The sequence below is a fragment of the Ptychodera flava genome, chromosome 6 (assembly GCF_041260155.1).
Source record: "Ptychodera flava strain L36383 chromosome 6, AS_Pfla_20210202, whole genome shotgun sequence".
Lineage (NCBI taxonomy): Eukaryota > Metazoa > Hemichordata > Enteropneusta > Ptychoderidae > Ptychodera > Ptychodera flava.
In genome coordinates, this window is record NC_091933.1 from 17,851,360 (window position 1) to 17,923,448 (window position 72,089).

Here is a 72,089-nt window from a genome sequence, read left to right on the forward strand (position 1 = left end):
AGCTACAAACATATATGTTGATGGTCATGCTGGAAGCTTGAAATGACACTGTTTAACAAGGTGGCGTGATATTTCGCAGATAGGAACTAAATGACCTTTAGAGTACAAGTACTACTGAAATACATCGTACAGGAATTTTTGTCCTGTACAATAATATCCTTGCAACAGTTCATACCTGGAACAATGGCTGAAAAACATACAAAATTGACTGTGCAGCCGTCAACATAACCAAAACATTTTTAAGCATGCACTGCCAAGCATGTGAACACTCCAGAAAGTTGAGTTAAGATAATATTATTGGGCCAAGAAGAGAAAGCCAACGCCAGTTGTTTCTTTGAGGTTGTCATGAAATGAAATATTACTTTTACATGGTATTTCCTGTCAGTGTAACATTTTTTGTTACTTTCACTTACGCCCTCTATGGCGAAAGTGACATTTTACTTTGGTCTTTGTGTTGTGCCCATATTCCGTCGTTAACAGTACCCTATACTGTTATTATACTGTGATTTTTTTTATTTGTAAATTAAGGATCATCGTAAAATTTTTTTAATTTTTTACTCAAATTTATTACATGGTTATATGTTTTATTTTTTTTCTGGGGATATTATTTGTTTATTATTTGAAAATGATAATGATATGTTGCACACAGACGAGGTGTGTGCAAGTATATGTGTTCTAAAGCAGATGTGCTAGTAGGCTATATGACCAAGTTAAGGAGGTACTGACTGTTTTTTTAATTTTAACCGAATCAAATGATTACAAAATCATATTTGGTCAATCTCCCATACAAAGGCACTCAGGATATCATGACGTCACCAATGGAAGTCTTGCAATGGTGACGTGCAGGGTGTGGCATCTTTTCATAGAATTCTAGCAATGACATCCATGATGCCACAATACTACCTCAGCGATTTTAATATCAAGGGAACGATAGCCATGTTCCAGCAACCAGGAAATAAATATTTCACATAAGATGTGATAAATTTATATATGCTGATCGTTTCATTTTACAACAATGCCATAGTCCCACGCCGAATTCAGGCATTAAAGTATATTTTTTTGTGCAAAATTAAAATTTCAAGGTGTAAAATGGTCTGAAGGGAGTGCCCTTTTACTGATCACTGACTTTAGTGTATGGTAAAAATGAATAAACAGATATCATTGAAGTTTGTAAGCTCTTTCTTTCATTTAGAAGAATGTTTTCTGTGCGATGTGATTTCTCCGTAGTGTATTCTGCATGAAAGCTTGCCGATCACACAGTGGACTCTCACAGTATGAGATACTGTCTATGTTTATTCTCTTCCAGACAAAGTCCTGGGAAAATGTGCCTCTCTCGTTTTATACGATAACTCCAGGGAGTATGGTTGGTTTGCTTTTCTCCCCCACCCACACCCCACCCATCACTACAAACTACAGTAGTAGTAGCTCGAAATCTGCTGAAAACGCATAAAATTTCAGTGACTTTCGATAGAAGGGTCGCATGATTCACTTGTAAGTGATATACCTTGTATTAACTTATTTTTCTTGTCAAAGGGTCTAGGAATAAGCATTTGCAAAATATGCAAGCCGGTTTGATAGTGCCGTTGTTTTTTTGTTCGCTGATTGAGTTTATTAAACTGTAGATGTACATGTGGTTTGTTGATCTCGGTGTAAAACAGTAAGCTGATCTTACTTCCGGACACACAGGGAAAAAACTGAGCATGCGCTGTCTAAAACTGCACAGTTTCTACTGTCATTTCATAGCTAATGACAGATACGCCCATTGATCTGAAATGATATGGTCAAATTTCTGATGATCGACTGACTTAAAGAAGACGCCGAAAATATACATTGTCGACTCGCTTAATTATTGTTTGTCTTCTGTTTGTTGTTTGTTTGTTTGTTTAATTATTTGGTGTGACACAGTTTTTGAATCGAAAACAATCTATTGATCAATTTTTTTTATTGCAAATAGCTTCTTAGAATCTCAACTCCGTTAGGCAAAGCATCAACGGTCCCCTTCACAAGAGAGTTAGCACTATCAATGTCATTGACGGCACTTCCCTCTAGTTAAATGCCGATGTACAGCTGAAGGCGTTACCTGGCAGGCAAAACCATGCACATTGTCTTCTTTGTCATTGATAAAGATTTTCACTTCTGCATTTTTCTACATGAGCAGTTCCGCTTCATCTCAGTCTGAGGCACATTCTAAAACAACAGCCAACAAGCTGAGGGGGATCACACGGCGAAGCTTATTCAATACTTTCCAAAGTTCTTGGCTTTTCTGAAGATGCGTTGATAAGTATGTGCAGTGTCTACCTCACCCGTTTTTCGTAGGACATTTTTGTCCACAGAAAAGGACGCACTGTTTCCTTGTCAACAATTTGTCCATGGAGTGAATTCACTTATGGTGTTGCAAGTGAACCATCTGAATTGCGCATTTCTGTAATACCTTTCCCGTTCCTCTGGAGTTGTCGATGCTGTCTCTCTCGTGTCGTTATGAAAAGTTCATTGATTCACTTGTGAAGTCTATAATGATGTATCTTCAAGCTGATAGAAATCCGAGTACCGACCGTTCTCGCTGCCTTCGACCGACCGACCAATCAATCAAGCAGGCAAACAGTAGGATGAACACTGTCACTGACTATAACGCACGTTTCAATGGCAATTTATCGAAAGCCGGGTAATTTCAGGGACCAGTCTCCCCTCTTCAAGCACAATGACTGGCAATGCCCCTGTATCAGAGATAGCTTCAAAATGGTGCGAAGCTAAGAATGCGGTTTGGGATTCCGATGCATGACGTCATCCAAATTGTATGGAGATATCAAGTTCATTGACAGAAGGTATCGTTACTACTCTTCAATAACATTAGATTGTAAATTAAAATCAAATTGGATTAAATTTGATGAAAATCACGGCTACAACTATTTGAGGATAGTTCGGGATCATTTTTACATTGTTTATTGTACAACTTAAGTTATACTTACCATTTCAATGTAAGCGATGACTTAACAAGGAGAATTTACAACGTGTAGACTGTTTTCGCCTTTCACTTTTGTGCAGTTGTCACAAAATAGTTCAAGTAGTGTCGAATGTAAAGTACAGCAGTAACACCATAAAAGTAATGCGTGTCACCAAACTTATGTCCATTGTTTACGGTGTTTGTTTTGTCATGTTTTTCTTTTCTTTTGATTTCAAGCGATAGTTGGACTTCAATTTGAAAAAATAGTAAAACCGCCCTCAGCCTACTGTGAGAAGTAAAGCAGATATTATTCATACAAGTGACATAACGAGTTCTGTCGATGTCTGTGTGTCTTATTGATTATCTGTTTATCCTTTCTTCGCTAGCGCTCTTAACCCGTACACACAGATATTCAAATGTGTGACGATGTTTTCATTATTCGTGCACAATCTAATAGCCGTAATGCTATGAAAATCATTGTTAAATCTGTCCATAAATTTAGTTTGTAACACGCCCTCACTGGCTGACAGGGTAACATTTCTCACCATTAAACTTGCGGAAGGTCATACTTTATAAGATCAAAGTGACAGTGGTATATTCTGACGGGTCTGACGTAAAAGGATAGGCAGACACATCAACACTGGCCCTGCAGGACTAACATGGCACGACGTAGAGCAACCACCTGTTTCCCTTGAGATTAGGCTGGCTTTATGTCTTGAAAAGTGCCTTATGCTCTATCACCTCTTCGGTTGATTTAACATCCTTTGTTAGCCGTTACTGTTATCTTTCAATGAAAATCTTGTCAAATGTAATTACCCACTTCCCCGTCATAGATATCAGAGCACAAGCTTGAATTCACTTTCAAGGAATTGGGTGATAAAAACCATGCAAGTTGTAAAAGACACGCAAGGCACACAAGCAACCACCCGCGCGCACATGGAGAGTGTATACGAAGTCAGTAGTCCAAGCCATCACTCGTGACCTCCATTGGCCCATGAGTTGAACCTGAATGTGTTTTTGAAGGGACTGCAAAGTACAAAAGTTAAGGTAAAGAATAGAAGAAAGTTGGTAGTTAATTGGTGTTCAGGTGCCTTCAATCGAGTAATAAGGATATCTAGGGCAACAGTTGTCGACCTAGCCAGTGACCTGCTAGGCAGCACTTTTAATCTTTCAATCACACGGTCATGCGGTTAACGAACTAGTGACGTCAAAATTGCGGACATGATTTGGAGACGCTTCAAAGGATGACGGGTATTTCTTCAAACTACATAGATACATAGAAACATACATATATAGATACATACACACATACATAGATACATACATACATAGATACATACATACATAGATACATAGATACATACATACATACATACATACATACATACATACATACATACATACATACATACATACATACATACATACATACATACATACATACATACATACATACATACATACATACATACATACATACATACATACATACATACATACATACATACATACATACATACATACATAGACACACACATACATACTACATACAGACAGACAGACAGACAGACATACATACATACATACATACATACATACATACATACATACATACATACATACATACATACATACATACATACATACATACATACATACATACATACATACATACATAGCTAACTACTTACAGATATGAAAGCAGAATATCCTCGTCTGCTACCATTTTAATATCCCCAGCGTCTTCATATAAATTTATCTGTCGTGTTCAGGACATAGCAACGTCAATCTGACATCAGTTACCCATGAAAGTAGTTCAAGAATTTTATTGTTCGATCTTTGCAGACTTCAATTTGACCCGTGACAGATCAGCGCTAGCTCTATTTAGGCTTTTTGTTAGTCCGATTTTGTGTTTGTTTCGCTGTAAAGTTGCTTGAGAATATTCTCAAAAGGTTGATTGAAACCCTCTGACCAGACGCGATGGAGTGTTTATTCTGGCACGTACAAGTGGCGTCGGTGGGAAGGTTTGACATCCACAATGAAAAAAAGAAGAAGAAAATGAGAAGCGAGAGTAGCGAGCAAACTCTGACATGAAAGACGGACTGAAGTACTTTGTGTGTGTGTACATGGTTGATAAATCTGAAGACACAGGCTTGGAGACCAGGGTAAAAGAAATTGGCAGAATGGATTCAATGTGTGTGTTTCAATGGGTTTCTATTGGCTACACTCAACTATTCATGCCTTACTAAGACTGTGAAAACATTTCTAGAACAATGGCTATTGTACCCCTATACATGATACTATATGAAAAAGACTGTCAATTAGAAACGTGTTGCTACCCGAAGAGGCCTTATTAAAACGAGAAGGCCGGGGCACAAGGCCTGCAGACCGAAGAGGGGTAGCCGCAGTCCTACTACGAAAAGCCAGCAGAGATGGCCGACACATTGGCCATGCCAGAATCGGGTTGTGAACTGCGGACTCAAACGTCAACGGAAGACATTCTCCGTCGTCGGCTCTTTCATCGTTTTGATTGTTGCTCAGAAAGCCATCGATCAGGCAAAGGCTTTCGGGAAACAGTCAAGCCGAAGAGAGTGGCAACTTTTTCGCCAGAGAACATGCATACTCCAACAATCTCCTGCTTTGGCATATAGCGTGAACTTTGTCATGGTCCAGCGGAGAACAGACAGATGCCGGGTTTGATTCATCCATTGAGAAAGGCTTGTACAACTTGTCAATTTTCCTTAGTTTTAAGTATTGAATTCCGTTAGCAGAGCCCTGTAATACTTGGTACTGTTATCTTCATGCTGAAAATTTTATGTTGGAAACTGATGACAGCTGTGAAACTTATTACTGACCCTTATATAACCACAAAAAGGTCATAAAAAGCATGGTGGATGATCGATCGTTGGCAGATTTTCTGTCGGTGATGGATTTCATTCCGAATTTAGATATGCCTGCTGAAAATTCTATATACCTGCAATCTCCGACCCGTCTCTGTAAATTTGTTGTCTGAAACAACAAGTTTGATCGTGGAGAATTTATAATTAGGGGCAACATTTCTCAATTTCGTCAAGCCAAAGCACTCTAAGATTTCCTTTTGATTATAATTAGCTCAGATTTGAGTCAAGATTTAGGGAAATTTTTGCGAGTTGAAATCGGGTTCCATACCGTTATTTTTTAACATATAGCGACATTTTGTTTGAACGAAATGACGCGCTAGCGTGACGTTTTATTTGGGACAAACAGTGTATCGACGGGCCGGGATATTCATAAACTAATATGGTCTTTCACAAAACAGCGTGAGAGCGTGGTCTTTTCATCATTGTAATCGGGTTTATTAGCTCTGGACACAGTGAGTATCCAGCCTATTCAAGCCCCTTTCAAATAAGCGTGTTATTGTTGGGCCGTGTCCCGAAGTTGTGAAAACTATGAGGTCAAAGAAAATTTCGAACCTTCTGGCGAATGATGGACGTGTTAAAACTACAGCGAGATTCGTTGGCATGGCAAGAAGTTAAAACGCAAATCCCTTGCTCACTCTCAGTAAATTTGTCTGAGTATAGTTCATCCGCACTGTTTTTCGATGCCGTCGGTCAGACCGCCGAAAACATAAACGGTAAGGGAAGCCGGCGTGAAAGGTGCACGCTTTACAGTCAGATGCTGACGAGGTTGCATGTCCATTCCTGGAAGAGTAACACCTGGTGAAGATGATGATCATGACCAATCAACAAATGCCACGAAAGAAAAGAAGGGTCCATCATACCCGAACTGTGATACCTCATATCTGTGCTGTGGAATGGCGTGCTTTCAGGGAGGTGTAGGACAAAATAACGGGCAATGCTGTTGTTAAAATGTACATTTTTGTTATTTTATTGAACCGAACATTATTCGGCTGCCAAGTGTCTGAAGCAAAAAAAAAAGCAGAGTCGGTAGCTGATAACAAAACTCCTGTTTCCAAATTTGTGGGTTTTTTTTGCATTTCGCAGACCTGACACATATTATATACAGCACTCGCAGTGTGATTTTTTTATTCACCGCGGCCGAGCTGTAAAATTATTCATTATTTATTGGAAAATGACAATCTGCTCTATTAAAGGGACGACACGGCGATGTCTTTGATGTTAGCTTTTAACTTAGTTTATTAATTCGCTCAATTTGCAGAAGACTTTGTACTGAGAGAACAAGGGACTCCCTTCTATCAAAAGATGAGGTTATTCGGAGTCACCACGAGGGGAACTAATAAAAATACACATATAGGCACGATTGAAAATTGTTTATTTTGTAGAGAGAGAATGATGTTTCAGGATACTTTCATTTTGTGTTCATTGGAATCGATAGCAATGTTAATGAAATGAACGCAAACAAAAACAATAAACAACAACAACAACAACAACAACGTTATCAAACTTATGTTTTATTCGGCGCTAAAAACAACAAATTATACAACATTGGAGTTGTTCCTGTCAGTTCAGTGAGAACAGGACAGAAATGCGGATTCTGTTGTCAGTAAAGCTCAGCGTTTGAAGTGCAATAGTAAATACGATTATGAACAATGCTGCATAGAAACGAGTGTGACCCTAAAAGGTCATGAAGTGAAAGCCGAGCAACCCCCCTACGGCCATGTCAAAAAATTGCGTGGTTCCGATCACACGCTTCAGAAATAGGGTAGGTAGTTCGAAATTTTCTTTACTTTGCCAATTTCTTTTACTCATTTAGCTCTTGCGTCTTGCAGTTGTTCAAAACAATGTAACGGTGCAATGCTTTCAGATTAAATACAACACAAGACGTGTGTTTGTTTGAATGCCAATCAAAACTAAACTGAGGCTTCACAGTTCTTCTACAGAAAATTGAACTCTTTATCGACCAGGTTTTAGCAAATAAAAGTATGATTCATTCATGTTATTTTAGTCATAGACATGTAGATAAGACGTGACATTCGTTCTCATCAACTAAACTATCGTATAAAACATAAGCCTCTCGTGTAGACTTATAAGGTAGAATGCACCTCAGGGATAGATATTTGGACTCAAAAATTTTTGTAATTCATTCATGATCTATCACTTCTGGGGCTCATTTTAAAGCTCTTGGAGTAAGAACAATTTCCAACTTCTTATTTTTTCAAAAATTTGAAATTTTTATTTATCACATAGAGTTAACATGGGGTTGGCGGCCATTTTGAATTTGAAATATCGGGAATGTAATTTGTTTCTCTAGTACCAACTTTACACGGTGACCCCTGATTTTTGTTCTTGATTTGGTAAAAGAATGGTTGAAAGTTTTATTTAGGAAAGTTCGCTCTAAAGTTTTATCTTTCACTTTGAAGGAGTATGTCACTTTAATGTCATATTTTGGAAAGACAGACGAATACAATCAGAGCACTGGAAGTATGGCGTTGAACTTCATTAATTGTGAAGTGATTGAGGGTGGCCTTGGCTGAATTTATGACTATTGTTGAGATGAATGCAGACTAAAAGACGTTAAACGTTGATATTAAACGCTGCACAAGAAAGTTAGACCGAAACTTTCTAGTTCAACATAATCATCAACGTTTTCTACGCGTTCACAGCTCTTCTTTTATATTTTCAATGCGTATACTCAGAAGTAACTTCAATACACTTTCTTTCGACATTTCATCACTTTCGGTTTAATGTGAAACAAAGTTAACATAAGAGTTTAGCTGTTCACAGCGTGATTTTAATACAGAGAAGCAGCTGAAAGAATTTGTGCGATAGTCAGACGTATTCCAGGCTCGTTCTGAAAATCTCGTGCAGGGGCTACTGGGTATTTTCCTGCGATGAGACTCTAGAGATCGATATTTTCGGTGCATGGACATATCGCCATCTTTTCGTCTTTGTCAAATTTGTATGTCCTGTAGAAAGGCAAACCCGTTTGAAATAGTATCATACGCAGGTAAACATTTTACAAACATCTAAAGATTGTAGAATAACACATATATCCGTACGCGTTGTCTGTTGTTTTAATCACATTCCCTCCACCAAATGGGGAAGGGGTTGTAGCCTTGCCTGTGGTGGGCAGATTTGGCCAATCGCTGCATTGGTGTGAACCTGGAGCTATCAGGACAGCGCCCGCAGGCGACAAATTTCTACCCGTGTAGGTAGCCGACGACTGTGATGCACTGATTGCCGTAAATACACGCATCAAGTATACCTTGTAATTTACTGATTATATCTTTGATATCGTTGTATATTAGAAAATCAATAATAATACTGTAGCACCACAAATATATCTTTCATGGTACACTTTTCACGTCAGCGTCCGTCACTGCTGTGTAATTTGAAACAGAGGGAAAGTTTTAGATGTGTGAAATATCAGCAAAAACTCTTTATAGATAGATTGTAGGAAAACAGATGGGCGATTCAGCTTGTCTTATGTTTTCAAAAGATCTCAAATGAAGTGTTAAACTTTCTTTCGGCGACGCACTAGCTGCGCGGAGCTGAGTATCGTAGAAAGATATCGTATGGGAGATAAATGCAGGTAAAACAATTTAAAGCAATTGAAACTTAATTTGCTCGTGTGTTTATGGGGTTCGGTATTCGTGTGTTAAAAGTAACGACGTCTCATTTTTTTGAGTGTCGGTGCTGTGAACTTGACAGCTTTCCTATGAAAGTGGGAGTGGTCTCAGATGGAAAGATATTACGTAAAGAGATGCACAGAGTTTCGGGTTAGAGATGGAGTGTTTGTAAGTGCATACTCTTTTCGGTCCACGTTTTATTTCACCAGTATGCTGTCAGTGGCATTTTACTAACGATAAATGGTGATGTAAATAATGTTATCAGTTTCATCACCGACAATATTATAGTTTTGGCTCAAATATCAGATAGTTGCTACCACATGATTTGAATACTGGAGACCGTTCAAATCACTTTGACATACTTCCTAAATGTCTACTGTGAGCTTGGCTTAGCCCCTTTTTTGAAAGGGAATCTATTTCATGTGTTAAACTTTGTAAATCTTCACCTTAGCATGGACACGCTCAAATGAAATGGTAGTTACTGCATGCTTATTTCAGAACTCACTCAATTTGAGGAAATATTAAGGAAACTTGATTTTTTTGCATAAGAATCAAATATTTTCTTTTTTTTAATTCCTTGGAATAGAAAGTGATGGCAGTAGTAGAACTTTATATTTATTTGTATTTCAGTATATTGTACCAGGTCTGTGTTGAGTGAATAGTTTTCTGTCAACCCTGTGTATATGTAAATGTCTATAAAAATTGTGCACTGAATTACAGCTCATCTGTTGTGTGCTGTTATCCAGAAACAACGGCGGCAATGTGGGAACTATTCCTCACCACGTTCATCTACAAATGTTGTAGTAAACATATGATTAAACTCTTGTATATATGAGTGATTTTTCTACACCGACAGAAACGAAATTTTGTTGAGAATTGTCGTTTTTATGGTGATTGTTGCGTACTAGTCGAATACCCGGCATGGATTATCATTATATCCATGCCTAGACCAAATTAACGGTCAATACTGATGAATTCAAATGTGGGCAAATAATTAGCGAAGAAAATGCTTGCATACCTTTGAAGTCTAGTAAGGGTCTTCTGTACTGACAGTTATCAAACTAAACCGAAAGGATAAGGCTACTACATGTAAGTTTGGCCGGGAGAAAAAGAATTACAATATTTCGCCAGTAGAGGGCGCAATGCTAGTGGAAAGAGGTATGCTGACTGCCTGTCAGTTCGTGGATGTCTACTTTTGTACATCCATGCTCAGTTCAATACATGGAATATTTGCTGTGTTCTGTCAGGAACATTCAGTCATCTTTAAAGAAGTACATTATACGAGCCAAGTATTAAGATTTATGTTTATGCACTGCAAAGTTTGTATGTTCAGGGTAGAATTGATTAATTGCGTAGAATTCCTAAAAGAAGAGGTCACATTTTCCCAATACTTTTCCGGAATAGACATTTTGTAAGTTTGTGATTTGTACATAAGTGTCACTGCATGGTGATGGTACTGTAATAGCATGGAGGTAAGAGAAAAGAAGCGTTAATCATAAGATGAAGACTTCATACACTGGTAATGTTTCCTTCATGATTTCTGTTTATTCAACAGCTTGATTAATTCACTGGTAATGTGTTTATTCAATAGCTTTATTAGTCCGCAGCCTCGTTACAGTTGATATGTACCTACATAAATCTTAAAATCCTTATCACCTATCGATCCAAGAGCACCATCTTTGAATTTTAGCTCAATTAAATTTGCATAATACAACCATTTTCAGTATTAGACAGCGAAGCCACTGCAGTGAACTGCAAAAAAACTGCTCACACTAATTAGTTTCAGACGTAGCCAGCTGGCAAAGTCGACAACATTGTATGTCCCATGCAGACAATTTGTCTGGGGAAGTTCAAATAAACAAAATTTGTACATGGACCAGTGCATGGTAATGTTACATTGTATCTTAATCTTGAACACAGGGTGCTAATCGTAAACTCCCATTTACAACCCTAGCCCAAGATAGAGCTAGTTTTGCATTTGTACAAGCAGAATTTTTGTCTGTATCAAGTAGCCTTGGTCAACACTAAAGTCGCCACAGCTACAGCTGAAACTAAATAGTGTAAGCAGCTTTATTGCAGTAGCTTGGCTGTCTAATACTGAAAATGGTTGTAAAATCAACGACATGATTGGTAGTACAAATATCTGCTCTCACACCTCGATGTAATCGGATTGGAGGACCAGACAAATCAGCAGTGATCAAAGCAAAAAGCACACAGTGGAATCAAAAAGAGCTTGAACAAATTGAAAGTGAGTTGGATCAATTAAACTGAGTCTGAATTAAGAACAAAATGCCCCTCAGTCCAGCAGGCAGTCTTTTGTTGATAACAAATTTCATTCTTGGCAACCCTCCACAACTTGACAGAGGACACGATTATCCGTCATCGTGGAATCCTTTGGCTGATTTTTGGAAGAAACCGATCTCATTTTTGCTTCATTCATATTCCACCGAACACGATGGACTTCATCTGGAGGTATTCCTCAATGCCGTACTTTGATGCCTCCTTACCGAGGCCCGATTCCTTCCATCCGCTGAACGGAGTCTCCACAGTTGAGACGAGTCCCTCGTTGACGCCGACCATTCCGACCTCCAGGGCCTCGGCAACGCGCCATGCCTGAGGTATATCATTGGTGTAGAAGTAACTTGCTAGGCCAACCTTGGCGGCGTTGGCAATAATGACTGCTTCTTTCTCAGTTTCAAATCTGCCGATAGGAATCGTGAGAAACTCACAGTGAGTCAGTTAATAATCACAAATGATGCATGCATTTGACCCTTGTTCCTGTTCACAGCAGAGATTCTAATTACAAAACAGATGAATCTGATACTAGCTATCCAGGGCTCCCCCTAAGTCATCAAAATGATTAGCCAACTCATTAGCCAAATCAAAAATCTTGTAGCCATTTTGAGCAACTTTCAGTCAGTTTATGATCTCCAGTGTGGCAACAGCTTTCTTGGCATTCAGGAGATGTTTTGTATAATGTTCATGATAGTTTTTACACTAAAGAAATATACCTTCAGTGTTTATTACATGAATAATCTATATTTTTATGATATTTCAGGGATAGAAATACTTTTTGATTTCTGGTGGTAAACTTTTACAACCAGAAATAAAATTGGGTGGCAATTGAATTCTAAAAATCCGGTAGCAATGTGAAGTGTATATTACAACAGGTACAGAATATTTCTGCGGCATTCAGTCAGTGTTTACAGTATGATAGCTTGTCATAAGCTACAGGCTTCCTGTGGCAAATTTATGCAGTCTTCCATACCCAAATGTTTGAGCCACAGGAATAAAATTTTTCCATGCAGAAGAAAGCATTTAGTAGCACACTGGCAGTGTAGATACAATTATTGTGATATTTAAGGCCCCTGTGTTACTAGTATGCTATAGTTGTGATCAAGCAGACTGAATAGCATCTTGAGGATAAGTATTTTCTTGAGACATAAAGGGTTGGGCCAAACACAACTCTTGTAAAACAAGACACAATGATATACCAGTATGTTCATTTAAATTACTCAGTGTTTGAGAGTGCATGTATTCATTGTTTTAATGATTACGATAACATTTTAGCCCAGATATATTTTCATGTGATATTTTGATTTCATCAAGAAATGTCTGGTGATGTTCACTTCTACATCTTTAAACTGATGGAATCTGCAAAAATATTAAAATCAGTCAGAATCACGTAATTTCTTGTACAAGTTATAGCAGTTTAAAATAGGCCAATTGGACAATTTTAAATAGTTCTCCTACTTTTGAATTGTTGCTTTGATGCAAAATTGCAATTCACAAACGTGATGATTTGAAAATGAATATGCTTACTGCAATTACTGTTGAAAATTTCCCTTTGCCATGACTCTTAATAAAATTTAATATAAAACTGACAGTCAAGCTGAATGCCATTTAAATTGGAAGGCATCAAAATTACCTTTCACGTATTGGACCATCCTAGGTGGTTTCTTTTGAACCATAATTGTGTACTTAAGGGGTCTTCATGCAATACATCACATGATGAGATGACCTAGATTTGACCTTTCAGAAAACCTCTGTTTTTCTCCTTTTCCTTTGTATTATGACTCTGTTTGTGAAAGTTTCCTTTAAAATGATGGTTTTCACTATCAAACTGAGTAGTTGCAGACCAAATTTTGATTCTAGCAAAGTAGTTAAAACTTCTACTCAAGGACAAACCACAGCAAAGCCTCAGTGTATTGAAGTATCAAACAGCAACAATGTTTGTTTTACTACCAGGGATTTTGTAACTTTGTAGAAAGGAGAGTAAACTGTTTAAATACATTGCAACTTTGTAGGAAGGAGGGTAAACTGTTTCAACGTCTTACAACTTTTATTGTTAGCTGTAGTTTTCTGTTGAGGAGGCACGGTCTAAAAATTCAGTAGCCACTACTTTAGCCAAACTGGAATTTTTGTAGCCATTTTTAACTTTCTTTAGCATTTGGCTAATTGGCGAATAGGTAGTGTGAGCCCTGGCTATCACGAGAGTGAAATCGTACGTTCCATTGACATGAAATATTTGCTTTGAGGCGATGACTGGTGAATATATGAAACGTGACAAGATGGGCTTTATAACATGGAATCAACAAAAACAATCATCAGTAAAATCCATGCACCCTTCAACCTGTTCATCCCCATTCCCAGTAAACAGATCCACAATCACCACTGATAACAATGGGATTAGACTAAACCATTGCTGGTGATAGGGCTGGAGGGACATAGATAATACATGAAAGCAAGGAGTAACTTAGGAACATTACTGTACCATGTAAATGCAGAAAGCACGTACAACAAAACAGAGGAATACATTTCTCATTACAAAGTCACTGCTTGGCTGGTTGATGGGACTTAAACTTACTTGATGACTGGTGCTAACGGTCCAAAGGTCTCTTCTTGAGTCACAATCATGTCAGTGTTGACATCACTGATCAGAGTCGGTACAATAAAATTACCGCCACGACTGTGACGCTCTCCCCCTAGCAACACCCTGGCGCCCTTGTCAACTGCATCTTTGATGTGTTTTTCCACCTGCAATCAAAATGGATACGGGCAGAGTGTACATCTTCACGCACAAGTTATGGTTGAAAAAAAAATGACTCTTCCTTAGTTTTTATGAACTTTATGTTGTGTTAGGGACTGTTGAATAATGTTGCACAACTTGGATAAATGAAATTTATTCCTTTAGATCAAAATCCCCTAACTGCCTAATACGAAACTTAAAAAAAGTGTAGTGTGTTGATGTCGTCTGTGTGGGTAGAATGTAACAATTTGCTATAGCATTTGATAGTACACTACTGGCCATGTAGCATCATCAAGTAATCTGTGTAAACATGGAGCTCCATTTTTAGCTCCAAGGTGTCATTGATACATTAAAAGGAAAAACTATCAAATAAATGCACCAACAGAGCAAAAGTAAAATTCACTATTGAACTAAGACCAAATCCCTCCCCCCTCAAAAAAACATCATACTTTTAACTATATATGACAATCTGAGACAGTTGCACATATGCGCTACAAGCACAGAAATAAGCCTTCAGTAACGCATTCAGCATGAAGTCTTTAAGAAACAAGATAAACCGGTAGTAAGTGTTCACCCACAGGTATCTTTTGATCGGTATGCTCTAGAATTTCATAAACAAATTCACTTACAACATATTCTGCAATTCTGATAGCTTGTTCAGGTGACACAGATAATCTTTCAAATCTTACACTCAAAGTTTTTCAGATTTTTGCAGAAAGTCACACACTCAGTGCAGAATTACCTTTTCAACTGCCCGCTCGTTGATGAGAGGACCCATCGTGACTCCAGCCTGAAATCCATCGCCAACTTTCAGTTCGTCTTTCATAGCCTGGGCTAGCTTATCACAGAACTTGTCATAGACACCAGACTGCACCAGAAATCTGTTAGCCCCAACACATGCCTGTGAATATGCACAGACGAAAGCAACATTGTTCAACCAACTGGTGTGGTGACTAATCTTAGATTACCACTGCATTATGGATATTTAGCAATGACCGGTGCCTTGAGAAAATACTAAGAAGATGTACCTTGATAGATACATGTACATGTATGCTATTTTCTGGGTTTAATTTTATGTCTATCATCCACCTTTCTTTCTGAAGGAGAATTTCACCGAGAAACAAAAGTCTTTTTACCTGTCCAGCATTCCTGAACTTTGCAACCATGGCTCCATTCACTGCGGCATCGATGTCCGCGGAGTTAAAGACAATGAAGGCGGCATGGCCACCAAGCTCCATGGCCACATGTTTCACTCCATCAGCTGCATGTCGCATGAGTATCTGTTTGAAGAAAGTGTTCTCAATAGTTTAGTGTGAAGAAATGTCATTTCGCTGTGAATGACTATAGAGCATCATCCTCACTACTTTCCTGCCAGACAGTATAACTTCCCCATCTGCATAGTCAGTGACAAGCGGTATCCAGCAAAAAAAATATACATACAGTATTTTCACCTACTTGGTGATGGCAGCTTTAGTCAAGGAAATTCATGGAAACATTTCCATGTTTTTAGGGGCCTCCAAATGTTCAATTTTTTGTAAAATGCAACATATAGGACCTGTTCTACTTCACCAGTATCTAACCAACTTGATCTGATGATGACATATGAACTTTGCAAGGAAAGGAAATTATTAAACTTTAGGCAACAAAAAGGCTCTTTGGAAATCCAAGGACCAATGACTTCAGATTTCTGGGATTATTGTACTGACCAAACATCAAAATGCAACATTATCCTGGCATGGGGTGGGGACGTGGGGGTGTGGGGATGTACATTTGTGTATATTTTTGAGAGGTCCCCAAAGACATGTAGATTACAACCTGAAGCTAGGTTGGGCTCAGAATCCTTCGTTTGAACCAAACTTTTCATAAATGTATTTGTCAGCAATGAATAACAATTTGAAATGTTTGGATGAATGCTGTGAAGGATTTCCATGCATACATGCAGCTCTTTCATCGCTATGAATTGCTAAAGACAAGAGTATATGTAAAGACAATAGGTGTCAGGTCTAGAAACACCAATCTCATTGCGTATACCAATGCATTTGTAAGTCCACTGGTCTGACAGACCAATGAATCCATTGTGATTAGCATGCTTGACATTCCCATAGTGCACTTCAATAGACAAAACACTACTTCAGTAGACCACAACAAGTTTACAGCTATATTTCTCATTCAATTCCAGTGAACAAGTCCTCTTCAAAATTACATTTACTGGGAATATAAAAACATGTTGGCTTTGTTTGGAATGGAAATTTATAACTACCATTCAAAGAGTTATTGAAGTTCGCAAAGTGAAATAAAAGGATATTTGTAAACACGTATCTCTAGAATACTGTCACCTTGCATGTCATTTGCAGACATGTATGTGCACGATGTCTCGTAAAACCATGTTGAATTTTCAAAACTTTGAGAGAGGTCACCAGTACTGCTGTCTGGTGTAAACTACAAAAAAAGTTGATCTTTGAAGTTCTGAGGTCAGGAATGGTCAGTGAAATTACTGAAACTAAACAGTAATTTTCCTTGCATGCTAGATATTCACCGGATAGCAAAATTTAAACTTGTGAAAATTCAAACAACACTGCCATATGAGGTCATTCAGATATGAAAATGTGACCTTATGTGACCTGGCCTGACCTGAAATGACATGACCTGTACACTTACCTTGCCAACAGCAGTAGAGCCTGTGAATGATATACCAGCTGAGAGTGGGTGTGTGCACATAACTTTGCCAACCTCTGGTGTGCTTGCTCTTGAACTTGTGACAACGTTGAAAACACCTGGAGGAACTCCTGCTTGCTCTGCCAGCTGGATAAATTTCAAACAAACAAATCATGCTGATGGGTGCATGAAATCAAGGCTCGATGTTGATAATGAGTAATATTTGGCACATACACTGCATTTTTAATCATTTCTCAGCTTTCTTGAATTATAATCCTATTTCAGAAATCATTATGAAAATTCACAACAAGGGGGAAAATTGGACATTACAATATTCATATTGCTTTCCATTTCTTAAAAGAGTTACAATCTGAATCAAAACTTCTAAAAGTTTCATTACACAAATGGCCCCTATCTTTTGGCTCCTCGCACATTTCTGTCAAGTTGCAAACCTGAATTTCATGACATGAATCACACTCGTGAGTGGTAATCAGGAGGAACAACAGCAGTAAATAACTAACACATTTGGGCCCATTGATCTATGGTTAACACTTACCGATTTCTAATTGATTCATTTGCTCTGAAGTATTTCGGTATTCAAGAATGCAAATGATATAACCAATAAAATACAATGGATTATTAAAATGCTATTAATTTGACCTGTTCAGCTCTCACATAAAACAGTTGTATTACATCCTGTGTTTCATGTGATGTTTAGGATGCACACAGAAGCATCACATGTTTCCTCTGAGAGGGTTCAAACACATTAGATAGGGATTTGCATCTTCTACTGTTTTCAAACGCAATATTCTACTTGGTCTGTGCAATCTTGCTCATGATACTGCAATTGATGACGTGACTTTACCTCGGCCAGAGCAAGTGCTGAAAATGGAGTATCTTCTGACGGTTTCAAAACTATTGTACAGCCAGCAGCCAGTGCCGCCGCTGCTTTCCTTGTTATCATTGCACTGGGGAAATTCCACTGTAGAGAAATGGTGAAGCAGAAGACGGCTATAAAGTCACGATACAAGTTTGTATGCCACATGATCGAAAGTTATTATACTTGGCCACTTTGCCTGATAATTATTGAGAAAATATCCTTATATATCTACCTCTATAAGCAGCCACTTCTTGATGACATCATTAGCTGACCAAATACTTCAAATGTATCTCCCCAGTTGAGCACATGCAGCAAAATTATACCTCTGACCTTTCAAATGGGTATCCCTTTCTGTATAATACACTTGTGATGCAGTTAGGGATACTACTGACCTTCGAAATGGGTACCCCTAGCTGTATCAATCATTTGTGATGCAGCTTAGGACACCCGTTCAAAAGGTCAGAGGTATCCTCAGCTGTATCAGAAGTATAATGAAAATGAATTCACTGTGAAGACTTGATACTCTTGTGTATGGGTTGTTTCTACTGCCAACATGTGTTCTTGTAAATTTAGTGCAATTGATAATACTGCTAATAGTATACACAGAACAATTTTGCACTAAATGTTGGCTGTGCAAATACATATAACCATCAGTTCATAGTATCACATGATATCAAGGCAGCCGATCTTTTCCTAATAAATTATGTTGATCTCTTCTACTTGTAGGTGAATTTATAAGACAAGAATCACTTATATTGTTTGTGCATTGACTTTACTTTATGAGAACAATGAGCCTGGAAATGCACATATAAACTGATGCTAAGGATTTCAATAAGCAAAAATACACAAAAATTAAGTGTTTCCGGTAACCAGACTACCCTGGAAAACTCACCAATCCTAGATATTTTTTTGCATTTTCGAAATATTTGAAGTAAATTCTCAAATTTTACTGTATTTTCAGTCTCTTCAATCGAGAAGAAAATTTTTAAGAATCTCCTTTAATCTCCCTTCTCTAATTTTTGGAGGCATGTTATCAGAAACACAATTTTTTTTTATTTGGCCTATTAATAAAAACAAACTTGTACAACAGTTCATAGCTGATTGACTGATCTTTCCTTAGCTCAGATTATGTGAAAAAGAGGGAAATGATGAGTAGCTACTCTTGTTGTTCAATTTGTCAATGTGATCAAAATGCATTAAAGGTTGAGGGGTGAGATGTTAAACACTCATTTCCACACAGTGAAAATTTACACAGGTAGGCATGATTTATAGAAAAGGTCACTGGAGGTCAACTTAGACCTACCAGACATTGTTAAACACTCACCGGTGTAATCATGCAAGCCACGCCGATGGGCTGCTTGATAACAACTATACGTTTAGACTTGGTTGGTGCCTGAATGGTGTCTCCGTATATTCGCCTGGCTTCCTCTGCAAACCATTCTATCATGCTGCCAGCGTATGCAATTTCACCGAGTGCCTCTCTCACTGGCTTTCCCTGCAAATTGAAAGTTTGACGATTAAAACTTGTGTCACGGTCCTATTGGTTGCAGAATGAGTGTGAGTAACAGCTCATATTCAATAGGCAAGGAAAGGCAGTTCCTCTTGTTTTCTGAGTCTGAAACTCCCAGTTGACAGAATCTGTGGTTAAATACAGTTATTATTTTCTGATGACCTAACAGACGGTACAATTGGGTTGAAAAGAACTTGAGAACTCAAAAATGATGGCACAGCATCTCATCATTGCAGAACAAACAGGACATGTAGAATGACTTTGAAGACGTAGTCATAAATGAAAAATTCTGAAATTTTTTCCATCATAAATTTTGATTGTCAATCATACTTAAGTCAGTGTTAATTGGACACTGATTCAAACTCCCACTCAAAATTGCCTTGATGTTGAATGTGTTCAGATCTACCTCTTTAGTTTACGATTGGGCAATGAACCCTTGAAAGCTTATCAGCAAGCCAATTCATTCACAGTGCGACAACGTGAATTCAATTTAGACCGCCTTTTCGGACACTGTAATGCAACTTATATCGTATGATATATCATAACCTGTAGGAAATGTAATCTTCTCTGCTTGGAAGTCAACAAAGATTCTGAAATAAACTGTGTCATACATGAATGGCGATACAGCAGAGGAGCTAGGTCAAATGTACAGTAGCAAGTCCCTGTCTCCAGCCAGCTTCCTTACCATTTCCAAGGTGATGAGTTTTGCCAAGTCATCTTTGTGTTTCTTGACCAGTTCATCCCAGCGACGAAGTATCACCTGCCTCTCCTGATAAGATGAAAGTAAGAGTGTCAAAGTGTTACGTACATGTATGTAATACAAAAAGCCTATGAGCTCACACCCGACATAACAAAATGGAATTTTTTACAACACTCGGTTAAATTTACAGGCAATTAATTCCTCTGCCAAAAAAGCACCAATAACTCAATTCACTTAGAGCATTAGTTTTACAGCGTAATATGTCAGTCAACATTACATTCAGTGCATATATATGCATTTACTTCATATAGTTATGACATTAGATATTATCATGTACATGTCATAAATATTTTACAAATCAATACAAATGCATGAACGATATGTTATGAGCACATATGTACAATTTCATGTAAAGATCTTTACTTTGAAGGCCATTCACATACTCACACAATTTTACTGAAAATATCACTCATTCACCTTTGCTATTGTTTCTTTCCATGTCTGAAAACTGTCGTACGCAACTTTCACTGCTTCCTCAGCATCCACAGCTTTCATATCCGGCACTGATCCGATCAGCTCCCCATTGGCTGGATTTTTCACTTCAAAGCTACTGCCATCCTTCGCGGACACCCATTTCCCACCAATGTACGCCTTGTCACGAATAAACGGACTGACAGACAGGAAAGAGGTTTTAAGTTACATCACTCAAGCAGGCTGATTCACTTACTCATGTTCAAATACAGACATAAGGTAACAGGATCTTTTATCAGAAAGATCTCAGCTAGGTCGCCTCTTCGATGCAAGTTATCGAACGAGTTTTCAGTTGAGCGGCTGATAGCACTGGTCTGTATCCAGCCACTTTAATTTGGGGCGTTAGTGTTTCCACAGCTTCCTAGTTAACCAGCAAAATGCCAGAACACTAAAAGGTCAATTTCATACAAACACATTTCAAATCTGTATTGATAATGTTCCTCAGATCAATGTGTCCTGATTCAGGATCATTTCTACACATAACGTATACTATACAGCTGGTCCAGGAATTCACGGCATATTTGCAAAGTAGATAAAGTTAAGCATACTTGTACTCAATCACTGAACCTGGCAGGTAGACATGACTGTGAGTGGTGGTTCAAATTCAGATCAACCTTAAGATAATCAAGAGATTTCTCACAGCAGGTGAATGGAAATCACTGGACTTACTTCTTGGCTGCCATGCTTGATAAACTCCTTCCGACGATGTCAAAGACCTGGAATGACAAGAATGAAAGGGTAATGATATTTTCATTTGCTCAGCCACTAAAATGAAGCAAAGTTGAGCTTTCACATCCAAGGCATGGCATGGTGCACAGCCATCCACTCACCTGTCTACAATCAATGCCTTCTAGACTCAGAAGGGTACAGTACTTTGAATATGGTATCTGATTAATGACAAGTAAAAACATGAATCTTGAATTATTGCTCTTTTGTTCAAACATCTTGATATGATATGCCCTTATTTGCTTACAATAAATGGAACATGTACAGAATAGTGTTAAGTGTGGCTATATACCAAGACATCCTTTTCTTTATTAAATCTACATATTTACTTTTCATCTGAAAAACTGCTACATGAAATCATATGGTGATCTGTTTGATTGGATTGGCAGAGATAATTGAGATGGTGGATCTAAGGATTCTAATTTTTCAACACAACATCAAAAGGATTTGTTTTTCATTACCATCATCAAGAGAACATCCTATTGCTATCAAAATTACACACATAAAAGCCATATAAGCAATGGAAAAATATGCTTCCAAAGTGGTGTGTTATTTTCTGGTCATTTCAAATTCAGTCATTATGACTCATTCCGTGATAACACCAACTGAACTGAACACAAACAAAATGCAAATTGGTGTGTGACCTTGGAATTGGAACAATGCTCCCCACAGAGGATATAAAGCTGGACCTTCTATCATGTTTTGCTGCTCACAAAAAGTATCAACTAAATTTCTGATAAAAATATCATTTTGCCACTGTTCCATCTGGTTAACATTTGATTGAACCCCCATCTTGCTGTCATTAATATTCATCGAAAACATCCACAGTTAGTGAATCTGTTTCTGTACATCCAATGATCCAAAATCGACCCATAGACTGTCGACAAAAAACTCGATCTCGAGGGTCAATGATTGACAATGGTATCATTCAATATTAATGATGCGGGGTCAAGTCATGGTGACCTTGAAAGCCCCAGGCAGTTTTAAAGTCGGAAAAGTGGGATTTTTCTATGAGACGGGCCTGTAATATTCTGAATATTGGTAAAACATATTGTGTCTGATAGAGATACAATCGAGAGGTACATGTACAATTACTCGATCCATGGACCTAAAAAAAGACCCTAAATCAACTGCACTTGGCACCAAGCGGTGTACAAAGTCTACAGAGAAGCCATGACTGTACTATAGCTACGCAAGCACTATTACAAGTTAGTGTATCGACTGCCAAGGCAAGACGATTCGTGAACTTGGGGAGGGCACAAGAGTGAAAGGGGTTTGGCAAATAATTTGTATGGAGAAAGAATAGACGTCACATGCCAAACAACACGCTCAACATCAATGATAACATAAAGCGCACGTAAAACCAGCGTGATCTGCCAAGATGCGCCATTCATCATCCAACACGCGATCTGTGCACCAATCTGTAAGATCTACTGGGCAGGGAAGAGCGGTACAAAGGTCGTCACAGATGAGCATGCAAATGAATAAGTCTACATGAAAACCTACCGGCCTTCGGACCAGAGTGTATGCACAAAAAGCTATGTGCGTCTTCCATAGCATCCTGCCCGCTACTCTCACTGTCAGCGAAGGTCGGTACACAATGGAGTAGCTGGTGGCCCTGAATAATGCTATCGTCAACTTACTGCTAAAATAAATTTTTTGGTCAAGAATAACTTTGCGATCAGTTTACACTTATGTCATTAGTGAACACCAATCATGTAACGCCGCGCCGAGCAAACTTGTCGTGAAGCACGAGGTTGCAGCTGAGGCTGTAAAACTGTTGTATGCGATGCCTTAGTTCACGATGCCAAATGGTGCACGATGAGCGTTCTCACCTTGTTTACAACTTTGTTCAATATTGTTTACGTCAAACGTTCCGTTCACTTCCGTATTGTTTGGCTTCAAGCCGACACCAGGCAGTCAGTACCAGTTTGCAGCAGGTTCAATAGGTTATGACCTAGGCTTACTGGGCATGCGCAAACGATGGTTGACTCCTCACAGCAACTTGTCCCTACTATTAGGCGAACTGACAAACAAGTTTCAGTCACGTGAGCGCAAGGACACCAACAATTCCATAATCAGATTTCTTGTACACATAATATGCACATTTAACCATCATATTCTAATCAAGTACAATTATGTTAATTATTGAACGTCTATATATGCACAAGTATACCAAGTTTTTCATGGGGAAAAAATTATTCACAATTTTATCATTGACTCCCATGTATAGTGGATGAACATTTTTGGTGAAATTCTAAGGTCAAACTTGTTGTCCACATGCTAGTTGTAACAACCCTATTTCATTTAAGTACATTTATGTAAATTATCAAATATCTATAAATGCATAGATATAGTTTTGCATTGAAAAAGTACTACATAGATTTCTCATACATGTATGAGAAAATATATGTATAGCATGTATAGTGAATCAACATTATCAACAGCTGATTTTTAATTAAATCCAAATATCATAATTTTGTACACACACGCTTGCGCAAAAATATTGCGTTCCACCAGTATTTTCTGTCCAACCCCTTTGAGGGGTAATTTCAAGTATAAGCAAGTCAGAAGGGGAAATCTGAGCATCAACACCTTTTGAGTTTGTAAGGAAGGTCATTTGAAAAAAGCTAAGCTCTTGTGTGGGGGATTCTATCGCTCCATACCCCCGAGGTGTTTGTGTGTGCAACTTTACTCAAGCAATGGGGGGGGGGGGGTCATGAAATTTTTGTCATCTTGAAAGGGGGAGTCATCAATTTTTTGGTACAATGGGTAGGGGGGGTCCACTTATTTTGACTGATGCGCAGGAAGAATTTGCCGGCCCACCCCCGGCCATAATAACTGAACGCTCCCTAAGTTACATCACAGACAGTCCCCCCTCCCCCTTCTGCTGCCAATGGTTACATCAAAGCGAGCAAAATTACGTGCAAAGACTGTAAAACCTCTTTCGCAGAGAAGAAAGTTACCCCGGATGAAATCATTAAATTATATTCATATCAACAGTGTTTAGCAAACCTGATGAAGCCTATGACTGATGCACTGAGAGGCGAAAAACATCATGCTATAAATGAAGACTAACGTCAAAAACGTCGCTCAATAACTTTACAGCAGATTTATTCCTGAAAATTTCCCGGAAGACACAGAGCAAAAGAAGCAAATTTGGAAAGCGTATCCAGAAATTGGTGACGCCGTGCATGCTAGATTTCGATATAAATTGGTTAGATAATTCTTTTCCCTCAACAGTTTTCTCTGTACTTTTGAGAAGCAGATCATTTTCTAATCAGGTCCTTACATCTTTGATGCAGGGTTGATACTTATAATAAAGCAGTGTAGGCTGTACAAAATCAAGGAGTATGGTGTATTACTTTGTGACATAATATTTATTGTTATTGTGTGCACTCTGCTGCCTACAACATATGAAATGACAAAGAAAATAAAAGTACTTGTATCATTTGGTAATCATCCATCATCACGATGTAAAATTTGAGCAAGAGTGTCGAGATTTAAATCCCGCATATCGTCGATTGAGGGCGCTCTACAAGCCGCATTGGTATAGTAGTGAGTCGACTGATACCAATATCAAAAGATTAGCAATTGCGGAATCGAAAATGATAATAACGCAACGTCTGACATTATTTACTGTATTACTTCCTTTGTAAAATACACAGATTGGAATAATAGAAATTTGGTCACTCTTGATGGGATTAAAGTTTCCCTTCAATCCTATGTTATGCAATTAAAATGTTATCTTTCATCATGGATGAATACATCAAATTTTACTTATAAGATTATGAACAAAGCTGAGGATTTTATCAAGAAATAAAGTTTTCAAGCCTTGTAAGACTGAAGAAGAATGCATCCTGAATGCATTTATATGATGATCTTTGTGGTTAAATGACTGATTTTGTTGGGGGGAGGGGTTCAGACATTTCGCAATGTAATTTAACGCATTCACAGTTATGCAGATTTGTTTCATTTGCGACTTTGCTTAAATAATTTTTTCTTTTTCAAAAAAACAGTCGACTGACTGAAAAACTCCTCAATTTAAACCCATATTCCTGGAAACAAATAATCAGTTAAAACATCCAAAATGAAGAAAGCTTTGATATTCTAGACTTGCAGAATTATGGTCTGACAAAAAGTGATGTCAAAACCAAGTCACTTTCACTAGGCAAAATGCTTGATATACGTTCAGTATATTTACGTATATGGACGTATATGGATCACCACATAAGTGGTATACGTAACGTATATCTTTGTATAAGGAACATATCAATAATATATATAATATAATACGATAATATACGTAATGTATATCTATGCACAACAAGAGTATACGTAATGCTGATCTTTTCAGACCAAGTGTACATGTATATGTTCGTGTATATATACTTAACGTATTTGAGAAATATACAGAAGCAGCATATGATATGTAAATGTTGTCGCATATCAAGCATTTTGCCAAGTGTTTATTAGAAATTAGTTGATAAGAAATGGCATGAAGTCAAAGCCAAAAATGGGCAGCGAATCTTACTGTCATCAAGATTACAAAGCTTCTTTATTCAGACGTCTTAAGTCAAGAGGAATTGTTAACGATTAAGTAGATGATTCAAATCGGGAGATATTTCACAGAGTTGGTTACAGGAAGCGTCACAGAAAGCATGGCCAAAAATTCAATCCTAGTGATGGCAAATGCCATATTTGTGGCCAAGAAGAAACACTGGAACATATCTTATTTGAGTGTAAATATGCAAAAAAATCTGACAGTATTTCTTTCTTTGTCAGAAAGCACAACGTTGACAACAAACCAAATATCAAAAGACTAGCAATTGCAGGAATTGAAAATTGAAAATGATAATAATGCAAGTTCACACATTATGTACTGTATCACTTTCTTTGTAAAATACACAGTTTGGAATATTATAAATTCAGCTACTCTTGATGAGATTAAAGTTACCTTCAAGTCCTACGTTATGCAATTAAAATACTATCTTTCTTCATGGATGAATACATTGTATTTTACTTATAAAATGACGAAAAAAGCTGAGGATTTTATCACAAAGTTTTCAAATCTTGTAAGATTTGAAGGAGAAGGATGCGTCCTAAACGTATTTACATGGTGATATGTTTTTTATATTTCTCATTCTCTTCTTTTTAGTTCAATGACTTATTATTTTACTGACAAGTTGCTTGTAATTTTGTTCATTCTCTCGACACATTCACAGTTATTTAGATTTGTTTTATTTGCCACTTTGTTGGAGTAAATCTATCTTTTTCATCAAAAAAAATCAACTGAATGTACCCTCTGGTAAAGAAAATCAAAATTGTCTTGAAAGTATTCCCGGCCGTCAGAACATTTGACAATGATGAGCTATCTAGCAAATACTGTCTTCTCATTTCTGAGTCAAGAGAAAGAAGATCTCGGGTGTCTATGGGAATATGTTAACTAACCTGATGAGGTCAATGATGAGGATCCCGAGGCCGAATTCTCCGACATCAACTTAACACAATATTCCGCATGAAATTCTGTGCTGAAGGTGGTAGATATATTCTGCTGCATGAAAACATCTCGAAAAGTAAACGATCTCTTATAACTGAAATGGGATAGGGCAGCTTGGATGAGAGCAGGCTTATATAGTTCATCTGAATTGTATAAACACTTTGTACTTAATTTATATGGTGAAGAACGCCATTGATCGTTTTGTGGCTAAATTGTCATGTTTTGTTAGACATGAAGGTAACAAACACGCCTTGAACTCATTCTAATTGTTAAATCACAGTGATTTTTGCTCACATTTTCTCGATTTCGGATCATTGTATTGTGTATTTTTCGTTTACGATACATACATATGTGCTGAAATTACGTTTTATGCTCATCATTGAAATGTCTGCTATCAAAGTTTAATTGTAATATGAATAAAAAAATTTCCTAAAAATTTCGACTTACTGCAGACATGACCAATGTCTTTTTCTATGTTTCGATTGTCTCATTTAATGTTTCATTTTTGTACGTTTTTGGATCGACGGTGTGAAACTTTATCATATTATTTCTAGATTATCCTCAAAAAGCCTATTCACGATACGGTAAGAAAACGAGTCCTACTCTTGGTTAAAATACAAATTCAAAGAAGATCCTTGATAATCTGTGTTTTTAATTCGAGGCGATGTAAGAAAAAAAATCGTAGAACACCTAGCCCACCCTTAACAATTATACAAATCAATATATTAACAGGAGCTCCATTTTCATATAAAGATAACCCAAACACAGGTACTTCCAGTTCGATGACTGGATAGTTGATCAATCGAAGTGTGGGACCGAAAGGCGAACCCCGGTACTACGGTTATAGTGTCAAGAATATACTATGCTATTTTCATATCAATTTTCATAACAATTATTGTTCAGCCATCAAGTTGTTAGACACCCCGACCCCTATTATTGTTACAGTGCAAGATTTTGAACAACAAACATACATTTCCACCTGTACTCCTTGAAAATAGAGCAAATCTGTTTTTGCAATCTCGGTAACGTTTGTTCGTGTTAGTTCGATTGACACCGATCATGATTAATCATGGTGACGTGTTTATGCTTGCATCACATCTCATGTAACGTACTTATTTCGAATTCCGCTAGATATTTGTCCAGGTGGGAGGAGATTTAACCTTAGTTTAACCTTAAGATTTTTTGGTGACAAATCTAAGTTCCGAGTTAATATATAAATCAAATATGGGTCATCATAGTCGTTATCGCGAAAAATGCAGTTTCAAACTCATCAAACGAGCACAGATCTTGACACATACCGAAAACAATCTAGTACCATTGTCGGCCGTAGTTCAAACTTTCACTTAACTGTCATAAATGGCTTGGAATCTTGCCAGATGGAACGAACCCTAGACGAATTACACGAACCACAAATCTGACATACTTTTGTCTCACACCGGGAAGTGACGTTCCGAGCCTGTCAAGTGACCTGAAGCTGCCCTTTCATCTTAATTAATTCGCATGGCATATAACAGCCTGATATAAAACTTACGGTGGTTTGGAGGAACAGCAACACTTTTTCAGGTTGTGATTTCAATTGCGTATCGGCGTTGTTGTCGACCGATTGTCGTCAGACTGTTGTTTTTACAGTGATGAAATGCTGTCGGATACAAATATTACACATGCGCGGCTTCCCCTTCAGGAAGACAAGACCAGGATCTGACAGCCTGCAGGACAAGTGAATGTTGACTCTTTGCGAGGTCGACCGTCGACGACAAGAAGAGCTGATACCTTTTAAACGCAGAGGTGAAACACATTGCCAAATTTATTAGTAAACAGCGGCAATATTAGGGTAAGTCGTCTTTGCTATATACTGTTACACGGATTTGCTGTCATTTGTTGCCTTAATTGGTCAAAACTCAAAACTGTCGACTGCCATGTTAAACAAAGATACCGTGAATTATTTTTCAGTCGTCAGCAGTAGTAAGCTGAATGTCCGGTTTACGGAGAACTGCCATAACTAGCTCAAAATCTAACAATGCCGCTTCGTACCCGACACACCAAAGTCTAAGCACAGGTGTGCCGCACTTTAAACGATACGTGTAAGAAGACCACGAACCGTGACCCTTTTGGAATGCCGGATATAAATGGTGGATTGCTTGGGTTTACCAATTCTCGGATTTAAATGACAGCGTTTGTTTCTATTGGCGACCATGTAAAGATCACAAGGCAACTAACTTTGCAGTTTTGTTCCCATTTCTTTATCGACAACTCAATAAATCAAAATGAACTTCTGCAATTCATCGTCAAAATTTAGTCGCGAAAACTAGGACCTACATCATATAAACTCAAAACTTCACTTGGTAGCAAACATTTATGTCATCGATGCAAATATTTTTGCTGACACTTTGATCAACTTTTTTTCTGCGAGCGAGACGGTAATGAAACCATCGCTTTCTTTAAGGGAATGAGATGTGGATAACATCGGTTCCCATGTAGTTGAGAGAAGTACAAAGTCTAAAGACGAGTTCAGCACAATCGCCATTTCAAGCAGTGAATGGTTCACCTCTGTTATGGACTAGTGTAGCTGCAGCATTTCAAGAGCATTCATACACGGTGCTTGTTGTAATAGGACGATATGAACAACATATCCTGATATCTGATTTGAAATCTGATTTGACTGTTACTATAAAGCTCCAATAGCTGCGAATGTGCAATCAGTTTTCTGATAGTCTTCTTTGAATAAAACCCATTAAAGACTGAAAAAGTGAATAACACTGTCATAAAAGTCGAAAGTGGCATGTAAATTCAAACGTTTTAACATCTTTTAGATTTCACGCCGTTTCCAAAAACTAATCATAAGGCAGAGAAAATAAAAAATACAACAACAAAATGTTGGCCATCATGTGTTGTGCATTCAAGTAAATGGCATCATGCTTGCTTCTTTCATGATCATGCTGTGTATGTGCAGGAAATGATCCATTTTTGTGCTTTTCCTTGGGGGCGCCATTTTATGAGTGCGGCACCCCTTTATTATTAAATTTGTTAAACGCTTAGGCATGGCCCAAATCAGTGAGTAGTGACACTTTTTGATACGTGATACTTTGATATCTATCTATCTATCTATCTATCTATCTATCTATCTATCTATCTATCTATCTATCTATCTATCTATCTATCTATCTATCTATCTATCTATCTATCTAAATGATCTATCTATCTATCTACCTATCTATCTCTATCTATCTAACTAAAAAGATCTATCTGTCTATCTATCCATCTTTCTATATCTCTATCTATCTATCTATCTATCTATCTATCTATCTATCTATCTATCTATCTATCTATCTTCTATCTATCTATCTATCTATCTATCTATCTATCTATCTATCTATCTATCTATCTATCTATCTATCTATCTATCTTTATATCTATCTATCTATCTATCTATTTTTCTATCACTGCCCTTGAATCTTTCCTCATGCTTTTATCCACAATTGTCTTCGAAGTCACATATACTTTTCACCGATAATGTTTTCTTCCAGGTATAAGCTAAGGACGGAGAGGTCCCATTTGACGGCTACGTGTGACATGAGAGGCTTTGTCAATATCCAGCGATTAGTATGCAAACAGAGAAGAAAAAGTTGCTATTCATCAGTTTCGCTGTTGCTTTTACTCTTTGGTCTCTACGTTTTTTGTCGAGTGACGCTGTTCAACCGGACAGTCGTGACATGCGCCAATCTCGTCCATGCACAGGTCCATGATTTCAGTGCATCAAAAATTGACAGCCTTGTGGCAGCTGCGACGCAACGGATCCTTTCCGATGAGTCGATGTCCAAGGTGGCCAAAAAATGCCAAGAATTCGTCAGGACAAGGGGGTACTTTGACAAACCCGTCACAGACGAGGAGATAGATTTCCCGCTAGCATTTAGTATCGTGATACACACGTCGGCCTATCAAGTGGAACTATTGCTGAGAGCTATCTACAGACCTCACAATGTATACTGCATTCACGTCGATCGCAAGGCACCAGCAGCACTTCACTTCGCAATGCAAGCCATCGCCGACTGCTTCAGTAATGTCTTCATTGCTTCGCGCCTCTATACTGTGTATTGGGGATCGATCAGCCAGGTATACGCAGAGCGCCAATGTCAACGTGACTTACTTGATTCAAATTTTCAATGGAAATATTTCATAAACCTTGCAGGTCAGGAAATGCCCCTCAAAACAAATTTAGAGATGGTGAGAATTCTAAAACAGTTAAACGACCAAAACGACATAATGACCTCAGCAACAAGAGATCCCACGAGGACAAAATTTAGACATGTGATTTTCTTTGGTCACGTAGAGAGAACTTCGGAAGAAAAGACTGAAAGCATTCCGGGCGGGATATCTCTCCGCAAAGGTGGTGTGCAGTCCGCCCTCACTCGGCAGTTTGTCGAATTCCTTCATAACTCCGAACTTGCACGGGAGTTACTTGATTGGTTGAAGGACACGAAGAGCCCGGACGAAACATTCTATCAGAGTTTAGCCTCGCTGCCTGCAGCACCGGGGGGACCAGGTACGAAGGAGTCGGAACACTCTCTATCGAGGCTGGTCGTGTGGACTACTACCAAATTGCACTGTAGGGGCAAGTTCGTTCGTGAGGTGTGTGTCTTTACCTGGAGAGATTTACCATGGTTAGTCCAGCAACCTCAGCTTTTCGTCAACAAATTCCACATGGACTATGATGCCCTGGCGGCAGAGTGTATCTTGGAACTCATGCACAACAGAACTTACGAGCCAGCCACCTTGAACTTCACATATTACAGAAAGTTTGCCGAGACAAGATCATGGCGAAGTTTTGATGAAACGGAAAAGTGGACTTTGGGCCGTGCGATAAATTAAAGGGAAGCTACATCCAACACAGTGTATGTTGCGCAAAAATCCCTTTTTTCCAAAAATTCATTTACCTTTAATTAATTTGTCAACCCAGGATTAAAAGATCGACTGGGTTCACCTTTCACTTTGCCAAGTAGTCGTAAGTTGCGTGATAAAGAAATGGTCATTAATGCAAATGTGTGCAAAACATCTGATTTTCTGGCTTCGCGTATCTCCAAATTTCAAGATTTCCAAAGAATTTTACTCCACTCCGGCTGGGTTAAATTTTCTGAAATTTTCACATCATGTTCTTTCAATGTCTTATAAGTAAACGACTATTTTGTTTGGCAATAAAGTTATTACATTTTGAATAAGAGGCATTTTAATTTTGCTTCTCATGATTTTAATAATTTTTTTGAGTGTCAGTCTTTCAACCCAGGCCATTTTAAAATGAGGATCGATAATGCAAAACAAAATAGTCTTTTTTGCTACATATATTCTTCTTTTAAGTGAAATATTACATTTCAGAAAATAGTTTCAAGTTTTTGACTTAAAATAATTTTATCATTAATACCAAAATTAAGTTTTTTTTACCCCAAATATACACCCTATTCATCCTTTGAGTGAAATATTTCTACCATACAAAACTTTAGATTCTCTGCTTTTTGAAAATATAGTATGAAGGGGTTTTCTTGTCATCTTCGGTGAGAAATATAGCTTAAAAACTGTGTTTGCTACATGCAGCTCGTTGAGAATGTAACTTTGATAGTTTCTGCACACCTAACGTGTTTTACACTGTCCACGGAAATCAGTCGACCACAATCTGAATATCTTAGATATTTAACACTTCCTTATTTGCCAAAGTAACTGTCACCACTGCGTCATTTTGAGATATTTATCATTTAGTTATTCATACAGATTTGACTCTTCGAAGCATGGATATTTCTTAATATGTGCATTGAGCAAAATACGTGTATTAGCAAACGGCTGAATTATCAATTTAAAAGGAGGGTGTCGTCGGAATTCTGCTCACAGAGGTCGCCAGGGGACCCCTACGACCGATGTAAACACTTTATCTAGTGATGAAAGTTAAAACATGTTTGTGAACAATGAATATCGTAACAAAAATGTTGCAGTTATGATGACGTGATGCATCTAGCGGTATTATCCTCTAACTCTTGCAGGGATTGGCCTTTTCATTATACTCACTCACTAACTCACTCATCCTTTCATAATTCGTTCAGAATAAAAAACTGATGATGATTGCGAAAATCTCATTGATCATGCGTTTTTAATAATATCGATGTTTAAATGAATTCCCTTTCTATATATTTGCCAAACCTGCTTGTACGCGAATGAGCGTGTGTCAGCACATCTGTCTGTCTGTCTGTCTGTCGTATTTGCTTTATTCCTCTGAATGTAGGGCTGTTTGTAGAGCAAGGCGATAGCACTTTCCTATATGTTTTGGAAGCAATGCCCTTTGATAATAGATTTCTCCTTGCATCTCCGCGAAATTGAATAGGGCCTGACTAATGAGAGAAAGCTACATGAAATTTCCCGTGGTTTGAAGAATAGCGAGAAATTATTGTCTCAGCGTGACGTCATTTTTAGCCAATTCGACAGGTGTTAGGATATTTGTCAAATGTGTCGGTTATGAAGTATTGTCAGTGTAGCAGTGTGCCACTCACTGTGCAGCATCCATTTTTCTTTGTTTTGTAATATTTTTTTGTCTATCATTTTTTGAACTTGTATTGTTTCATTTTGATTTTTCGTTTTGCGTTCGTAAAATTCAGTTAATTTTGAAGATTTGCCCGATATCTTGTCCTCTTTGGCTCCGTCTGGAAGCATGTGCACTACATGGTTTGCAAAACAATCGATTGAATCGTATTCCGGACAAATGTTTCGACGAGACCCACTATATCGTAAGAATTACAGAAAGAAATAAAATCTGGAATTGACATTTTTGTTTTCAGTCCTCTAATGTTCCATATCAAGAAAGACAGCTTGCTTTCTTACGGGCCTTGACCGCATTGCTATGGTGGTTTAGTAATCATCTTCACAACTTCTTCTTAAGTTTCGTTGACTTTGTAAATTGATTTCTTGCCATTCTTTTCCGTACTGATCAGTTTGTCGAACCGAACTTATAGGCGAGCGGCAGAGACACCTATTTTTCACACTTAATGTACCCACCTTACATACGGCCACATAATATGTCATTTGAAAGCTTATTATCTCTACTTCAAGAAAATTGACGATGTGGAGCTGCCAAGTAGGGCCATACCCCCCTAATTTGCATAATTCACACAGGTATCCAATTTGCATAAATGCGACATAAAATTAGAAATTTCATTATTAACTACTCTAAACATACTTTTAAACTATCGAGTGATATATCAAATGAAAGGTATTTGCATGTAGAATACAACTTTGATATCCAAAGAGATATTTAAATATTTTCATATTTATTGTGAAAAGTTTATTTTCCCCTTTTGAATAACAATATTTTAAAAATTTTAACACATGCAGCCACATCATACAGTCACATCATACGTCATTTGAAAGCTTATTATCTCTACTTTATGAAAATTGACAATGTTGAGCCGTCAAGTAGGGCCATACCCCCTAATTTGCATAATTTACACGGGTATCCAATTTGCATAAATGCGATGTAAAATCAGAAATTAAGTGTTAACTACTCTAAACACACTTTTAAACTGTCGAGTGATATATCAAATGAAAGGTATTTGCATGTAGAATACAATTTTGATATCCAAAGAGATATTTAAATTGATTTCACTGAAATATTTTCATACTTATATTGAAAAAATATTTTCCCCTTTTGAATAACAATATTTTAAAAATTTTAATACATACAACCACATCATACAGCCACATCATACGTCATTTGAAAGCTGATTATCTGTACACCAAGAAAATTGACAATGTTGAGCTGTCAAGTAGGGCCGTAGCTCCTAATTTGCATAATTCACCTGGGTACGCAAAATACAAAAATGTGATATAAAATTAGGACTTTATTAACTACTCTAAGCATACTTTATACTATCGAGTGATATATCAAATGAAAGGCATTTGCATGTAGAATACACAATAGATACCCAAAGAGATATTACAATGATTTTATTGAAATTTTTTTATAATTATATCGAAAAATACATTTTCCCCTTTTGAATAACGATATTTTGATAATTTTAACACATACAACTACATTATACAGCCACATTAAAGGTCACTTGAAAGCCTATTACCTCTGCTTCACGAAAATTGACGATATGCAGCTGCAAAATAGAGCCGTGATTCTTTAATTTGCATAATGCACGCCGGTACCTTATTTGCATGAGTCCGATATAAAATTATAAAAATCCATTGTTATGTACTCATTATTTGCTTTTAAACTATCGAGTGATACATCGAATGGAAGGTATTGGCATGTAGAATAGAGCTATGAATTCCAAACACGTATCTAAAATATTCTTATTGAATATTTTTATTTAAATCGCGAATATCTTGACTTATTTTTAATATTCATAAAATTATGCAGTAAATACGAATATAATGCCCACATTATGCAAAATAAGAATAAATGATATACAAAATAAGAATAATTCAGCAACACACAAAACAAATATCGCTCTGACTGAGATTCAGAGACAATGTATGATTTTTATTGGAACCCAACTCGAGCTTAATAAATTCATATCAAACATAAAAAATGCATCCTTCTCTGAAATTTTCGAAAGCTCTTCTCAAAAAATCACATCTTTAGACCCCATTATCTGTGAAGGTCGTCGATGCAACAAATTAACATTCTCGACTATAGAACACACACACAAAACCAACAGATACCAGATTCAAGTTCATGCAATCAAACGGCAACATTCAAGGATTTGTTAAAGGCAAAACATTACGATACATTAGAACAATTATGCCACAACAATACGATACAAAATACAAGATTTTTTCGAGATAAAAGTAATGAAGTAAGAATTAAAAATAAAAGTAATTCTAGATCTTGTTTGATTACTACTAACTTCAGAACAATTGGATGACATTTAATTGTTATTCGATTTTCATTGAATTGCCTTTGAAACCTTGGAATCGCAAAAAGTAAAAGGGAACAAAATATTTTCAGGTCCCCTATAGGCAGATCAAAACTTTCAAGTGCTCCTCTACTATCCCTCAAATTTTCGGTTCCACCACGAATTCCTCCGCCCCTCACCACCATTATTTGTGAACGCAGCCTAATCACATACATATGAAATATAAATATAAGCGTTACACCTATGCCAAACAACACCTACAACAGCTCAATCTCCGAATCACATGAGCACATCCACAAACACAACCAGACCGAAATGGTAGACATTCTAGCTTCCTTACTTGAACAAACTTAACTTCAGTGAAACAACGTGTTCCAGCAGTGCACACGTTTCACCAACCGAAAATGAATTTTAAGCGACTGATGAAGACAACTCTATTCTCGAAAGGTAGCATCAAAGGATCGCAGTGTCACAGTAGTCTTTCAACTCCAGTGCGGGTTCAGGGCAGAATAAGTAGATTAGGGGTACGTCTCGCCATGGCAAATCAACACTTTACACAAAACAGCCAAACATAACATACACAAAATTCAAACAACCATAAAATATGAACGATGTGTGGAGTCTGCTTTCTCTTATTACCTGTCACCAGTTGTGTCTGCTGTCAAATTTATCTTCCATGCACAAGGCAGCTATAACTGTGGCAACCCTTTTACTCATGACAAAACTGTTAGAGGATGATGAATTTGTAGAATTACTAGCTGTACTGGAAATGCATGACACTGTATCGCCATGAATGACTTGGATCATAGATCATGCCATAACTTTGACTACAGCTTACTCTCACACATTGTTTCGGCTACATAGTTACTTTTTTTTCAACAACTACAATAGTGTCGTTCATGGGGATCTTTCTTTATGTTTGGACTTAATAGGAATTGGCGATATTTTCCCAACACATCTTTACGAAAATATGTCGGCGTTCAAATCATTAACCATATATGATAAAAATCAATATATATATATATATATATATATATATATATATATATATATATATATATATATATATATATATATATATATATATATATATAACATTAAAAGGTTTTCATATGCTGTGAATGGGTATATTATACTTCATACCACAGTCCCTCTATCCACAAAGGGACTGTGTCCATACAAAAGGTCATGTTTGGAGAAACACTCTCTGACCTATAAAAAGTAGGCATCGGTATCGGATAATAATGCAGACAAGAAGAGTCATTCATATGTTTTGAAACATACATTAAACAAACAAAATATTCATTTCCAGACCTCATTTCAGCTGTTTGTTCTCCGTGTTCTATGCACTTTTTGCACATCATAATGCTTGTGGTTGCATTGATACTGCTGTTAAAATTTTTAAAATACCGTTATTCAAAAGGGGAAAATACCTTTTTTCACTACAAATATGAAAATATTTCAGTAAAACCACTTTGTATATCTCTTTGGATGTCAATTTTGTTTTTTACATGCAAATACCTTTCATTTGATATATCACTCGATAGCTTAGAAGTTTGTTTAGAATAGTTAATGAATTTTCTAATTTTATATTGCATTTATGCAAATTGCTTACCAGTGTAAATTATGCAAGTTTAGGGATACGGCCTTACCTGATAGTTCAACATTGTCCATTTTCTTGAATTAGAGATAATACGCTTTAACATGATGTATGATATGTCTGTATGATGTGGCTCTATGTGATAAAATATTTATAATATTTTTATTGAAAAGGGGAAAATATTTTTCCAATATGAATATGAAAATATTTCAGTGAAAACAATTTAAATATCTCTTTCGATATCCATTTCGTATTCTACATGCAAATACCTTTCATGTGATATATCACTCGATAGTTTAAAAGTATGTTTAGAGTAGTGAACAATGAATTTCTCAATTTATATTGCATTTATGCAAATTGGATACTCTTGAAAATTATGGAAATTAGGGGCTAGGGCCGTATTTGACAGTTCAACATTGTCAATTTTCTTGTAGTAGAGATAATAAGCTTTCAAATGATATATGATGCAGCTGTATGTTGTAGCTGTATTTGTTAACATTTTAAAATATTGTTATTAAAGAGAGGAAAATATTATTTTCAAGATAAATATGAAAATATTTCAGTGAAATCAATTTAAATATGTCTTTGGATATCAAAGTTGTATTCTACATGCAAATGCCTTTCATTTGATATATCACTGGATAGTTTAAAAGTATGTTTACAGTAGTTAACAGTGAATTTTCTAATTTTATATCGCCCTTATGTAAATTGGGTACCCGTGTGAATTATGCAAATTAGGGGGGTATGGCCCTACTTCGCAGCTCCACATTGTCAATATTCTTAAAGTAGAGATAATAAGCTTTCAAATGACGTATGATGTGGCCGTATGTAAGGTGGGTACATTAAACTCTTAAAATAAGGCCCTTTTTGTGGATTCGCCGCTCGCCTATTAGGCTTTGACAGTCTCGTCAGCCTGCATCAGTGTTTTTAGATAGTCAAATAGTTGCAAACGGATGTTAGTATTCTTCTCGAAAAGTCCTCTCCAATACTAACGTTGGAACCACGTAGTTTACTGGCATTAGCAAGAATTTTACTTTTGTCCTTGTACTTTAACTCAGCGTGGCTATGATCGGCTTGCCTCCTCGCACCGCTGGGGGCGTTAGAAAGACTGTGGCACCTTTCAAAATCAATTTCGTCCGGTATTTCAAGACGGTTTTTCAGCAATGACTTGATTTTGTCTACAGTCTCAGCCCACGTCTCACTGGGTTTTTCTTCAGTGTGGGTAGTAAACTCTCTCAGTTTGAGCATTTCATCTTCAATTTTGTTCATTCTTGTCTGCATTTTGTCAAATTTGGAGTTCAAGGTTTCTGTGTCCCGAATTATTAAATCTAATTTTTCGAGTATACTTGCCACATCTGCCTTGGTAACTGCTTCGAGTTCAGAACGCAATTTTGATGGACCCGGGTTACTTTCCACGTTGCCGCTCAGTACCAACAAACTGAAACTTGACGGCAAACGACATCTTGCAATTCAACAAAGGAATGCGTAGAGTGGACAAATGGAGTGGCTTGGTGTGGCGGGAAGGAGATCCGCCAGCAAAGTTCCCGATTTTTGTTCGAAATTGCTGCAAGCTGATTCCCATACCAAAGCACACTGTTTACGCTGACCTCTGTTACGCCGGTTTTTTTCGAGAGATGATAAACACATGTGTTCGATATACAGGAAAACTTTAAAATTCAGCGGAGCGACTTCGGTGTGCGTCTGGTCTGTACGAGATCAGTGACCTACCATACTGTCATCAAGATTACAAAGCTTCTTTATTCAGGCAGGAATTGTCAGCGATTAAGTAAATGATTCAAATTGGGAGATATTTCACAGAGACCTAGTCACAGGAAGCATGGCCAAAATTTCAATTTAAGTGATGTGAAAAGCTATATTTATAGCCAAGAAGAAACACTAGAACACATTTTAGTTGAGTGTAAATTTGTAAAAATTAATCCAGCAGAAATGTGTTTCTTTCTTTGTCAGAAATCACAACTTTGATAAAAAACCAATATCAAAAGATAAGCGATTGCAGGAAATGAAAATGATAATAGTACAACAACAGAATTTATATACTGTATCACTTTCTTTGTAAAATACACAGGTTAGAATATTAGAAATTCAACTATTCTTGATGTATGGGATTAAAGGAATACAGTCGTGAGCTCGAAGGTCGCATGGCATCCACACGATCAATGTAAACACTGTATCCAAGGTACGATGATTATTGATGAAAGTTAAAACATGTCTGTCATAATCTACATCCTATAATTTACATGTTGCAGCTATGATGATGAGGTGCATCGAGATGTCGTGCACGAAATACATTGTTTGTAAACAAGAAGCTAGCCCACAGGCGTAGTTCCGACGACTGTTTCCCTTTAAAATTACACTCAAATCCTATGTTATACAAATTGAAATGTTATCTTTCTTCATGGATGAATACATTGTATTTCACTTATAAGATGATCAGGATTTTATCATAAAGTTTACAAGCCTTGTAAGAATTCAAGGAGAAGAACGCATCCTGAATGCATTTATATGATGATATGTTTTTTATATTTCTCTTTCTCTTCTTTTTAGTTCAATGACTGATTATTTTGCTGATAAGTTGCTTTGTAATTTTGTTCATTCTCTCGACACATTCACAGTTACTTAGATTTGTTTTATTTGCCACTTTGTTGGAGTAAATTTATCTTTTTCATCCAAAAAAATCAACCGATGGACTTGAAAGTATTTTCGGCCGTCAGAAAATTTGACAATGAGCTATCTAGTAAATACTGTCTTCTCATTTCTGAGTCAAGAGAAAGAAGATCTCGGGTGTTTATGGGGATATGTTAACTAACCTGATGAGGTCAATGATGAGGATCCCGAGGCCGAATTCTCCGACATCAACTTAACACAATCTTCCGCATGAAATTCTGTGCTAAAGTGTTAAGATTAACAAACGAAAGAAATATTCACTCACATGAAAAGATCTCCAAAAGTCAAAGATCTCTGGGATGATAACTGAAATGGGATAGGGCAGCTTGGATGAGAGCAGGCTTATATAGTTCACCTAAAATATAGATAAACACTTTGCACTTTATTTGTGTGATGGAGAACGCCTTTGATCTTTTTGTCGCTAAATTGTCATGTTTTGTGAGACATGAAGGTAACAAACACGCCTTGAGACCATTCTAATTGTTAAATCACAGTGATTTCTTGCTCATATTTTCTCTATTTCGGATCATTGTATTGTGCATTTTTCGTTTACTTTACATACATATGTGCTGAAATTACATTTTATGCTCATCGTTGAAATGTCTGCTATCAAAGTTTAATTATAATATGAATAAATAATAAATTTCCCTAAAAATTTCTACTCACTGCTGACATGACCAATGTCTTTGTCTGTGTTTTGATTGTCTCATTTAATATTTCATTTTACGTTTTTGTATCGACGTTGTGAAACTTTATCATATTTCTTTCGAGATTATCCTCAAGAAGCCCATTCATGATAAGGTAAGAAAACGAGGTCGAGTCCCACTCTTCGTTAACATACAAATTCAAAGAAGCCTCCTTGATCATCTGTGTTTTAATTTGAAGTGATATAAGAAAAAGATCGCAGAACACAAAGCCCACACCTAACAGTTTTAAAAACCAACATACTCCACGAGGCTCCATTTTCATTTTAAGAAAACCAAAAACACAGGTGTTTCCAGTTCAATGATTGGATAGTCGATAAATCGAAGGCCTTGGATCGAAGTGTGAGGCCGAAGGCCGAACCTCGGTACTACGGTAGTAGTGTCAAAAATATAATATTCCATTCTTTAGATCTCTAGATCTCTAGATCTCTAGATCTCTCTCTCCAGATCTCCCTCCCTCCCTCTCTCTCCCCCACACAGTTCTTTCTGATTTCAACGTTATGTATAATGGCTGTTGGTTCTGACCACAAGTAAATTATTCATTCATTCATTCATTCATTCATTCATTCATTCATTCATTCATTCATTCATTCATTCATTCATTCATTCATTCATTTCACCAAAGGATTTGTCTGACATCGAGTTTAATGCTAAGCTAGGGCCCTGGATAACACACTCTGTTGGCTGTGCTGCTTCTAATCATCACAGAACACCATTTCAAATCAAATGATAAAAGACGGTCAAATCAATGAATGTTCGGCCATCAAGTGATTAGACACCCCGCCCCTACTGTTGTTACAGTGCAAGATTTTGAATGACAAACATACATTTCCGCTGGTACTCCTTGAAAATCGAGCAAATATGTTTTTTGCAATCTCGGTTACGTTAATTCGTGTTAGTTCGATTGTAGCTGTGGAAACACAGCTATCTGTTGGCGGGGTAGCGTGCGTCTACTAGTATGCCGATCATCAAAAGGTCAACCCCTGGTGCATGATTAATCATGGTGTTTGTGCTTGCATCAACATCTCATTTAACTTATTTCGAATGCCGCTGTAGATATTTGTCCAGATGGGAGGCAATTTAATTAACCTTATTTTAACCTTAAGAGTTTGTGGTGACAAATCTAACCCCCGAGTCAATCTATAAGGGACTGGACAGTTTCTTCGGCCTGGGAGCGCTGGATTCATGGGGTGGGGGGTTCAACCTGTTTTTGACTTTGGTGATGGGGGGTCACCATGTTTTTGAACGCCCAATAGGGGGTTAGTGTGTTTTTGAATTTCAACATGACTCATACTTGCGTAAAATGCATTGTGCCAGCCACGTAAATTTCATAATAATGAGATATATTTTTCAGAGCCCCGTCCTAGTGCAAAACTTTAATATATCAGACATATATATATCTGAGATATCTGTATGTTTAAAATTTTTCAGCGCGCCCTTCGGGTGCATTTCTTTAAAATATCAAACAATATTTTTCTGCATGCCCTTTAGCTGCATGAATTTCATATATCAGATATATATCAAAGATATCTGCATGTTTAATATATTTCGGCCGGGCGCAGTAAATTAATATATCAGAGATATATGTCAGAAATATCTTGATGTCTGTAAATTATAAGTCTGTTTTTGCAAAGTGTACTAATCATTATAAAATCTCCTGTTCACATGAAAAGCATGACAAATTCCTGATACTTTTCTGTTTCCTCTATGAGAATTCAGTATTAGAAACATGCACTAATATTTCACAATCACATTTTTCTTACCACAGTTCTGGACATCTGGTTATGCATAAAAAGTGTGAAGTACATTCACAGCTAATTTAAAATACTGTATTCAAACTTTCGAATTGACACTTTTAAGTTCCTATCTTAACATGACATAAATTTCATTGAAACACAGAATGACTAAATGTTTAAAAAATACCCCAAAATTAATTATATATATATATATATATATATATATATATATATATATATATATATATATATAATTATATATATATATACTCCTGACGATTGCCAAGCGCGTGAAACAGTCTGTAGAGTAATCATATATATATATAAATATATATATATATATATATATATATATATATATATATATATATATATATATATATATATATATATATATATATATATATATACACACACACACACACACACTGAATTATTCAATTTATGTTCCACCTTTTGTTTTACCTTTGTCGCGTGCAGGGGGTCACCCTGTTTTCGAAAGTTGGAATAGGGTGGTCACCCTGTTTTCGAAAGTTGGAATGGGGGGGGGTCAGCCACCTTTTGACGTCGGCAAAAAATAATCCACCGCCCCCGGGCCGAAGAACCTGACCAGACCCTAAATCAAATATGAGTCATATGCATCATAGTCGTTATCGCCAAAATTGTAGTTTCCATACTTACAAAACGAGGACAGATCTTGATATATACTGGAAACAATCTAGTACCATTGTTGGCGGTAGTTCAAACTTTCACTTCACTGTCATAAATGGCTTGGAATCTTGCCAGATGGAACGAACCCAACACGAATTACACCAGTACAAATCAGACACACTCTTTGTCTCACACCGGGAAGTGACGTTCGGGACCTGTCAAGTGACCTGAAGCTGTCCTTGCATCTTAATTAGTTGACATGGCATATAAAACTTACGGTCCGTTGGAGGAACAACAACTCTTTCTCAAGTTGTGATTGCGATAGCGTATCGACGTTGTTGTCAGCCGTTTGTCGTCAGACTATTGTTTGTATACTGAAATACTGTAAATATAAATATTACACATGCGCAGCTTCCGATTCAGGGAGACAAAACCAGGATCTTACAGCCTGCAGGACAAGTGAATGTTGACTCTTTGCGAGGTTGACCGTCAACGTCCGGTGTGTGAGTGCAAGAAGAGCTGATATCTTTTGAACGCAGAGGTGAAAGACATTGCCAAATTTAAACAGCGGAAATACTAGGGTAAGTCATCCTTGCTGCTGTTTAAGTATATACAGATTTGCTGTCATTTGTGGCTTCAATTGGTCAAAACTCAAAACTGTCGAGTGCCATGTTAGACAAATACACAGTGAATTTATTTTTCAGTTGTTAGCAGTAGTAAGTTGAATGTCCGGTTTACGGAGAACTGCCATAACTAGCTCAGAATCGTATAATGTGTTCTTTTATTACTTCGTACCTGACACACCAAAGTCTAAGCAAAGGTGTGCAACACTTCAAACGATCCGTGTAAGAAGACCACGAACCGTGACCCTTTTGGAATGCCGGATATAAATGGTGGATTGCTTGGGTTTACCAATTCTCGACAATGTAAACATCACAAGGCAACTAACGTTGCAGTTTTGTTCCCGTTTCTTTATCGACAACTCAATAAATCAAAATGAACTTCTACAATTCATCGTCAAAATTTAGCCGTGAAAAATAGGAACCACATGATATGAACTTAAAACTTCACTTGGTAGTAAACATTAACGTCATAGATGCAAATATTTTAGCTGACACTTTGATCAACTTTTTTCTGCGTGCGAAACGGACATGAAACCATCGCTTTCTTTCAGAGAATGAGATGTGGGTAACATTGGTTCCCATGTAGTTGAGAGAAGTACAAAGTCTAAAGACGAGTTCAGCACAATCACCATTTCAAGCAGTGAATGGCTCACCTCTGTTATGGACTAGTGTAGCTGCAGCATTTCAAGAGCACTCATCCGCGGTGCTAATTGTAATAGGACTATCTGAACATCATATCCTGATATCTGATTTGAAATCTGATTTGACTGTTACTATAAAGCTCAAATAGCTGCGAATGTGCAATCAGTTTTCTGATAGTCTTCTTTGAATAAAACCCATTAAAGACAGAAAAAGTGTATAACACTGTCATAAAAGTCGAAAGAGGCATGTAAATTCAAACGTTTTAACATCATTTTAGATTTCACGCCATTTCCAAAAACTAATCATAAGACAGAGAAAATAAAATGTTGGCCATCGTGTGTTGTGCATTCAAGTAAATGGCATCATGCTTGCTTCTTTTATGATCACGATGTGTATGTGCAGGAAACGATGCATTTTTGTACTTTTCCGTGGGGCCGCCATTTTATGAGTTTGGCACCCCTTTATTATTAAATTTGTTAAACGCGTAGTCATGGTCCAAATCAGTGAGTATAGTGACACTTTGATACATGTCCTTCAGTTAGCACATTTACACGAACCAACTTTTGTTTGAAAATAAAACCATGAAAATAATTCGTAAAATTCGCAGCTATTGAGACTTTAATCTTTGCTAGTAAGAATGTTAGTCTGAATTTCTAGCCATACATTCTGTTGGAACCATACATGCCGGTAATGTTTGCAGTATACTTTGATTCGTTGTGGTCACTATGTAGACAGCTTGGCATCAATTTGTGTCCTCTCAATTCACTCTGTACACCTTGTAAAGTAGGACTGCTCCTTGGCTTCTCAAGCATCTGCCTTTCTCATCGGTCGGTTCTTCAAGTACTCGGGGTAACGGTGTAAGGGGTCAACTCAATCTAAGTTTTCTTCAAAGTGACTATAGTTTGATTTCGCCTGTCAGAAAGCACCTGTCAGAATCCCTTTCCGATAAGCCTGTTACCAGCCAGTATTTTGCCAGTATGCTTGCCAAAGTATTATTAATTTCACAAAAAAAGTATAATTACGATTTTGTGAACATGTTTTTGAACATTATGTGGTCAACTAACAGTTGTATATTTCCACCTCATATATGTTGTAATTCAGACGTGTACAATTACTGTTGCATCATAATCAGGCTAGTACGCATGCTTTACTGCAGAAAGTCTTGACCACAACGTAGTCGCCGCATTTGCTCGCTTCAGTGTCTTTTTCTTTGAACAAGATTTGTAATCGATAAAGTCATGACGTTACAAGGGTAACTTTAGAATTTGAAAACGAATGATAATATTTTTATTAATAAAACAACTAGAGCGAACAGTGAACCGTCACCATCAATCGAAATTACATTTCAACTAGAAATTTCATTTTAAGTAGAGTTGAAAGGTGGCGTGCTAGCAGCGGCAGAGCTGTCGGAAAATTAAAATTCGTAATTATCCACGTAAGTCTGCACTCTGGTTCATCTCCGGTGTCCTACTCGTTGTAGAAGCTAAAAACGGCTTAGTATCACTCTATTATACTATTCCAATCTATCTATCTATCTATCTATCTATCTATCTATCTATCTATCTATCTATCTATCTATCTATCTTCTATCTATCCATCTATCTATCTATTTATCTATCTATCTATTATTTTATCACTGCCCTCGAATCTTTCTTCATGATTTTATCCACAATTGTCTTCGAAGTCCCGTAACTATATTCTTCACCAATATTGGTTTCTTCTAGGTAAGCTGAGGACGGAGAGTTCCCATTGGACGGCTACGTGTGAGATGAGAGGCTTTGTCAATATCCAGCGATTAGTATGCAAACAGAGAAGAAAACATTGCTATACATCAGTTTCGCTGTTGCTTGTACTCTTTGGTCTCTACGTCTTTTGTCGGTGACGATGTTCAACCGGAGAGGAGATGCGAGTGTCGGGACGTCGAAAGTCGTGACATGCGCCGATCTTATCCACGCACAGGTCGATGATTTCAGTGCATCAAAAATTGACAGCCTTGTGGCAGCTGCGACGCAACGGATCCTTTCCGATGAGTCGCTGTCAAAGATGGCCGAAAGTTGCCATGAATTCGTCGGGACAAGGGGGTACTTCGACAAACCCGTCACAGACGAGGAGATAGATTTCCCGCTAGCATTTAGTATCATGATACACACGTCGGCTTATCAAGTGGAACTGTTGTTGAGAGCTATCTACAGACCTCAGAATGTATACTGCATTCACGTCGATCGCAAGGCACCGCCAGCACTTCACTTCGCAATGCATGCCATCGCCAACTGCTTCAGTAATGTCTTCATTGCTTCGCGCCTCTATACTGTGTATTGGGGATCGATCAGCCAGGTATACGCAGAGCGCCAATGTCAACGTGACTTACTTGATTCAAATTTTCAATGGAAATATTTCATAAACCTTGCAGGTCAGGAAATGCCCCTAAAGACAAATTTAGAGATGGTGAGGATTCTAAAACAGTTAAATGACCAGAACGACATAATGACCTCAGCAAGTAGAGATCCCGAGAGGACAAAATTTAGACATGTGATTGTCGATGGTCGCTTGGAGAGAACTTCGGAAGAAAAGACGGAAAGCATTCCGGGCGGGATACCTCTCCGCAAAGGTGGTGTGCAGTCCGCCCTCACTCGGCAGTTTGTCGAATTCCTTCATAACTCCGAACTTGCACGGGAGTTACTTGATTGGTTGAAGGACACGAAGAGCCCGGACGAAACATTCTATCAGAGTTTAGCCTCGCTGCCTGCAGCACCGGGGGGACCTGGTACGAAGGGGTCGGAACACTCTCTTTCGAGGCTGGTCGTGTGGACTACTACCGAATTGCACTGTAGGGGCAAGTTCGTCCGGAACGTGTGTGTCTTTACCTGGAGAGATTTACCATGGTTAGTCCAGCAACCTCAGCTTTTCGTCAACAAATTCCACATGGACTATGATGCCCTGGCGGCAGAGTGTATCTTGGAACTCATGCACCACAGGACTTACGAGCCAGCCACCTTGAACTTCACATATTACAGAAAGTTTGCCGAGACAAGATCATGGCGAAGTTTTGATGAAACGGAAAAGTGGACTTTGGGCCGTGCGATAAATTAAAGGGACGCTGCATCCAACAAAGTGTATGTTGCGCAAAAATCCCTTTTTTCCAAATATTCATTAACCTTTAATTAATTTGTCAACCCAAGATTAAAAGATCGACTGGTTTCACCTTTCACTTTGTCAAGTAGTCGTAAGTTGCGTGATAAAGAAATGTTCATTTATGCAAATGTGTGCAAAACATCTGATTTTCTGGCTTCGCTTATCTCCGAATTTCAAGATTTCCAAAGAATTTTACTCCACTCCGGCTGGGTTAGATTTTCTGAAATTTTCACATTATGTTCTTTCAATGTCTTATAAGTAAACGACTATTTTGTTTGGCAATAAAGTTATTACATTTTGAATAAGAGGCATTTTAATTTTGCTTATCATGATTTTAATAATTTTTTTGAGTGTCAGTCTTTCAACCCAGGCCATTTTAAAATGAGGATCGATAATGCAAAACAAAATAGTCTGTTTTGCTACATATATTCTTCTTTTAAGTGAAATATTACATTTCAGAAAATAGTTTCAAGTTTTTGACTTAAAATAATTTTGTCATTAATACCAAAATTAAGTTTTTTTACCCCAAATATACACCCTATTCATCCTTTGAGTGAAATATTTCTACCATACAAAACTTTAGATTCTCTGCTTTTTGAAAATATAGTATGAAGGGGTTTTCTTGTCATCTTCGGTGAATAATATAGCTTAAAAAACTGTGTTTGCAACATGCAGCTCGTTGAGAATGTAACTTTGATAGTTTCTGCACACCAAACGTGTTTTACACTGTGCACGGAAATCAGTCGACCACAATCTGAATATATTAGATATTCAACAGTTCCTTATTTGCCAAAGTAACTGTCACCACTGCATCATTTTGATATATTTATCATTTAGTTATCCATACAGATTTGACTCTTCCAAGCATGGATATTTCTTAAATATGTGCATTGAGCAAAATACGTGTATTAGCAAATTAGCTGGCTGAATTATCAATTTAAAGGGAGGGTCGTCGGAATTCTGCTCAGAGGTCGCCGGGGACCCCTACGACCGATGTAATCATTTGTGATTAATATCCACTTGTGTTGAGATTATTCCGTTTCTTCCTATGATATGTAGTGGACCCACATTCGTAGTACATGTATTAGCCTACAACACAATTGTCTGTAACTGCGCTGCTAGGTTGCTGAATCAGAACTTATACAAGTGTATGTATATGTTATCACACTAGTTCGGGTCCAATACGCAATCTATCCGTAGTTTAGGATTAACTAACACAAGTTTCACCGAATTTTCATGTTTACATTATAAGCCTGTTCACCTGTGCGATGAAAATCAAAGAGTTCTAGGAGTTGGTTTTGATTTGTGTTTATCACGTCCCAGAATGTCACTGCTGCATGGGGGATCATAACCTCAAAAATACACAGGATAAGGGCAAGGATGCTTTGACAAAAAATATTTTAGGGTCCAGTTGACTTGGGTGCAGGGTCCAGTTGACGCGGGTGCAGGGTCCAGTTGACCAGGGTCCAGTTGACGCGGGGTCCAGTTGACCAGTTACCCTTCTTTTACTGTTAACTCCTCGTGGCAGGTTGGTTTCGGCTGTTAAAATTTGGGAATCGGCGGGCGCGAGTGTTTCTGTTTTGGACGTAATTAACAATGGTTACAAATTGCCGTTGAAAGTTTTACCGATTAGGGCTTTTTATCCGGACAATCGTTCGGCGTTAATCAATGGTGATTTTGTGGAGCAAGAGTTATCTAAGTTACTTTCTAAAGGTTGCATTTCCAAAGTTTCAGAGGCGCCATTTGTAGTAAATCCTTTGACGGTTGCTGTTAGTGGCTGTGGGAAATCTAGATTGGTTTTAGACTGCAGGCATCTTAATTTGTGTTTATGTAAATTTAAGTTTTGTTGTGAAGATGTCTCTTTAGCAAGACAGGTTTTTTCTGTTGGTGATTATCTTTTTTCTTTTGATATCAAATCTGCGTACCATCACATTGAAATTTTCCATTTTCGTAGACCCTATTTAGGTTGTACCAGGAAATTCGCTGGGGATAAGAAACAAGTGTTTTTGTGCAACGTTCTGCCTTTTAGTTTGCCTACAGCACCGTACATTTTTACAAAAGTCAGAAGAGTTCTCGTGTCCCGGTGGCGTTCCCTTGGCTTTAAGATTTTCATGTTTTTTGATGATGGTTTAGGGGGTGGAGCAGGAGTGAAGGATGCAAGTCGGGTAAGTCGGATTGTCAAGTCAGACATTTGCTCCTTTGGGTTCTTATTGGCTGATGAGAAATGTCACTGGCAGCCACAGCTGCAGGTCGAATGGTTGGGTCATCGCTTTGATATACAGCTATACAGCGGGGACTGATATCTGTAACAGATCAAAGGATCAGAAAATTGACTGATTCCATTCGTTGCTTAGTGAATGAGATTGCAAAGGGTGTTTTATTGATCAAGGCTAGATATCTAGCTTCTATCATTGGTCAAGTAAGATCGATGCAGGGTGGCATAGGCCCACTAGTTAGACTTCGAACAAGATATTTGTATATTCGCCTCTAAAAGCGGGCAAGTTGGGATTCTGTTGTTCGTATTGATTCGTTTGCCTTAGACGAATTAGAATTGTGGCTTCGCAATGTTTGTCGCTTGAAAGGCACTACTCTTTCACAATGTTGATCAGTGTACGGAAATTGTGTATACAGATGCTTCGGCTACTGGTTATGGTGGTTATCTGGTTTGTCATGGTGTGAAAGAAACTGTAGGATTGCGGTCAAAGGTTGAATGTCAGAAAAGTTCGACTTGGAGAGACACAAAAAACTTTCCTATAGCCGTATAACTTTCTAGGGGGTGGGGGTGGGGGTGGGGGGGGGGTTAATGAGCAATGACGTCATTTTTTTGAAGAGCGCCGCCATCTGCTCATGTGGAGAGGTTTTGCTTGTCTTGGAATCACGCTCGATTCTGAATCAACAATTGGCTGAAAACATTCTGCACATGCGCAGATCGCAAGACAGAAAGACAACCTTGTAAACAGTGAAAACCCGGTGGAATTCTGTCATTTCTTTCCTAAGTTACATATTTTTGAAAATCGCTCTCAAAAATTTGTGATTTTCGAAGTTTTCTGGGCATTTTTTCTGTCCTTTTTAGAGGACCTGGAGAAGATGAATGAGATTTTTCATGTGGAAACCGCTATATATATATCTCCATGCTGACACGTCTACCCTGGGCTACCCTGTGTGTCTGGCACACAAGACCTAAAAAAGCCTGCAAATGTCAACTTATATGCCAATGAACTCATAGAGGTGTACCAGTGCCACCACAATGTTGATCACGTCCGTCCAGGCCTTTCCGACACCCCCCCCCCCCATGGCAGTACGTACGTACGCGTACGGCAAATCGTCGGCATACGACCACAAAATTACCTCTGAAAACTGTTTCACGCTGCACAATATTATGACCCTCTGCTGGGAAGTAGTTATCCGACTGCTGCAGTCTTTTTGTTGAGGCTTTCCATTTGTTCTCTATTTTTATTTATTTTTATTTTATTTTAACTTTATTTACTGTCGATAACATGTTCGGCCAATAAGGCCGATCTTCCACAAGGTCGACATTAAAAAATTTACAGAATGACAGAGGAAAAAAATACAAATACTAATACAAGCAACAAACCAGTAAAAAATCAGGTCAAGAAAAAATAACAGCAATTAGGACAATAAGACAACTAACATTACAACAAAAGGCAAGAACAAATCACACCCAATCCATGAGAAATTTATACAATTGCAACTTGAAAGATCTCAGATTTGGGCTGTTTTTCAAAGATGAGGGGAGTTCATTCCAAAGGACAGCACCAGAATATGAAAGGCTTTTTCTCATTATTTCCGTTCTAATTTTTGGCAAGTACAAATTGTTTGTTGAAGTTGAGCGCAGAGACCTGGATGAATGAACGTTAGCAGGCTGGAAAAGATTACTCAAATAATTTGGACACAAGCCATTGACAATTTGGAACATCTGGACCCCTTTTTGATAAATCAAGCGACTACCAAGTGGAAGTAGGCCCAAAGTTTTAAACAATGGACCAGTTGGTTGATCCCATTTAGCCCCACAAACTAAACGAATAGCTTGTTTTTGCAACTGAAAAAGTTTGTTACAGTAGGATTGATCACAATTTCCCTAAACAACCGAACAGTAGTCGAAGGTTGATTCAATATAACATGTATAGAACAACCTCCGTGCCCGTAAGGGCAAGAGATGTCGTATTCGTCGTAACAAAGCCAATTGACTAGATAGTTTACCACGCAAGGAATTCACATGAGCGCTCCATGAAAGATTGCAATTCAGAATTACTCCTAGGAGTTTTTCGTCGCTAACATTTGACAATGGATCATTCCAGGTATGATTTAGGTAAGCGTGATTGTTTCTGATGAGAAGTAATCAACATAGTTTTTGTTTTTGCTGAGTTAACTAGCATCCTGTTTGAATTACACCAAGATGACAAATGAGCAAGGTCGGCTGTTAAAGCAGACTCAAGCTCGATGATTGTTTCCCTTGACGTGTGCAAGGTCGAGTCATCTGCATACATGTCAATAGCGTTTATCAATGGGACAACGCGAAATGTTTTGCCGTCGCTAGCCATTGTTTACGTATTGATCTTGAAATTCGCTGGATATTGCGGGGTCAAGTCAGGTCGTAAGCCATGTGCGCATGAGCTCCAAATTTACCCAGCAGCCTCGGCGAAAAGTTATATGGCCATAGGGCTCTATGGGGAAAGTTGTTAGTGAGAGAATTACAAGCGGTTTATCGGTTTTGGGAAGTAACAGTGACATTCTTAGAGGTAAAAAGATGCAACTGAATACTGACAACAAGAATGTTTTGTCTGGATTCTTCAAGCTGGGAGTAGAATTCCCGAGTTGCAACATCTGGTATTTGCTATCGTCAACTTTTTGACCGGTGTCGATGTTGTTCTGTTTCCACGTTGGGTGCCAAGAGAGAATAATGTGAAGGCAGATTTGCTCAGTAAGTATGTTGGTGACGATGATTGGAGTATAAGTGACGATGTGTTCAGTTTCTTGGATAATATTTGGGGACCTCACATTGTCGACAGATTTGCTTCTAGCTACAATGCAAAATGTGGTATTTTTAATTCCAAATATTGGTCCAGGTTCAGCGGCCGTAGATGCTTTTTCTCTATCCTTGGAAGGAGAAAATAATTGGCTAGTTCCTGCACCGGCTATAATAATAAGAGTTGTAAAGAAGTTGAATACTGATAGAGCTAAAGGGACTTTAGTGGTTCCTTTGTGGCGATCGGCGCCTTTTTGGCCATTTTTGATGCCAAATGGTGATTTGTACGCTGATTTTATTCGATCAGTCCGTATTCTTCCGAATTCCGGCGTCATTGTAAGATCGAGGGCTAGGTAGAAACGGGATATTTTCAGGTTATACTCTGAATTTTTGTATGATTGCACTTCGAGTTGATTTTTCGAGCTAAACGATTTATTTACCCGTTGATGTTTTATTGCTTGCAGGTCTAGATCTTGACACCACTGTTAAGACAGCAGTGGGAGCATCTATACAGAATCCGGACTTGGAGCGACTTGCAGAGAAGTTACCCATTCATTTGATTACTTCAAGAATGACAATACAGTTTAAAAGTATTACAGTTACTTCTAGCGTTGGGACCAATTTATCCGCAACAAGGGAGAGATTTCCTTGCCAGGGAATCCGGTGCACGTTGCTTTGTTTGTTACTTCTTTACTAGAACAAAATTGTTCTCCTGGCGTTATTTCAAGTATTGTTTATGGGATCAAGTGGGTGCATAGTGTATGCGGTCATGTACAGCCTACTTCACATCCTTTTGTCATAAATTTATTGGAGACTTCCAAGAGACATGCTCCAGTTGTTAGAGGAAGAAAAGATCCCCTATCTAGTGATTTGTTACGTGCACTTTGTTTAAAGTCTTGTAATGATTTATTAGTGTTGCGAGATCTTGCGATTATTTTGGTAAGTTTCACAGGTTTCTTGAGATTTGATGAAGTTAGTAATTTGAGATGTCGTGATGTGCTCGTTAATCCAGGCCATCTTGTTTTGTGTATTCAACGCAGTAAAACAGACCAGTATCGGCACAACGATAAGTTAGTTATTCCCAAGCTTAGTTCTATCGCCTGCCCTAATGCAATGTTATTGAGATATGCCAAGGCGGCTGATATCGATTTTTCTTCCAACTTTTTGTTCCGTCCACTTTACACATCTAATAGCGTTTGTAGATTTGTTTCTGTTAATGGAAATATTAGTTATAGCAGAGCAAGAGAGTGCATTATTGCACGTCTGAAGGAGGTAGGTGCTGATGACAAGTCGTTTAAGATACATTCCCTTCCTTCAGGCGGAGCTACTGGTGCCGCTTGTGCTGGCATTGGAGATCGTTGTTGGCAACGTCATGGAAGATGGCGATCTAATGCCAAGGATGCCTATGTGGTAGATTCTTTGGAAAATCGTTTTGCTGTTTCTCGGAGTTTACTTTTATAATTTGTAAAAGTGTTCTTGTTTTTCTCCTTTCCCGTTCTTTAAAATTTAGTCTTTAGTGTACTGGCACCGCAATCCTATATATATTGTGTCGTAGTGCGTACTTGTAGTCCAGATTAGACATGAAATTTCCCGCGGTTTGAAGAATAGCGGGAAATTATTGTCTCAACGTGACGTCATTGTTAGTCAATGAGTGGCCTGTCGACAGTTGTTAGGATGTTTGTCAAATGTGTCGGTTGAAGTATTGTCAGTTTAGCAGTGTGCCACTCACTGTGCAGCATCCATTTTTCTTTGTTTTGTAATATTTTTGTTTTCTTTCATTTTTTGAATTTGTATTGTTTCATTTTGATTTTTCGCTTTGCGTTCGTAAAATTCACTTAATTTTCAAGATTTGCAGGATATCTTTAAGCACGTGTAGCACTGCAATCGGGTACAGGTTTCCAGTCGTATTTTTCCCTAATTTTGGCTTCTAGGGTTTTTGTTCTCCGGTTTTTTCCAGGGCGGCTCTGCTTGTTTCATGTCGGCCTTTTTGAGTCTCTTTTCGGGGAGTTTGCCTAGCTTATTAGGCGAGCGGCGAATCCACAAAAAGGCCTTATTTTAGGAGTTTAATGTACCCACCTTACATACGGCCACATCATACATCATTTGAAAGCTTATTATCTCTACTTTAAGAAAATTGACGATGTGGAGCTGCCAAGTAGGGCCATAACCTCCTAATTTGCATAATTAACAAGGGTACCCAATTTGCATAAATGCGATATAATATTTGAAATTTATTGTTAACTTCTCTAACGATACGTTTAAACTATCGAGTGATATATCATATGAAAGGTCTTTCCATGTAGAATACAAAATGGATATTCAAAGAGATATTGAAATTGATTATACTGAAATATTTTCATGTTTATATGGAAAACAATATTTTCCCGTATTGAATAACAATATTTTAAAAATTTGAACACATACAGCAACAACACACAGCCACACCATACGTCATTTGAAAGCTTATTATCTCTACTTCACGAAAATTGACAATTTGGAGCTACCTAATTGGGCCATAACCCCCTAATTTGCATAATAAACACGCATACCCAATTTGCATAAATGCGATATAGTATTATAAATTTATAGTTAACTTTTCTAAACATACGCTTAAACTATCGAGTGATATATCAAATGAAAGGTAGTTAAATGTAGAATACAAAATGAATATTCAAAGAGATATTGAAATGGATTCCACTGAAATATTTTCATATTTATATGGAAAAAATATTTTCCCCTTTAGAATAACAATATTTTAAAAATGTTAACACATAGAGTCCTATCATACAGCCACATCATACGTCATTTGAAAGCTTATTATATCTACTTGAAGAAAATTGACAATATGGAGCTATCAAGGAAGGCCGTACCCCTTTATGTCCATAAATTACACTGGTAAGCAATTTGCAGAATGAGATATGAAATTAGAAAATTCATTGTTAACTATTCTAACACACTTTTACACTATCGAGTGATATATGGTCTGTGGTGATGGTATTTGCATGTAAAACACAAAATTTATATCAAAAGTGATATTTAAATTAATTTACGGAAATATTTTCATATTTCTGTCGAAATAAATATTTCCTCTTTTTAATAATGGTATTAAAAAAATTAATTTAAGTATCAATGCAACAAAAAGATCCACACGAAAGACACTATTGTAGTTGTTGAAATGTAGCTTTGTAGCTGAAACAATGTGTCAGAGTAAGCTACAGTCAAAGTAATGGCATGATTTATGATCCAAATCATTCATGTCATTTCCAGTAAATCTAGTAATTGTAGGAATTCATCATCCTCTTCTTCACCAGCATTGTCATGAGTAAAAGGGTTGCCACAGTTATCGCTGCCTTGGCAGGAACAAAGGTCTGTGCAGGGAAGATTAATTCGACAGCAGACACAATTGGTGACATGTAATAAGAGAAAGCAGCTCCGCAAATCGTTCATATCTTAGTTGTTTGAATTTTGTGTACGGTACATGTGTATATTGTAAGTGTATATTATGTTATGTTTGGCCGTTTTATGTATAGTGTTGATTTGCCATGGCGAGACGCAACCCTAATATTCGTGTTCTGCCCTATGGGATAGCATGACTAATGTGACACTGCGATATCCTTTGATGCTACCTTTCGAGAGTACTGAGTTGTCTTCATCAGTCCTTCATTTTCTTTTGGTGAAACATGTGCACTGATTGAATGATTGTAGGTGTTACCAATCGAGTTGTTCCACTGAAAGTTCAGTTTGTTCAAGTACGGAAGCTAGGATGTCTACTGTTCGTTCAGGCTGTATTTGTGTAAGCTCATTTGAATCGGAGATTGGACTGTTTAGGTTTTGTGAAGTTTGGCATCATCGTAACGCTTATATTACCGTTTCTTATGTATGTGATTAGGCTACGCTCACAAATAACGGTGAGAGGCAAAGGAATTCGGGTGGGAATCGAAAATTTTGGGAGATTGTAGAGGGGTACTTGGAGATTTTGATCAGCATATAGGGGACCTGAAAATGTTTTGGTTCCCTTTTACTATTTACAATTCCAAGGAAATTTGAAATTAATTTAATGAAAATTTAATAACATTTAAATGTCATCCGATTGTCCAAAGTAAGTAATAATTTAACAAGATTTAGAATCGTTTGGTCGCATTTCATTACTTTTATCTCGAAAATATCTTGTATTCTCTATTGCCTTGTTGTTGCATGATTGTTCTAATGTATCGTAATGTTTCGCGTTTAACAAGGCCCTTGCATGTTGCCGTTTGGTTTCGTGAACCGCAATGTATCTGTTGGTTTTGTGTGTGTTTTGCAGTCGAGAATGTCCTCTTTGTTCCACCGATGACCTTTATAGATAATGAGGTCTAACGATATGATTTCTTGAGAAGAGCTTTCGAAAATTTGAAAGTATGATGCATTTTTTCATGTTTGATATGAATTCATTAAGCTCGTGTTGAGTTCCAATGAGAATCATACATCGTTTCTGAATCTCAGTCAGAGCGATATTTGTTCAGTGTGTTGCTGAATTATTCTCATTTTGTCTTGTGAAATGTAATGTCGGGAATTTCTGGTAAAACTGGAGATCTCGTACCGCACCCAAATACATGACGGTAAAATTCACTGTTGACTTGAAAGTGTTGTTTTTCAAGATTATTTTCAGCATAGATATCAGGTATTTTGTTGTTGGTTGTTTGATTATGCAATCATTTGATGATCTTTCCTGATTTAATGCTCTGTCGACTGATTCCATTGGTTCATTGTGCGTTGTATTAGTGTACATTGAAACAATGTCTAGTGTTACCAATGTCGCATTGGCCGGAACTTTTTTTGTCTCAATTTTCCGTGTAAAATCAGTCGTATCTTTGATGTATGTTGTTTATTTCTTCACGATTTATTTGAGAAAATAGTCAATGAATTTTGATCTGTGAAAGGTTGGACTGCATCATCCACTTATAATTGGGCGGCCGACGAACTTTCCTCGTGGGCGTCATTTTGTTCACTTGTATTTTTAGCATAAGGTACCAACTTGTAAGTGGTGCTAGTGTTTTACTCTTAACTAGAATAATCGCCATGGCTAATTAACACTTTATATAAAACAGCCAAACATAATATACACTGACAATATACACAATATCATACACAAAATGCAAACAACGAAGATATGAACGGTATGTTGAGTTGCTTTTCCTTCATTATATGACAATAAATACGATAAATGAAATATGGTGCCTTCCGTCTACATATTCCACATAACTGAACTGAAAATACAGATGTAACACAGATGTAGTAACCAATGATGTCTCCATCAAACAAGATTTCTAGAGAAATTGAAACAAAAATTACATCAATAATACAAAAGGGTCATTCAACACACAGCTATTTATAACAAGATTGGAACTAATTTGGGATAATTGGATGGTTAAGTAATGTCGGTTTAATTTGCAAATTTAAGCTCATCTGCTTTTCTTTTTACTTGTTTTTTAAGAGTAACTTGTTATATTTCAACACTCAACTATAGAGCACAAAACACGCTTTGAAAATTTGAAAAATATGAAGACCCAATTATCCCTAAATAGTTCCAATTGGTTTTATGTATTCTTGTTGTTCAGCTATATGGGAATTAGACAGGAAAATGTTCCAGTTTTCGTATCCTTAATAAACAAAAAATCAATTGCAAAACAAATTCAGATATTTATCCCCAAAACTTTAGCATTATTCGTCATAGTACACAATATTTTGAATATTATAAACTAGTCAAAACGTTTACGATTTAATTGAAAATATTCAATAAGAATATTTTGAATACACGTTTGGAGTTCATGATTCTATTCTACATGCAAATACCTATCATTTGATATATCACTTGATAGTTGAAAAGTAAGTTTAGAGTACTTTACAATTGATTTTTGTAATTTTATATTGTATTCATGAAAATTAGGTACCCGTTTGCATTATGCAAATTAAATCATTACAGCCCTATTTGTCAGCTGCATATCGTCTTTTTTCATAAGGCAAAGATAATAGGCTTTCAAATAACGTTTGATGTGGTTGTGTGATGCGATTCTATGTGTTAAAATTATTATAATATCGTTATTAAAAAGGGGAAAGTATATTGTTCTACATTAGTACGAAAAATTTTTAGTAAAATCATTTTAATATCTCTTTGGGTATCCATTTTGTATTCTCCGTGCAAATACCTTTCATTTGATATATCACTCGATAGTTTAAAGTATGTTTATAGTAGTTAATAAATTTCTAATTTTATATCGCATTTATGCAAATAGGGTACCCATGTAAATTATGCAAATTACAGGCCACGTCCGTACCTGACAGCTCAACATTGTCAATTTTCTTGAAGTAGAGATAGTAAGCTTTTAAATAACGTATGATGATGATGTAAGATTTGGCTTTTTGTATTAAATTTTTTTAAATATTGTTATTGAAAAGGGGAAAATATCTTTTCAATATAAATATGACAATATTTCAGTAAAATGAATTTATAAATGAATTTAATATATTTTTGGATGTCTTTTTAGTATTCTACATGCAAATACCTTTCATTTGATATATCACTCGATAGTTTAAAAGTATTTTTCGAGTAGTGAATAATAAATATCTAATATTAATCGCATTTATGCAAATCGGGTACCCGTTGGACTTATGCAAATTAGGGGTTACGGCTGTACTTGACAACTAAATGTTGTCTATTTATAGTAAGCTTTCAAATGATGTATAATGTGGCTGTATGATGTGGCTAAATGTGTTCAAATATTTAAGATATTGTTATTCAAAAGGGTTAAATATTTTTTTCGGTATTAATATGAAAATATTTCAGTAAAACCATTTTAAATATCTTTTTGGATATCAATTTTGTATTCTACATTCAAATACCTTTCATTTGATATATCACTCAATAGTTTAAAAGTATGTTTAGAGTAGTTAACAATGAATTTCCTAATTTTATATCACATTTATGCAAATTGGGTACCCATGTGAATTATGCAAATTAGGGGGTTATGGCCCTATTTGGCAGCTCCACATCGTCGATTTTCTTGAAGTAGAGATAATAAGCTTTCAAATGATGTATGATGTGGCCGTATGTAAGGTGGGTACATTAAGTGTGAAAAATGGGTGTGTCTGCCGCTCGCCTAGCTTATAGACAATAGAGCCCATTTTCTTAGTTTGTATGCTTGTATTTTGTCCTGTTGCCACGGTTAACTTATCAGTGAATTAACATTCGGTCCTGCAGAAGATAGTGTACTGGCACCGCATACCTATATATATTGTGACGTCGTGCGTACTTGTAGTCTAAATTAGACCAAACTTTGACTGGAAGAATACAGGTGAGTGGAACGTGGTCAGAGTTGGGTCTTGGAATGACATTACAATAGCTGACGTAGTTGAACATCTGTGATGACATGATGATGTAATCAACAACACTTATCACACGGCCAGACCCTGTCAACCAATCAGAGACCAGTATTGCCGTGGATTATAAGCCATAACCCACTCTTCACTAGTGCATTATGGCCATAATCCACGGCACGATTCTTTGTCTCTGATTGGTCGACATGAACAAACCACCTGACAAGATGGTATGCACGAGATAACACAGTTTTCAGCAATGAACAAGGTCAATTTTATTCCAACGCAAACTTGCAAACTAGTTCAATTTTCTTCCAACACAAACTTGCAATTTACAGAGTACAAATGTAAGTCTTTAGAAATCAAATGTAATTGTCATTTTCTTTCCAGATCGCTCTAGGCAGACAGAGTCAATTCCGTCAGGAACTACAATGTGTAAGACTCGATCATGAGTTGAAGGCTTGTTTTCGGGTTCCTTGTTTTCTGCTTCCGAACACACTTTTTCTTGTTTAGGTTTGGGGGGCTGCAGGGCATTGGATATGTTTTGTAACAAGTCTTCGGACGGCCGTTTATAGCTCCTCACTGCAGTCGAGCGATGACCGCTTCTCCCTGTTATTGATTGTTCATCAAATCCCTTGTCATATAATCTGGTAAAACATGTAACTTTACCGCTGTGATTTGTGATGTTTCTGTTTTCAGCTTCGTAGTCAATACCGGCATCCCTGTACATATCCTTTAGGTACTTCCTGAGTGTATTAACACCAATCGCTTGCTGTGAAAACATTATAGTCCCATTATCGCGATTTGGCATTGGTCTGCGATAAAACCGGCCAGAAAAACCAATGAGGGCAAGATATTGTTCATAAATTGGCACAACACACCGCTCATTCGAAGGATCAGAATATTGTCTGATTACCTTTGGTTTTGATTTGCAATCAATGTTTCCAGTGCAAGTCTTAGACAGGCGTCCTTCATACTGTAGAAATTTTCGCCCGTTTTCATCAAATGCTGTGCGAAACTGGTTGGCCTCAAGGTTGGTATGTTCATCCATAGCTCTTAGTCTGAACATTTTGCAGTTATAAAAGTAAACTATGTATGACAAACCTCTTGCTGTGTCAGAATTGAACACACCGCGTTCCCACAATCTCTCCTCATCCTTCTCGGTCACAGGATCTGCCTTTTTCACGGCGATGCTTATACTCTCAGCGATAAGCTCTGTTTTACTTTTTTCGAGTGCATGTTGAAATGTTTTGAAGGTCCCATCGTCCTTTTTAAACAAATGCACGTCTCTACGATCACAGACGTCGACTAAATAGCGTTGCAATCCTGCTGCTATGTTTGTCAATGTATTTGGGGGATATGGTTTACCATCCTTTCGTTTGATTTCGTAGATAAATCTTGCAAACCAGTAATCGAGGGATTTCAAGGAGCCAATTTCCAAAGCAGGTATCGGCCAATTCTGGTCTGTGACAGTATGAGGTTGAATTTTCCTCCACATGGCCCATTCATTATAGAGTGATACTGCCCAACTGTTGGCGTGCCTGGTTCGCAGCGGTATTCTTTCATTCAGAGTTTGCTTAAATTGCGATTCCGTCAAGGGAGTCGAAAATCGTTTTTCATTGATCTGTCCACTCACATGACATAACTCCTGAGTTGGTATCGCATCCAGTTGCGTCAGTGAAACTTCATCCCACTGAAAACCAAGATCAAAAGACGTTACGTCGTCCATGACTATGTACGGATTTCAGCGTCATGTATTCAGTGTTCATTTGTACAACTGAATGCTTGTAGACAAAAATCGAAATATATACAGTTCAAGGTTATCACCTGGCAAGAAAATTACAATAAAATTCGGCTGTCTATTGTCAATGTCATCCCCTGCCAAGGAAATTAGAATAAAATTCGACTGTCTATTGTCAAGGCCGTGTGATAAATAAATTTAACAAAGCTTTTCCGGCATCATTTGTCAACTTGTCTTTGGAATTTCGGGGCACCTTGAAATTATCGTACTCGTCGCCAGATGGTTCTATTGGTAGGTAATCAATAGAATCGTCCACAATAAAATCATCTTGTGTCCCAGTTCGGGCATTGAAATCGCCACCAAGCATTAAAAGGGTGTCAGGGTATGAAGAACGACAATCTGCCAGAAAAAATTCTAGACACTCCAGTTTGTCCAGTGTATCACCAGGCCTCAAATAGCAGCAGCCAAAGATGACGTCTTTTTGAAACGGAAAAAGAGATTTATCAAAACAAAGAAAGATACAATCGATATTGCAATCGATCTTGTGAACTTTTCTTGCGATTTTCCACTGGGACGTCCTCTTGGCTCCGTCTGGAAGCATGTGATCTGTACACTACACGATGGTTTGCAAAATAATCGATTGAATCGTATTCTGTACAAAATGTTTCGACGAGACCCACTATATCATAAGAATTACTGAACGAAATAAAATCTGGAATTGACATTTTTGTTTTCAGTCCTCTAATGTTCCATATCAAGACAGACAGCTTGCTTTCTTATGGGCCTTGACCGCATTGCTATGGTGGCGCAGTTATCACCTTTACAACTTCTTCTGAAGTTTCGTTGACTTTGTAAATTCATTTCTTGCCATTCTTTTCCGTACAGATCAGTTTGTCGAACCGAACTTGGGCTTTGACAGTCTCGTCAGCCTGCATCAATGTTTTTCGATAGTCAAATAGTTGAGGGCGGATGTTACGGTATTCTTCTCGAAACGCCTTCTCCAATACTAACGTTAGAACCACGTAGTTTACTGGCATTAGCAAAAAGTTTACTTTTATCCTTGTATTTACTCAGCGTGGCTATGATCGGCTTGGCTCCTCGCACCCCTGGGGCGTTAGAAATATGGTGGCACCTTTCAAAATCAATTTCGTCCGATCTTTCAAGACGGTTTTTCGGAAATGACTTGATTTTGTCTTCAGTCTCAGCCCACGTCTCACTGGGTTTTTCTTCTGGGTAGTAAACTCTCTCAGTTCGAGCATTTCATCTTCAATATTGTTCATTCTTGTCTGCATTTTGTCAAATTTGGAGTTCAAGGTTTCTGTGTCCCGAATTATTAAATGTAATTCTCGAGTATACTTGCCACATCTGCCTTGGTAACTGCTTCTTGTTCAGAACGCAATTTCGGTGGACCGGGGTTCCTTTCCACGTGGCCGCTGAGTACCAGCAAACTGAAACTTGACGGCAAACGACATCTTGCAATTCAACAAAGGAATGCGTAGTGTGGACAAATGGAGTGGCTTGGTGTGGCGGGAAGGATCCCCGCTAGCAAAGTTCCCGATTTTTGTTCGAAATTGCTGCAAAATTGCTGCAAGCTGATTCCTATACTGACGCACACTGTTTACTCTGACCTCTGTTATGCCGGTTTTTCGAGAGATGATAAACACATGTGTCCGATATACAGGAAAACTTTAAAATTCGGAGGAGCGACTTCGATGTGCGTGTGGCCTGTACGAGATCAGTGACCTACCATACTGTCATCAAGATTATAAAGTTTCTTTATTCAGACAGGACTTGTAAGCGATTAAGTAAATAATTTAAATTGGGAGAAATCACAGAGACCTAGTCACAGGAAGCATGGCCAAAAATTTCAATTTAAGTGATGTGAAATGCCATGTTTATGGCCAAGAAGAAACACTGGAACACATTTTAGTTGAGTGTAAATATGTAAAAAATAATCCGGCAGAAATGTATTTCTTTCTTTGTCAGAAAACACAACTTCGATAAAAAACCAATATCAAAAGATTAGCAATTGCAGGAAATGAAAATGATAATGGTGCAGCATCAGAATTAATATACTGTATCATGCACTTTCTTTGTAAAATACACAGTTTGGGATATTAGAAATTCAGCTATTCTTGATGGGATTCAAGGAATACAGTCGTGAGCTCGAAGGTCGCATGGCACCCACACGACCAATGTAAACACTGTATCCCAGGTACGATAGTGATTGATGAAAGTTAAAACATGTCTGTCATAATCTACATCGTATAATTTACATGTTGCAGCTTTGATGATGAGGTGCATCTAGATATCGTGCACGGAATACATTGTTTGTAAGCAAGAAGCCAGCGCACAGGCGCAGTTCCGACGACTGTTTCCCTTTAAAATTACACTCAAATCCTATGTTATGCAAATTAAAATATTAAATTTGTTCATGGATGAATGCATTATATTTCACTTATAAGATGATCAGAATTTATCACAAAGTATTCAAGCCTTGTAAGACTTGAAGGATGCATCTTGAACGCATTTATATGATGATATGTTTTTTTATATTTTCTCTCTCTTCTGTTTTGTTCAATGACTGATTATTTTTCTGACAAGTTGCTTTGTAATTTTGTTCACTCGCTCAACACATTCACAGTTATTTAGATTTGTTTTATTTGCCACTTTGTTGGAGTAAATTTATCTTTTTCATCCAAAAAATCAACTGACTGTACCCTGGTAAAGAAAATCAAAAATTGTCTTGAAAGTATTCCCGGCCGTCAGATAATTCAAGTTGACATACTGTCTTCTCATTTCTGAGTCAAGAGCAAGAAGATCTCGGGTGTCTATGGAGATATGTTAACTAACCTGATGAGGTCAATAATGAGGATCCCGAGGCCGAATTCTCCGACATCAACTTAACATAATCTTCCGCATGAAATTCTGTGCTAAAGTGTTAAGATTAACAAACGAAAGAAATATTCTCTCGCATGAAAACATCTCGAAAAGTAAAAGATCTCTTGGGCGATAACTTAAAGAGGATAGGGCAGTTTGGATGAAAGCAGGCTTATATAGTTCATCTGAAATGGATAAATACTTTATACTTTGTGTGATTTAGAACGCCGTTGATCATTTCGCAGCTGAATTGTCATGTTTTGTGAGACATGAAGGTAACAAACACGCCTTGAACTCATTCAAATTGTTAAATCACAGTGATTTTTGCTCATATTTTATCGATTTCGGATCATTGTGCATTTTTCGTTTACTTTACAAATTACGTTTTATGCTCATCGTTGAAATGTCTGCTATCAAAGTTTAATTGTAATATGAATAAATAATAAATTTCCCTAAAATTTCGACTCACTGCAGGACATGACCAATATCATTGTCTATGTTTTTATTGTCTCTTTTGATGTTACATTTTTGTACGTTTTTGTGTCGGACGTTGTGAAACTTTATCATATTTATTTCTAGATCATCGTCAAGAAGCCTATTCGCGATATGGCAAGAAAAGTACGTTGAGTCCCACTCTTGGTTAACATACAATTTCAAAGAAGATCCTTATATAATCTGTGTTTTTAATTCGAGGCGAAATGAGAAAAAAATCGTAGAACACCTATTCCACACTTGACAGTTAAACAAATCAATATACTCACAGGGACTCCATTTTCATATAAAGACAACCCAAACACAGGTGCTTCCAGTTCGATGACTGGGTAGTTGATCAATCGAAGTGTGGGACCGAAAGAAGAACCCCGGTACTACGGTAGTAGTGTCAAGAATATAATTTTCTCTTTTCATGTCAATTTTCATAACAATTACAACCATTTTCAGTAATAGAGCGCGAAGCCACTGCAGTGAACTGCAATAAAACTGCTCACACTAATTAGTTTCAGCTGTAGCCAGCTGGCAAAGTCGACAACATTGTATGTCCCATGCAGACAGTTTGTCTGGGGAAGTTGAAATAAAAAGGATTTGTATATACATGGACCAGTGCATGGTAATGTTACATTGTATCTTAATCTTGAACACAGGGTGCCAATCGTAAACTCTCATTTACAACTCGAGCCTCAGACAGAGCTAGTTTTGCCTTTGTACAAGCAGACTTTTTGGTCTTTATCAAGTTGCCTTGTTCAACACCAAAGTGGCCACGGCTACAGGTGAAACTAATTAATATAAGCAGTTTTATTGTTCGGCCATCAAGTGGTTAGACACTCCGACCCCTACTAGTCCAGTCAATTTAGGGTTTAACCTAGGACTAATTGCAACAGAAATTATTTCTTCACCATGACCTTTGGAAAGGTCTCACTAATGACATATTAAAATATAGGAAAATCTGAGGGGTGAAAATTGGTTAAATTTGCATATATTCAAATTAGCTATATATCGCCTTTAAAATGACTGCTATACTCACATTTTGGGCACGTAAACACTGAATTCAAGTGACTTTTTTCGTTGCAACACAATTCAATAAGGTTCAACAAGTTATTTACTAAATGTCTTGAACAATAAATATCATGCAAATTAACTAATTTTCATATATTCGCCGTTTTTTCCATTATTTCAGACAAAATGAATGTTTAAGGTCGTATGTAAACAAATTTTTCTCTATGAAATTGTTAAGTTTTTGCAAGAATTATCAATTCCATAATAAAAAAATATGAGGTGGACCTAATTTGCATGCTAATTATTTTGATACAAAAGGCCTAATTTGCATAATTGACCAAAACGGTCTTCTGAATACAATAAGACTACAATAGCTTCCATTGACATTTTATGGTTATTCTGAAATGCAATGAATAAAGAGAAGAGTTTCAGAGCATTACTTTTTAAATAAAGGGAATCAGAATACTTTCTTTGGATATTCTTCTTTCTTTTACGACGTTAAGGTTATTCATGGAAAATCATTGGACGTGTTCAATTTTTTGACATCCATTGTCAATAGTTAAGTCATTTTCTCCTACAACATGTTCGATTGCAGTAAAATTTTTGAAGGAATTTTTTATGCTTTTGGTCACTTTTTTCAATGACGATGGAAATATTCAGTTACTAATAAACGGTTCACCACACTTAACAATTGTGCCTGTGAATCATCTTTCTCATCATTGAACTATTGATTAGTATAAATACCAACATCATTTGAATCACCATGATAGTGGTGGTGATGACAATGATTATGATGATCATTACCATATCATAAATTTCTTCCTCTTCCTCCCTGTTCACATCTTCCTCTAGGTGGTTCATTTGTTTACAGCCTGAATCCTTTTGTTGACAACAGAAAGTCTAGATTTTGTTTTCTGTCAGGGTTATTGAGGCTACTGCAGTTCATTGTAGAACCCATAAGAATAGGGAAGGGCAACTCAATGGAAATATGTGAAGCAAGGGATGATATAATTGTACCGCGTATCATATCATATCAGATCTTAGATGTGCAAGTATCACTCATGAGGCTGTTGTTTTTTATGTAATGGACTTTCCATTTACACATTATTAGACTTTTGTTTCATTAAGAATAAGATCGATCATTCAAGGAATTGACAGTCTAGCCAATCTGAGGTGAGACTTCCATAAGGTTCAAAATACAGGATGACCAATTATATGATAATTTGATGTCAAAATTTGATATCTTAATTGATAAACTTGTTAACGGCAGCTTCTGTGAAGCAAATCCCTTTTTGTTTTCTTGTTCCACGGTCATAAAAATTAGAAAAAGCAGCTAGACCATGTAACATTATGAAAAGTATCTAGATTTGCTTTTACCAGTGATTTAGAATATCATGATTCAGTCAACAGATTTTTTCAGTTTTTCCTCAAATGCTATGGCTGTGTACTGTACGACTAAACAGGAAATCTCTCTCTTCAGTCCATTATATGACTTTTATATTAATTTTCAATTGTTGTCTTCAAGAAATTTCAAAATTTTGAGAAATGCAGTGTCCTTTGATTATCGTAATGTATTTCAGCTGTTTAAGGAACAGCTTTGCTTATCACATATTTCATGATAATTGTCAGTATATATAATAATTGTACCTCTATATCACCATGATCATTATAATTGTATTTCTATATCATTATTATCATAAATTTCTGTAAGTGGCATTAACAGGCAAGTTACACACAGTCAAAAGTATATCTGATTTACCAGGTGACCACATAACCTGGTCTTTAATTACATTTAACCAACACTTAATCTATTAGTAATACCGGCAAGGGTGAAAATAGAGGAAAATAGAGCTGAAACACAAATTTACTTCAGCCTCCCTTAATACAAAGCGTTGGTTATTTGGTCAAGCATTTTGATATGCATTAAGATAATCCAAATCCGCCAGTAAGTTCCAAATATTATTGACATTATGCAAATTCTCTAGATAATTGAAACGAACTATACGAATCAATCATTGTTTATTTTTACAGGGCTTTTCATTCTGTATGCCCTATTAGTATATAATCATTACAATGAGTTAAAATACACAGAAAATAATCATGTCAATTTCTTTGTACTGAGCAAAATGTTCATTCAAGTTATAAAATGTTCATCTTTCGATAGGAAGTACTTAAAGTAATAAATAACTTAAACAAGTAGTGTCTCTTAAGGTAAAGGGCGACGAATTCGGACGCGCACACACTTTAGAACATTTCTGCGCAGATTTAACTCAAGCCTGCCGCAAATGGGTTATTTTGTAGCGCATGTATTTAACATCACCTGTCATTGTTGAAATTGCGATTTTACCTAATTTTTTGACCCAGTGTCTTAGAAATACATGTGACCTATAACCTTGTCATATTTTGACCCCCTAGGAAGCTGGTTTTTATTCAATATGAGCGAAAAATTAACATTTCTCTCCCTTTTATATGGCGCAAATTACCCATTCACCTGGAGATATTGTAAAAAGTAGCGTGGTGACACCCTTTTATTAAAAGTGTAAACTAAATGGTATTATGTCAGGAGTTTATTCACCAAGTTTGGTCAAATGACACCATTTAAAGCGACAGGAAGAAAGTTCGAAAATTATGAAGTGATATAATTTTGATATCGTCATTTTGTAATCGATACTTATGTTAAAATTTCTTCACAAACATCATGAAAACTATACATTCGATAGATATGGATCTTAAGTCTAGGTATTTATTAAAATTAACTCATTTGCTAAGCGTTTTATAATTGCTTTCTTTAGTTTAAGTGAATTATATCATTTTTATTTATTTCCAACGACGCCATTTTAACGTCCGTTTCCATGGAAACAAGCGTGGTGACCCCCATTTTTTATTTCATTTTTGAACTTGCACAACTTCCAAGAATATTTGTGCAAAGTTTCAAGAAAATGACACCACAACTTAATTTTGACGTAATTCGTAGTACTTCACCTTAATGTAACTTCTCATTTTACTGATAATATAATTAATTAAAATAAGTTGACGTCAATTTGAAAAATAATTTTTATGATTATCATATAGGATTTATGCACATGAGGAATCGTTTAAAATTAGGTAAAATATATTTAGCAATGTTAGTAAAAAATTCCAATCTCTCTTTACGATATTGTATAACATTTCAAGTTTCAAGTATTATATTTAATAGAGCGTAGGTATTTCCTATAAAATCTTTTACAATTAGTCCTGTTGCACAATGTAGATTAGACTTTGAATATACCTTTTCTTGGACCTTTCAGCATTTAAGGTGAGAAATAATGCATGTTCCAATTAGAAAAAGGAAGTGAAATGGTTGACTTATTGGACTAATGCAAATAAGAACTTCTTTATTGCTGTAAGATATATTTGAAAACTGCCTAAACTAAAAACAAAAAAATGATCTTACATATTCATTACAATGTCGGCTTATCTCTTAAATCACTTTCGTATGTAGATTATCAGCACCAGGTTTGTATAGCATCTATGAGCCATTTAGCATTTGGGTAAATTAGCTGTCTTATGCGCAACTTCTTTAAAGGCACTTTTCGCGATCCCTGGGATCGCCTTTGTTCTATAGTCTGTAAGACGATTATGAAGGTGTAATAGCCTTTTGTTTTCCATTGAAATTGTAATCTGGTGTGTAAATTTGAGACAATGTGGTGCCAACAAAGGCCTTTAAACTTGCGGTATGTAATTTCCATGACCCTACTAAAATTTACAATGAAGAAATAGTTCTAATGATCTCGGTTGTTTTTAACATAATATATATGGTCATTTATAGGTCAAAGAAAGGGAAAAGTAAAGTGGTAGGAGGGGCACATTGCAGTTATGTAAAATGAGGAATCTTAAATGATATGATGCATTGCCTACACACAAAAAATACATTAAATAATCAAATTGCTTGAATAAAATGTCAATTTGCTCAATATATTTTTAAGAAATCTATTGACAGCAACGATATTGTTCCATTACTAAGTTTTATATTTATTCAAATTATGCACTGTCTCACCTCTTCCTCTTAGAGTTTACTTGTCATTTTGTTTGTCATTCTATAGAGTGGAAACAAAAACTACTTGTTGTGTAGATAGAATATAATTTTTAAGTGAAATGCAGTGAAAAGTGAAACACAGAGGCAACCATACTTGATATACGCAAATTAGGAATATTTCTCGGGTGATAAAATGTATTCAAAAATATTGCCTGGTCAAAAAATAAGATTAATGCATACATTACTTGAACAAAATGTCGCATTTTCAACCGACATGACTACCCGGAGACCGCCATTTTGCTGGCGTAAAACTGTTGTTCGAGGTTCTCTGACGAAAGTCACTACAGTGACGTAGCGGTGACCTCTCAACTTATAAAAACAAACTGAGAGATTACAGTTTCTTCGGCCTGGGGGGGGGGCGGTGGATTCATGGGGGGGGGTCACCCTGTTTTTGACTTTGGTGATAGGGGGGTCACCATGTTTTTGAAATGACCAATAAGGGGGGTCAGTGTGTTTTTGAATTTCAACATGGCTCGTACTTGTGTAAAATGCATTGTGCTAGCCACAAATTTCATCATTCAGTTGCATTTTTCGGCGCGCCCTTCGGGCTAACATGACAACAATTTCATTAAAACACAGAATGACTGAATGTTTAAAATATACCCCAAAATTAATTATATATATATATATAATATATATATATATATATATATATATATATATATATATATATATATATATATATATATATATATATACACACACACACTGAATTATTCAATTTATATTCCACCTTTTGTTTTACCTTTGTCGCGTGCAGGGGGGTCACCCTGTTTTCGAAAGTTGGAATAGGGGGGGTCACCCTGTTTTCGAAAGTTTGAATAGGAGGAGGCGGGTCAGCCACTTTTTGACGTCGGCAAAAAATAATCCGCCCCCCCCCCGGGCCGAAGAAACTGACCAGTCACTAAATCAAATATGAGTCATCATAGTCGTTATCGCCAAAAATGCAGTTTCCATACTTATAAAACGAGCACAGATCTTGATACATACTGGAAACAATCTACCATTGTCGGCGGTAGTTCAAACTTTCACTTCACTGTCAGAAATGGCTTGGAATCTTGCCAGATGGAACGACCCCTAGACGAATTACACGAACTACACAAATCACAAATCTGACATACTCTTTGTCTTACACCGGGAAGTGACGTTCGGGACCCGTCAAGTGACCTTAAGCTGTCCTTGCATCTTAATTAGTTGGTATGGCATATAAACCTTAAGGTCGCTTGGAGGAACAGCAACACTTTCTCAAGTTGTGATTGCAATTGCGTATCGACGTTGTTGTTGACCGATTGTCGTCAGACTATTGTTTGTACAGTGAAATACTGTAAATATAAATATTACACATGCGCAGCTTTCCCTTCAGGGAGACAAAACCAGGATCTGACAGCCTGCAGGACAAGTTAATGTTGCCTCTTTGCGAAGTAAACCCTCGACGTCCGATGTGTGAGTGCAGGAAGAGCTGATACCTTTTGAACGCAGAAGTGAAATACATTGCCAAATTTAAACAACGGAAATACCAGGGTAAGTCGTCTTTGCTGCTGTTACACGGATTTGCTGTCATTTGTTGCTTTAATTGGTCAAAACTCAAAACTGTCGAGTGCCATTTTAAACAAAGACACCGTGAATTTATTTTTCAGTTGTCAGTAGTAGTAAGCTAAATGTCCGGTTTTTTACGGAGAACTGCCGGCCATAACTAGTTCAGACTCTAACAACGTGTTCTTTTATTACTTCGTACCCGACACGCCAAAGTGTAAGCAAAGGTGTGCCGCACTTCAAACGATCCGTGTAAGAAGACCACGAACCGTGACCCTTTTGGAATGCCGGATATAAATGGTGGATTGTGTGGGTTTACCAATTCTCGAATTTAAATGACAGACCGGTCAACTTACTT

General features: G+C 37.1%; 4 protein-coding genes across 7 annotated transcripts in view; 3 read left to right on the forward strand and 1 right to left on the reverse strand.

Moving 5' to 3' along the window:
- The window catches only part of LOC139135024 (organic cation transporter protein-like), a 9,068-nt gene extending 7,902 nt beyond the window's left edge, over positions 1 to 1,166 (forward strand). The window contains exon 10 of the mRNA XM_070702187.1: positions 1 to 1,166. This exon is cut by the window's left edge and continues 76 nt beyond it. The gene's annotated coding sequence lies outside the window, so the exon portion shown is untranslated.
- A 9,829-nt stretch (positions 1,167 to 10,995) lies between these two features.
- LOC139135025 (succinate-semialdehyde dehydrogenase, mitochondrial-like) lies at positions 10,996 to 28,644 on the reverse strand. 2 transcript variants are annotated; one of them, XM_070702189.1, is made up of 12 exons: positions 28,533 to 28,644; positions 23,337 to 23,527; positions 21,445 to 21,491; positions 20,722 to 20,914; positions 20,230 to 20,313; positions 19,359 to 19,529; positions 18,020 to 18,136; positions 17,158 to 17,301; positions 15,636 to 15,779; positions 15,242 to 15,400; positions 14,338 to 14,507; positions 10,996 to 12,171 (listed from the first exon to the last, which is right to left on the reverse strand). In XM_070702189.1, exons 3-12 carry the CDS (start codon positions 21,456 to 21,458, stop codon positions 11,907 to 11,909), a joined length of 1,461 nt encoding a protein of 486 aa, XP_070558290.1. In that variant the 5' UTR covers positions 21,459 to 21,491; positions 23,337 to 23,527; positions 28,533 to 28,644; the 3' UTR covers positions 10,996 to 11,906. The 2 variants fall into 2 exon arrangements, with proteins under 2 accessions (XP_070558290.1, XP_070558289.1); XM_070702188.1 differs by lacking the exon at positions 28,533 to 28,644 and having other exon boundaries at positions 23,008 to 23,448.
- A 14,808-nt stretch (positions 28,645 to 43,452) lies between these two features.
- Positions 43,453 to 54,654, forward strand: LOC139135026 (beta-1,3-galactosyl-O-glycosyl-glycoprotein beta-1,6-N-acetylglucosaminyltransferase-like). Of its 2 annotated transcripts, XM_070702190.1 has the most exons (3): positions 43,516 to 43,855; positions 46,264 to 47,652; positions 53,123 to 54,654. In XM_070702190.1, the coding sequence occupies exon 2, from the start codon at positions 46,340 to 46,342 to the stop codon at positions 47,627 to 47,629; it is 1,290 nt and encodes a 429-aa protein (XP_070558291.1). In that variant the 5' UTR covers positions 43,516 to 43,855; positions 46,264 to 46,339; the 3' UTR covers positions 47,630 to 47,652; positions 53,123 to 54,654. The 2 variants fall into 2 exon arrangements, with proteins under 2 accessions (XP_070558293.1, XP_070558291.1); XM_070702192.1 differs by lacking the exon at positions 53,123 to 54,654 and having other exon boundaries at positions 43,453 to 43,855; positions 46,264 to 48,951.
- Positions 54,655 to 71,313: 16,659 nt separating this feature from the next.
- The window catches only part of LOC139135027 (beta-1,3-galactosyl-O-glycosyl-glycoprotein beta-1,6-N-acetylglucosaminyltransferase-like), a 6,070-nt gene continuing 5,294 nt past the window's right edge, over positions 71,314 to 72,089 (forward strand). The window contains exon 1 of one of the 2 annotated variants that reach the window (XM_070702194.1): positions 71,314 to 71,719. The gene's annotated coding sequence lies outside the window, so the exon portion shown is untranslated. The remainder of the gene's footprint in view (positions 71,720 to 72,089) is intronic. The other variant, XM_070702193.1, reaches the window with a different exon arrangement.

Excerpts from the sequence above, each read along its gene's own strand:
- LOC139135025 (XM_070702188.1), bottom strand. The coding sequence starts at position 23,061 with ATGCTATGGAAGACGCACATAGCTTTTTGTGCATACACTCTGGTCCGA. Across the intron at positions 17,302-18,019 it reads CAGCACTTGCTCTGGCCGAG|CTGGCAGAGCAAGCAGGAGT; the intron begins GTAAAGTCACGT and ends AAATTTATCCAG. Across the intron at positions 15,780-17,157 it reads GCTCTACTGCTGTTGGCAAG|ATACTCATGCGACATGCAGC; the intron begins GTAAGTGTACAG and ends TTCTTCAAACAG.
- LOC139135026 (XM_070702192.1), top strand. The coding sequence starts at position 46,340 with ATGCAAACAGAGAAGAAAACATTGCTATACATCAGTTTCGCTGTTGCT.